The sequence below is a fragment of the Rhynchophorus ferrugineus genome, unplaced genomic scaffold, assembly GCF_030347505.1.
Source record: "Rhynchophorus ferrugineus isolate W39M unplaced genomic scaffold, kcgeb_rfMv2 rfM2, whole genome shotgun sequence".
Classification (NCBI taxonomy): Eukaryota; Metazoa; Arthropoda; class Insecta; order Coleoptera; family Curculionidae; genus Rhynchophorus; species Rhynchophorus ferrugineus.
In genome coordinates, this window is record NW_027472581.1 from 40787412 (window position 1) to 40859500 (window position 72089).

Genomic DNA, 72089 nt, shown 5'->3' on the forward strand with positions numbered 1-72089 from the left:
GTTCTTCCTTATATATAATTGAATATAATCCATTTGTAGTTCGTAATCTCTCTTTAAGTTTACCAATCAGACTAAAAATATGTAGCACTTAAATGATTATTTATTTTCGTAATTTTGTACGAATATATATGACCGTTTAAGATTTAAATACAGAATAAAAATATGTTAGTGAACGAGTATACAGGTTATTTTGTACGTAACTAAATTTCTTTTTCAACAATTGAAACTGAAAATGTTAATGCATTATGATTACCTGTTATTGTTATGCAGATTCAAAAAAGTACGTTTATTTCGTTTTACAGATATAGCCAAACAAATGATATGATAATTGGATTGAAATCGAATAAGTTGGTGTATTTTCGCGCATGTGTAGCCTTCGAATGTCCATTTGCATGCATACCGGTCAGTATGACTGGTGATAAGTTAGTACTTTATGCACTAAATTTAATATAATATATACATAATTGGGCATTAAATTAGACGTTGTTTATTAACGTGATTATTATATTGAATTATGCATTAGCTACATAATTTTACCGGACGAATAGGTATTATGAGCTAAAAATAGATATGTTGATTAAAGTCAGATATTTTGAGTATATATTTCATGCAAAGCATGAAAATAGTGACATTAATAGTTCTAACATAATATTTATTGCCCATACATCTATAATGTATTAGTCATAGCAAAAAGTATCATAATATTTGACATCTTGAGGATGGCGGTTTCTTAATAAGCTTTGAACAACATTAAAATTCTTGTCAACATTGCCATAAAACACGTAGAATTTTACATTTTTTGTTGATTACATATTGGCTGTAGCGAGACCCGAGTCAAGCGATTTACGTCAATTCCAATCAAAATGTCCCTTTGGCGACATAAGTATTTCTAAATATTTGATAAAGACTTAAACAATATCGGAATACTAAATGCAGAGAAAGAGAATTGTTGAACGTTGTGCACAGTAAAGATGTTTTCCAGCTTATTTATATATAGGGCTCTGGTCAGTTTCAATTGATCTACAGTTAATACCGACTAAATATTGTGTTACTTTTACTTCATAGCCTAGGATTATCTTCTACACATAAAACAAAATATATGTAAAATATTGATAATCCTAAATGTAGATATATAGGGTTATTCAGACGTATAATTGGAAGATTCCTTAGCAAATGTACAATGTTACCAATAACCAAAATGGGGTGATATCTCCGAGGCTGCAAGAAAAATGTGCACTTCAAAAATATGAGGCATTTTTCTCACACAGCGTAAACTAAATAACGTAATATTCATTAACGAAGCTCTTTTTTATTAAAAAGTTATGCAAATAACAAATCGGCTGGTATTGGACCGCGACTAGCCCATTACAGAAATTAAAAATTAAGAACGATAAATAATACTACAACAGAGATACTGTAACGAATTAGTTTTGGAATTTTTAACCATAAAGATGAGGATCATTATGTCTAGAATAGACTAGACTTAAGAATATTAAGAACTTAAGTCTCTATCTCCAATTATGCTTATTTACTGAAGCTATCTTATAGCGCACTTGAAAGACAACGCGTGAAGTTATTTCAGTTAAATACAGAAATGAGGTAAATCTGACTTCTGAAATATTAATTTTCTAATATTATTTTATATTTTTATTATGACATTATATTACCAAGAGATTGTTAGTACTCCATTTTAAGTGATCAAGAAAGGAACTTTTTATTTCGAAGTAAAACAAAAGACGTTCAGTAGTAATGACAACAGCGTATAGAAAGCTATTAGTCGATTAGAATTTATATTTTATCCAAAGTTTTTTTGTACATTCCTCATCTAAATTTGTGACGTCGCAATGTTGCCGTATCAACTGTGAGACTTAGTTCAGGGTGGCTTTGATATATAACAAAATTTTAATCTAAATAAAATAAGTAATCTATCATATCTAATGCCTGTATGATCAAAGGACTTAAAACTACAATTAAGTACACAGTTATAATCGTTTGTAGGTTAGGGTTGTGTTTGATTATATTTACATTCCATTCCATCACCTGTTGTTTTTTCCATACCGTCTATGAGTTTGAGTTCTAGATGCGTTTGTAGTTGAATCCCTTGGAGGTCTAATCCACCTAATTATCAATTGTGTATCCAAGTAATGCATTTTACTTTCTTTAGAGAGCATATTTACCTTTTACGTTTTGTTCATGTGTCTTTCGGTACAGTGTTTCCTTGTTGAGATTTTTATATCACTGTATTTCTATTTCGTTTGTTCTGTTAATACCTGTATATATATTTCGTGATGAAACTAAATTTAATCACTACATTCTCCTTAATGTATTTACAATATCTGCAAAACAGCTACTATTCTTTCGCTCCTGACACATTTTAACCAAATGCTCACGTATATTCTGACCAACTACACACATATCTGTCCATATAAACCTTTTACACTCAACAATAACATTTCCTACATTTCGAATCTTTAATTATATATTCAGCTATATTTGTTTCCACTCTCATAACCCTGTTTTGGAAATTGGCAGCATTTAATCATATCATATTCAGAGAGTTTCATTCAAGTGAATAAGTAAACTGTTAATTTCCAATCTATCAAACATTTGTTAACAATTCCATAATTTTTCAATCTCTTCTTCAATGTGTCTAATCAAATTCATCCAAACCAACCAAGTCCATCAACTTTTGTTATCATAACACTATTTTTATTATCATCTTGCCATGAGTGATCTTTAGGCATATTTCTCCCATTTTGAAATATCCATGTCTCATCTAAATACATATTTCATCATTTGAAAAATTTTATTTTTTTAAAAGCAATGTCTGAAAGTTCTGTATGACCTCTTCGATACTTTTCAGTTTTCTTTGAAATAATTATATTAGATTGTGTTTGTATTATTGTGTAAACTACTCACTGCTTTTATATACTTCATATATTTAATCTCTGATAGAGCTAACAACAAGATGATCTTGATTTCTCACCCGCTTCGTATGAGGACGGGTTGAAGATTTGTTCTCTCTATAATTGGTTTTACTCTTTTCGACTGGAGTTTCTTACGTAGCTTAGATGTTATGGTAGCAGTGAGATAGGTCTAACGGCTCTAATTTTGGTTAAGTTCGAGGAAATGCTCGCCTTCTAAAGCAGGTAAATGCAAAAGTTAGCCTACGATACTCTTATGGCGGTAGTAACTGATTGATTGCTCGTAGTGGCACTGGAAAAAAGCTTTGATGTCATTGAGCTTGGCAATTGTTCGATCACAAAATGAAATTGAACTTGCACTCGCTTTATCAGGCATTTCAATTACGTTGTTGGGGGGCGGTCGAACATCTCATTCAGCAGTCAAGTTGTCGTTGACCATGAGAACTAATTAAAATGATAATTGCAACGTTTCAGGGAATTCTTCAATGACCAAAGTGCTGCAGCAAAACAAATTTGATCGTTTGGGATGGCACACAAAAATTTTTGGACCCATTAGACTGCGTAATGCAAAATTTACTAAATATCTATAACAATAATCCGTGAGTTGATTTTATTGATTGGTGAATTTCGACGCTCAACGCCAGTGAGAAACCGAATGCATATTTGAAGTCATTCATTCTATAGAAATACACTAAAACACTCAAATCCAATATGAACATGTTAGTCGAATTATAGAACGACCAATCTTGAGAAGTTTATGAATTTTTAAATTGGATAGAATTGTCCGGATTACCAAGTTGGACCAGTAATCATTATGTTACGGAACATAAGAAGCTACGTATTTGTAATGGTACCGGGCTGGTGGTAACCGAATTAGTAAACAATATCATCGAAGCCACAATTTTGAAAATGAAGTACAAAGGCGAAGATGTTTTAATTCCACGGATCCCTATAATTCTTAACGATAGGCCATTCAACTTTAAACGGTTAAAATGTACAGTGTAGCCTTATATTGGCTATATTGATCAACAATCCAAAAGGGCATTCGTTAATTATTTATGGCATAAATCATGAAAATCCATAATAACCCATCCAACATTATTTAATTAAGCGTCAGGAAATAAAACTAACAATGCTGTTTATAGAAAATATAACATATATTATGTTTTTGAATTTTTAAAAATTATTTATTCTAGTTCGAATTGAATATTCACAACTTAGACATGGCGATAGACGGTCAGCTAGTTTATAATATTTGGTAAGATATAATATATTCGTAATATATAATTCTGAATGTAGCGAATAAATACTTATTCATCAATAGTTTAATATATCACTGTCAATTTACTGTTTTGAAAACAAAAAACTTTTATTTCATATCCATATTTCGTATATAATTCAAAATGGAACCTGCGAATCAGTGATCAATAGCATAAGTTATTGCAAATTTGAAAGATTGAAACACCAATAATCGCTGATGGATGTAACATTTTAAGCTGATGTTTTTAACGATATTAAAATTCTCCATAAATTTTGTATAAGTTAATATTTCCAGGAGCGAAAATATGATCCCAACGATAAAAAATCGCTTTTCTCGTTTAATCGAAGGTTATAGAAAGTTTTGTGCATCTAACTAGGGAAGTTATATATGAAATTCACTGTGAATGAGAGATTATTTAGAAAGGTGTGTTATTTATTTATTCAATTACATAGTAAGATTCCTAAAATTTTAGCTCCAAGATTTATAGTATTACTTATAGATATTTCGCTGAAATTGCGTATGCAAACGTATTGATTTTTAGAAAATAGGCAGACTGCCTTAGCAAAGTTTAAATATGTATTTCAAACGTGTACGTTTGCTGTTATAATATTTATATGTTACAACAGTTGAGTTTCTAGTGTAAGTTATTATAAAAAAACTACCAAACTAGTAAAATATAATACCTAAAATTGATAACTAAATTATATATGATATTATTTATAATAAACCAATAGGGTAAATTATCTAGCTGACCCTGGAGATTGACTAGATTAAAATGTGCAAAAACAAAGTACTTCAGATTATCAATAAACTGTATATTATGATAAAATGTAACAACAGATATCTAAAATGAAGGCACTTTTCAAGTTGTATTTGAGTTTCAACTATTGATAACACAGATCAATGCGAATTATATGAGGCTTATAAATTAGTTCTAAAGAATTCTTTTAATTTGAAGCTTGAAATATTTTGTTCAAAATAAATAAATATTGAATAATATAATATATGCTGCTTTTTCCGGTCTTTCAGGCAATTTAGAGCTAGTTTATAATATTTGGTAAGATATTATATATTACTAATATATAATCCTAAAAGTAGTGAATAAATGCCAGTTCATCAATAGTTTAATATATCACTGTCAATTTACTGTTATGAAAACAAAAGCTTTTATTTCATATCCACTACGCACAAAATATCTAGCCGTTAATTTACGACAATATAATTCAAAATGGAACCTGCGGATCAATGATGAATAGCATACATTATCGCAATTTTGAAAGATTTAAACACCAGTAATCGCTGATGTATGTAGCATTTTAAGCTGTTGTTTTTAGCGATTTTAAAACTCTCCATAAATTTTGTATAAGTTAATATTTCCAGGAGCTAAACTATGATCCAAACGAAAAAAAATCGTTTTTCTCATTTCAATGAAGGTGATAGAATGTTATATGCATCTAACTATCGAAGTTATATGTGAAAATCACTGTGATATATATGGGAATGAGAGAAATTATTTAGAAAGGTGTGTTTTTTATTTATTCAGTTACATAGTAAGATCTAAAATTTTAGCTGCAAGATTTATTTTATTACTTTTGGATATTTCCCTGAAATTTAGCACTTCGTATGCAAACGTATTGATTTTTAAGAAATAGGTATACTGCCCTGGCAACATTTAAATATATATTTCGACCGTCTACGTTTGCTGTTATGATATTTGTATGTTACAAAATATTTTTAACAAAAAAAATTGAACCGTCTTCAAAAAATAAATAAGGAACTTACTAAAAATTAAACAATAATAAAACTAAGATTTTTAACGCAATAAACATATCGTAAAGTATAATATGTATCTTAATCGTTGTAAGAACTAAATAAAAATGATCAAAAATCTTATTTAACCTATCTACATTAACGTGGGCGTTGAGCCCAAACAGTTATATTTATTTAGATTTGTTTTGCTGGTAATTTTATAGTTTTGTATATGTCACAAAATTATATTATTATTTTTGTATTGTTTGGGTTCGGCACTGACTTCAAAGTGATCAGTTGGTAGTACTTAAAATAATATTGTAAATAGATAAATAGGTTAATGTATACATTAAGGAAAATAGTGTGTATATAGTAGAATATAAAATACATGTAGTAGATAGGTTAAATAAGGTTTTTGATTATTTTTATTTAGTTATTACAATTACTATTATTTACATATTTTATTTCAAGATCTATTTTTTGTGTTAAAAATCTAAGTTTGTTTATTTTTTAATTTTTAGTTTCGTAGAATTCCTTTTTTGAACTCGGTTCAATTTTTTTGTTAAAATATTCTATTTTAGGCTTTTTAATGTTAGATATTTATTCAGTAAATTACACAGTTACTTTATTTAATATTACAATGGGAAGCTAAGTAAGGTGCAGCGCATATGAAGAAAAATAGGAATAAAGAAACAATAACTGAAAATAAGGAGCGTTTCAGACCCCTAGGTCTGTTACCTAGCCTAGATGATTTGACAAATGTTCTAAATAAATAACAACAAAAAGTAATTGTCCCCGCCGGGAATAGAACCCGCGACCTCCGTTTAGGATCTAAACGCTTTAACCATTACACCATAGAAACAGTTTTCTACAATATTTGTACGAGGCCTTTTATGCTATTGTTAGTGCTTAGAAAGCAAACTGAATGGCTTTTTGACTGAACGACTTCCGATTTTCCGTCACATCAGCTCAGCAAGAACATTATACACAAATATCTGATTATTTTAGATAAAAAATATGTGAAAACTTTGTGCGTGCCTTTGAAATTTGAGCGCTTCCCTCCATTTCCCCCTTTTGCCACCAGCAGGTCCTGACTTAGTTCCAATGGGACCACCTCGGAAGAGCACTATTTCGAATAAAAAAAGAATTTTGAAAATCAGCCCACAAATAACAGAGAAATCGGCGAACATACGTTAAAAAAGTATACAGCCAAACATAGAATTTCCTCCTTTTTCGAAGTCGGTTAAAAACAGTTGAATTTCTAATGTTAGTTGATATAAAAAACTACCAAACTAGTGAAATGTAGTACCATAAACTAGAACTAAAATATATATGAAATTATTTATAATAAAAAAATAAGGTAAATAGTCTAACTGACCCTAGGATGAATTAGATTAAAAGTTACAAAAACAAAGTACTTTAGATTATTCATAAACTCTATTGTTGATATATATCTGAAATAGAGGTACTTTTCAAGTTTTATTCAAGCATCAACTAATGATAAAACAGATCAACACAAATTATTTTAAGCTTACGAATTAGTCGTAAAGGATTATATTTAATTTGTAGCCTTATTGTAAGATATCGGCACATTATTCAAAATATTGTCCATCGATAGCCGTTACTTTTTTCTGCCAGATCTCTCAAGCAATTTATGGATTCTGTCTCGAAAGAATAATGTATCTTTTGAAGCTATCTACGAATCGAACCATTTTTGGTATCTTATCTATCGGTACAAAATGAAGCACTGCTCAGGCAGGCCACGACTCATATGTTGGAACAAGTAGTAATCAGAAGGGGCAAGATCTGAAAAATATGATGGGTGGGATAGAACATACCATCTTAACGTTTGCGAGAATGTTTTATCAGGTTTCGCAAAGGGTGGGCGAGCGTTGTCATGTTAAAAAATAACATTGTGATGTATTTGGCCATATTTCGGCCATTTGTCGCGCAGTTCTTGACATAAACGCATCAATTGTAGTCTATTACGATCCACATTGATGGTTGGATTTATATAGCAGATCATAATATACTAAGCCGAGCGGATGCTACCAAATGCAGAGCATTACCTTGAAGCCGTGGATATTCGACTTTGTCCTTGATGTTGATGCATGATCAGTTGATTGCCATAATTTTCTTCATTTTCGATTACCCTAATGGATCCACCTTTATCATATTACATATGACCAAACGCTTTTCATTGTCTCGTGGCTTACATTCATTCGGCACAAAATATACAAACTTTTGGTTCATTCCTATTTTTGGATCCTATTACTCCCAATGATTCTGCGTATTATTCTTGCGTTTTACACGAATCATCATCGAGTAATACCTTCAGAACCTGCTCTTAAAATTAGTTTGGGGGTCCAGAACAGTCTTTCTTCAGTATCAAAATCACCATTTGTAAAATATCGAAACCAGATTCACATGTTGAAATCGATGAAGCATGGTTGCCATAAGCTTCACGCAGTATTTTGAAGCCAATTGAAGTTAAAAAATTAAAATTATCCGCAACTGTGATTTATTAGGTACAAACTTAGACATTTTCATAAAAAGATTTTCGACGAAATGGCATATTCTAAAAAGTGAAGCCTGTCAGCGGGGCTTCAACATGAAGTTGGTTATAAATATACCAGATGAGATTTAACACGCAGTAACATCTTCGTCTGTAAATAGTTTAAAATTAATTTAGAGGCCGATAATTATGATATGAGTATTTCTACAGATTTATCGATAGTTCATGAAAAAATAATATATGGCTTGAAAAAGTTTGCTTTTATGTCTAGAAGAACGGTTGATGAATATTTTGGAAAATTCATAGTTCGAATCGAAACAAATATATATACACAAACATTTTAAATCAACTTTTGCCATCGTATCGCAAGATTAAAACTAAGCTCTTTTACTATTTCTTTCATGTTTATGAGTTCTTTCTCTTACTGAATCCAAATCTAATTATTTTATATTGGCTCTGAGAACGTTATCAGAAGTCTAAAGTCTTCTTCTGTCTATACCCCATGTTGTTTTGAAATTCATCTAAGTGAACGTGGAGCACATGTAGATTTAAAATCCCTTGTCAACTCGGGGTTTTAAATTATTTTAAGAAATTATCAACCAAATCTAAAAATTTTGATACTACAATTTTAAAACTATTCAAACTTTTAGCAAAAAGTTTTTGAAAATTTAAAGCTTCAGATTTTTCAACTGGCTTTTTACAAACATTTCAGATACAAATTTGATGTGTAAAAGCAGTATAAATTCATTTTCAGGTTCAGCAATAGGTTCACATCGATCTATTTACCAAAACAAAATTCGATTCTTAGAAAGCATGATAGTTACACCTAGTGGTTGAGAATACGCTTCACTATCCCATAAACAAAAACTATTCGTATATATTGTATATCCATCCTATAGTTTCATAAAAAATCCTACATAAAAAACATAAAATCTATTAACTGCCACCTATACTCTTTATATTTCAAAGATTCTGGTAATGTAAAGGTTCGCCCTTACATAGTTTTCTTTCAGATGTACAGAATGATGTACTGAAAGAAATTATCATTTATTTCCGTTGTGTAATAAAATTGTTTTCAGTTTTATTTCGCTGAGTTGTTAATAAATAAACGCCATTCACTGGGAATGTAGAGCATCCCAATTACTTCAATTAAAGCTCTTACAATTGCTAAAATGACAAAGTCTATGGTATTTGGTAAAACATAGTAGCAAACGTCTTATGCCAATTTAGTTGATCTCTTATTTTCACATCAATACACAAATTTCATAGCTTCACCCAATCTACCCAAATTTCCATGGTATCCTCCATCGAGATTTCAATAGCCGTAGACTGTTGCATAAGAAATTGAGCTACTGCAATTCGTATTTGGTGGCCGTTCTGCATTGACCCGGAACTGTAGGTTTCTGTTCAATTTCCAGTAAATTATGATGACTAACAGCAATTTCAAGATTTTTGTGGCCTTACACCTTGAACTGTGATGCAGGTGCCGGAAACCCGCCGACTGAGGTATTTTTCAAAGCTTAAATGTTTTTTTCAGCTGCGATACTTTTACCCGGACTCCACTTAACTACACCAAGAAACGCTTAGAATAATTGAAGTAGCTCATGCCTAGTGGTTGTTGAACACCTTCAATTCATCTTTTACAACCTTCCTGCTTCAGCTGCGATACTTCTACCCGGACACCACTTAGCTACACCAAGAAACGTTTAGAATAATTGGAGTATATTATGGCTAATGGTCGTTGAGCGCTTCAATTAATCTTTTGTGATCTTCCAGCTTCAGCTGCGATACATCTACCCGAACTCCACTTAACTACACCAAGAAATGTTTAGAATAATTGGAGTAGTTTATGGCTAGTAGTCGTTGAGCATTTTCAATTCATCTTTTGCGACCTTCCAGCTTCAACTGCGATACATCTACCCGAACTCCACTTACCTACACCAAGAAACGTTTAAAATAATTCCAGTAGATTATGTCTGATGGTCGTTGAGCGCTTTCAATTCATCTTTTGTGACCTTCCAGCTTCAGCTGCGATACATCTACCCGAACTCCACTTAACTACACCAAGAAATGTTTAGAATAATTGGAGTAGTTTATGGCTAGTAGTCGTTGAGCATCTTCAATTCATCTTTTGCGACCTTCCAGCTTCAACTGCGATACATCTACCCGAACTCCACTTACCTACACCAAGAAACGTTTAAAATAATTCCAGTAGATTATGTCTGATGGTCGTTGAGCGCTTTCAATTCATCTTTTGCGACCTTCTAGCTTCATCTGCGATATTTCTACCCGGACTCCACTTAACTACACTAAGAAACGTTTACAATAATTGGAGTAGGTTATGGCTAGTGGTTGTTGAGCACCTTCAATTCATCTTTAACGACCTTCAAACTTCAGCTGCAATACTTCTACCCGGACTCCACTTAACTACACCAAGGAACGTTTAGAATAATTGGAGTTGATTATGGCTCATAGTCGTTGAGCGCTTTCAATTCATCTTTTGTGACCTTCCAGCTTCATCCGCGATACTTCTACCCGGACTCCACTTAACTACGCCAAGAAACGTTTACAATAATTGGAGTAGTTTATGGCTAGTGATCGTTGAGGACTTTCAATCTATCTTTTGCAACCTTACAGCTTCAGCTGCGACACTTTTATCCATACTCTACTTCTGTTGATTTGCTTGAAAATATTATTACCTAGGATGTAACTAAAATGATACAGTAGCATTCTTTGGATGTTGGATGTTGGTGTTGAGATTCTTCCCTCACCACTAAGATTATTTATTAATGCTTCATACAGTGACGTGAATTAACCATTTGTACACAGAAATATAATTAATATCAGCAAATATGAGATTCGGCAGACAACCAAGTATTAATGAGATTTGACAGACCTTAAATTTTGGTAAAACCATGATAGTGTCTGAGAAATTTACCATAAGTTTACTATAATGTATATAATGCATTTTATATTTATATGTAACAAATATTGACATATCATATTTTTTCCACGCATATTAATCATTATTATTTACAGAAGCTCGCTGCACCCCTTATTTTGCTTGTTCTAATAATGTACCTGGGGTTTACAACAGAAAGGATTGGAAACGGATTATAACAATACAATAATTTATCAATTTCAAACATGATAGGGGCGACCTTACGCTTGCGACCATTAACTTCTCACGAACTTTTGGTTCAATATCCATGAGAACAATATAAATCTATGCAGATGGTTTTTGCTAGCATTATAGTCGACATTGCAGCTTAAGATCAATGAAATAACGAGTTTCGCTAGTAAATATGAGAATTGGCGTAGGCTTTTAACAGATATAAAGGTTATATTATTCAAATAAAAATATATCTAAATCTAAAACAATGGTTTCAATTTTATACTGAATTGTAATCTGGTTATTAAGAAATATACCTATAAGTTATTACGAAATACAATAAATAATATATAGGTTTACCTACTTTGAAGTAATAGTAAGCTAATGTTCTATTCTTTTTTACATTTTGATCCTACTTGAATAATTTGATCTTATAATTAGCTTTTAAAATAAACATATTTTATGATTCTTTGAAAAGAATCGAATCATCTTATTAGTATATAATCAATATAAATTGAGAAAGGGTAGGTTATGAAAACTTGTTCAAAAAATGTCTTAAAACAGTGTTTTTTTTTCTCAAAAATTATCTTTATTATTAATATTTTTGATATCAAAAATAGAGTAGAATTTATATGTTATATATAAAGAATGTTATATATGAATGTTTATATGTTAGATATAGTAGAAGGAATAATGCTTCTTACTACTCGATATTTTATTCAATTAATTGATAAACACCTAAAAATGTTTCTGAATTTAAAAGAATAATCAAATTAACAATAATTTCAAATTGCGTGGTTTCTTTCTTTAATTTTTCCCTGTTATTTCGTCTATATTATCTACTAAAGTATTACTTTAGTCTACTCTTAGTAGCTTTTATGCATAAAATATACATAAAAACATTCTCTGAACTAAAACATTCATCGAATTCTTTATTAATTTCTACGAAATTGGCAAAGTACTGCTATACAAGCGCCTGCCCCATCGATGTGAAGAAGTGTCTGTAGAATATGGGGGGCGCGATAAAATTATTTTTTTGTTAGTTTTGCTATATGAGACGGTAAGCTGTCATGCCACAAAATCATCCTATCATATAATTGAGCATACTGTGGACGTTTTTCGATCAATGAGCAGTGTGAATTAATCATTTGTTGTCGGTAACGATCAGTATTAACAGTTTATTCATGTTTCAATAGTTCATAACATACGAGACCGACCTTGTTTTATCAATCACAGAGTATGAGTCTATGAGCTCTGAATTAGTATTTCATTTAGAATTTTGATAATTAGTATTTTGATTCGTCTCTATGCCATAAAAGCTTTAAAAACAATTCAAAAAACAAAAAGGAAATTAAAGTACGTACTAACTTGGTAGAACTTACTTTGAGAAATACATACTTGTGAGAATAGAAGATGTGGCTATTAACAGAAACTAACGGAATTGCTCATGATTTATTCGAGTAATTGATAATTCATTTGCCAGCACAACTTATACAGCTCTTATACAACTCCACTTATAGATCAATCATACCATCCTTGGGTTCTTCATTGATGGTGAGATTAGGGTGCTTTCTCTGTTAGTACTGGGATCTTTAGAATTTTTGTAAAAGCCATTTGCCTTCTGGTAAATTTTACACAAATTGGAAAGACCATTTCAGATTGTTGTCATCACTATTTATTCTGATACAGGATGGATGCTCATGCAACAGGTCAATTGAAATGTCCACCACACAGATGGCGCTAATATAGTTAAATCCATATGTTTTTCAGTTAGCCTTAATACTCGAAAGATGAGTATATAAATTTGACAGCTGTCGGATTATTACTTTGTGAATTATAGCATTTTGAGTTAAGCAACTTTTGTGATTGTGAAAAAAATGGATAAAAAGGAATTTCGCGTGTTGATAAAATAATACTTTTTGAAGGGAAAATATACAGTTGAAGCAAGAACTTGGCTTAATGCCGAGTGTCTGGACACTGCCCCAGGAAAATCAACCATCAAGGGTATGCTAGGTTTAGACGTTGTGAAATGAGCACCGAAGACGGTGAAAGTAGTGGACACCCAATAGAGGTTGTTAACCGACGAAAGCGTTAAAAAAATCCACAAAATGATATTGAATGACCGTAAATTGAAATTGAATGAAATAGCACACACTCTAAAGGTAACAACTGAATGTATAAATCACATCATTCACGAATATTTGGGTATGAGAAAGCTCTGTTCAAAATGGGTGCCGCGCGAGCTCACTTTAGACCAAAAACAATAACGAGTTAATGATTCGGAGCAGTGTTTGAAGATGATCAAGCGTAATAAACCCGAGTTTTTGCATCGATATGTGATGAAATATGTCTCCATCATTTCAATCCGAAGTCCAATCGACAACCATCCGAGTGGAATGCACACGATGGACCCGCTCCAAAGCGTGGGAAACGTAACAGTCGGCTAGCAAGATTAGGGCGTCTGTATTTTGGGATGCGCATGGAAACATTTGCATTGACTACCTTAAAAAATGAAGGACCATCAACAGCGACTATTACATAGCATTATTGGACCGCTTGAAGGACGAAATCGGCCGCATTTGAAGAAAAAGCCACCGTGTCACAAGTCAGTGAAAACGATGGCAAAAATCCATGAATTAGGCTTCGAATTTCTTCCCCTTCCATTCTCCAGATCTAGGCCCCAGTGACTATTTCCTGTACTCAGATCTCAAAAGAATGCTCGTTGGGAAGAAATTTTCATCGAATGAAGAGGTGATCGCCGAAACTGAGGACTATTTTGAAGTAAAGGACAAATCGTACTACCAAAATGGTATCCAAAAGTTGGAGGATCGCTATAATCAGTGAATCACCCTTGAGGGGAATTATGTTGAATAAAAAAAAATGCCAAAAAAATGTGTTTTACTATGATAGGCCGGGGATATTTCAATTGACCTGTTACTGATGTATGCACCCCATACTCGCTTGTATATTTTGACAAGTATAACCGAACTTTAGTAATACATTAATTTGTAGATTAAAATTGTACTAAGAATATCTAATAAGTAAGGATGCAGTTAGTTTAAAAAACTTAAAAAAACGCGGAGGACTAAAACACTAAACACGATCAATAGCTTAATAACTATAGTAGAAGAACAATCTTTGTTAGTAAAAAAAAGCTGTCCCACTAATCTAAAAATGCATAATGCACTTTATTTCCCGCCTTATTTCTCCCTGTACTGTGCCGCTCGATGCCCCCCCATTATGTATTCAGACGTCAGTCAGTTCGCGTCGATGGAATTTTTCGAAACACGCTGGAATTTTTCTTCCTAACATCGAACACTAACACCAATTTAAAACGTTCTCATTAGTCGCACGGATAATTCCCATTCTGGTTCTGTGCGCGTCGTGCTCGCAAAACTATCACGAGCGTCATCTCTCTTCAACACACGACTAGGTCGCGTTCCCTACGTTCAATTTACGTCCAGCGCATTCTAACGAATTGTCGTGAGAGCAAAATTTTGATTTCCGATTTTGCGCTTGATATTCCAGTCCTCGTCTCATCAACACTGCCAATATTGATGGGGATCGGTCGGTATAACTTGATAATGTCGGTACGTAAAATAAACGGACATGCATCACGAACGAATTTTAAAGCAAAGTGCACTTATAGACCATATACAATTAGTGTTAGTAAAGAACATTTGGTTTCAAGTGGTTAAAAATTATAAATGCGCATTAACATTAACAGGTTTGAAGGCTTGAAGAAATCATCAGAGTTGCTTCAAATTGAATACTACAGGCTTTTATATACGATGGTAGGTTAAGAATTAAGGCGATTAAAGTAAATAATAGGATGGGCTTAAACCTCTCCTGATCCAGGTAAAAGAGCAGCTAATAAGTAACCAACGAGGCGGTAAAAATCTAGAGAGATGAAATGGAAAGAAATGGGAAACCAGGCTGATCGCATCCTTGCACCACCTGCCAACTAACGAGGCCATTATTAGGGAGATCAAAACAGTTATCCATTCACTAAAAGCAAACAGCAATTTGCGATTCACAGATCAAAAGATGGCTGAGTTATTAGTAGAAACTGAAAGACTTAGTATGTCTTTTATTTTCTATTAAAAAATAAGTTTATCCATTTAGCCTGACGAATAGATGGCGCTAGTAGAATTAAATCCTTATGTTTTAGTTAGCCATAACTCTCAATAGATGCGCGTATATTAACTTTCGTTATTGTGAAAAAATGGATAAAAAGGAATTTTGCTTGTTGATAAAATATAGCTTTTTGAAGGGAAAAATACAGTTGAAGCAAAAACTATCCGGACACTGGACCAGGAAAATCAACCGTCAAAGATTGGTATGCTAAGTTTACACATGGTGAAATGAGAACCGAAGGGGGATACTGGGATCTCCAGAATTTTGTAAAAGCCATTTGCCTTCTGGTGAATTTTACACAAATTGGAAAGACCATTTAAGATTGTTGTCATCGCTATTTATTCTGATACAGGATGGATGTTCATGTCAACAGGTCAATTGAAATGTCCCCGCCCTGCCACATAGATGGCGCTAATATAATTAAATCCATATGTTTTTCAGTTAGCCCTAACTGAAATTCCTAATTCTAGCATTTTGAGTTAAGCAACTTTTGTGATTGTGAAAAAAATTTATAAAAAGGAATTTCGCGTGTTGATAAAATATTACTTTTTGAAGGGAAAAAATAGAGTTGAAGCAAGAACTTGGCTTGATGCCGAGTGTCCGGACACTGTCCCAGGAAAATCAACCATCAAGGGTATGCTAGGTTTAGACGTTGTGAAATGAGCACCGAAGACAGTGGACGTCCAAAAGAGGTTGTTACCGACGAAAACATTTAAAAAATCCACAAAATGATTTTGAATAGCCGTAAATTGAAACTGAATGAAATAGCAGATACTCTAAAGATATCAACCAAACATGTACATATGAAAAAGCTCTGTGCAAAGTAGGTGCGCGAGCGCGAGCTCACTTTTGACCAAAAACAACGACGAGTTGATGATTCGGAGCAGTATTTTAAGATGATCAAGCGTAATAAACCCGAGTTTTTGCATCGATATATGACAAGGGATGAAATATGGCTCCATCATTCCTCTCCGAAGTCCAATCGACAGTCATCCGAGTGGAATGAACACCATGAATCCGCTCCAAAGCATGGAAAAACGAAACAGTCGGTTGGCAAGGCTATGGCGTCTGTATTTTGGGATGCGCATGGAATAATTTTCATTGACTACCTTGAAAAAGAAATGACCATCAAAAGCGACTATTACATAGCGTTATTGGGCCGTTTGAAGGACGAAATCGGAATTTGCATTTGAAGAAAAAGAAAGTGCTGCTTCATCAAGACAATGCACCGTGTCAAAAATCCATGAATTGGGCTTCGAATTGCTTTCTCATCCACCGTATCCTCCAGATCTGGCTCCAAGCGACTATTTCCTGTTCTAAGATCGCAAAAGAATGATCGCGGAGAAGAAATTTTCGTCGAATGAAGAGGCGATAAATGATCGACGAGACTGAGGCCTATTTTGAAGCAAAGGACAAATCGTACTACAAAAATTGCATCGAAAAGTTAGAGGGTCTCTATAATCAGTGTAACGCCCTTGAAGGGAATCATGCTGATGAAAAAAAAACTAATTGCTAAATGCTAAAAAATTTGTTTTACTATGGTAGGCCGGGGAAGGGAAACATCAAGCATGTCTTTTTTATATTAAAAAATCAATTTATTTATTTAGGAAATATTTTTTTAGTTGTTTACAATTGTGAATAACGGGATATCAATATTACCATCAAATAATATACTATTTTTAACCGACTCCAAAAATTGAGGGGGTTTTTTATTCGGCTGTAAATTTTTTCGCCGATTTCTCCGTCAATTATGAACCGATTTTCAAAACTCTTTTTTTATTCGAAAATGTACACTTCCGAGATAGCCCCATTGTAACTAAATCATGATCATTTGTGGATATTTTTTTAGTCTAAAATAATGAGATATTTGCGTATAACGTTATTTCTGAACTAATGTGACGAAATATCGGAAGTAGTTCAGTGTAAAAGAACAGAGAGATCAGAATAACCAGCAATTTGCTGTTTACAGATCAGGAGAAGGCTGAGCTATTAGTAGAATCATTAGAATCTCAAAAAATATGCAATAAAGACGAAAATAATTAAATATTAAGTGTAGTAAAAAGAAATTAATTATTTTTCAGATGGATGAATAAAATGTTTCTCGCGCTGTCAAATAAAAGCTGACATTTCGTACTAAAAAAAAAGGTGTTTGACACTTTTCTGAATGGTTGATTCAGTTTTGTTTAAATTCACATAAAGCACCTGACACAATAAAAACGACGTTACTTATTACAGTTTTTCCAATAATTTTGATATCAAACATACAATGACCCGAATTTTCATCTATGAATCGTTGTTGAATCATAATAATATCGGTTCAGTTCTGAAGCGGGTATTTATTTTTGGCCTAGACTTGGGTACGATAATGTTATTTCGCGCATAATTAGGGCTTTGGAATAGGTGCTGTGAAGGCTGATTCTGGGCTATTTATGAAACTTCATTTCTTAAAAAACTTGAAAGCATTTCACTTGATGACATTTTATGGGAGAATGTAGCTTGTTGGCCGTGTTAATGAGATGGAAAATACTTCGACTTATTTGTATTGATTTTTGGATTTAGAGAGTCTATCTGAAAGGTCGGTCTAAGAGTTAGATTAAGATATCCCTACAGTAAATGTACGGAATTTCTTTATGGTCAGACGTGAAACAATTATCATGGAAGATGTTGGCCTGGCTTCTCCGGTGGTTGATTTGTATCCTCCAGAATTTTAACCACTTGAGCATCTTCATCAAGTTGCGTTTTCAATATGGCCTGTTGAAGAGTACATTATTCGAAGTAGAGAAAATTCAAGCGTCAGCATGTGAAGCGAATGATGGCTAGCCGTAGGGATGACCGTTATTCATCGATGGTGAACAAACATTGATGTTTAGGTGGAAAACATCGATGTTTTGACATCGTTGTGTTGACTTATATATCATAGACACATCGATGTTATAAGAAGAAAATATCGGAACGTTAATTATTATTGATTTATCTGAAGTTTATGAAATTTTACGACCAATAGAAATAACTACTCGTGAAGCCTGTGGCGAAAAATACATAACCTGTAGGTAAAGTTATACCACTTGCTATAAAGAAACACGCTTAGCACCAAAACAAATAATTGATTAGAATTTCAAAGATAACGTAATGAAAGAGATGAAGAAATGATTGCTACAAAATACAAAATTTTTATATCTTTGCTATTGCCACTCTCTTGGATTCTCGTTTCAAAAATATACGTTTCCATTATGTATTAAGCTGTTGCGTAACCATGAATAGTATCAAGGAATTGATATCAGATATTGAAATGAACAAAATGAAAATGATCAATTGACAGAGAATTCTACACAAGTGGAAGACCAAGATGTAGATCTATGGAAAGAATAACATTTTGTTTGATCAAAGTGACACGAATATGCACGATTCTATAATATAATTATAGAATTACAATTTTATATTAAATGCTAGTATCCACCTACCCTAATGTAAAGAAAGTAGCTCTTAAGTATTTGTGATGCACAGCGATATCCACAGCTTCAGAAGGACTTTTTTCCAAAGCTGCCCAACCCTTGTATCAGCAACGGAATAGATTAGGTATTACTAAACACAGTGTGTCCAAAAATATTGGAAATGTATTTCTTTTTTACATTAACTTTTGTAAAAACAATATCAACTAACACATTTTATAAATATAATAGACAGTTTTATTCGTTACCGAAAAGATTTATGTTTATCGTACATCGATCCTTTTGATTCGATGTTAGCGCGCAAACGGTGGCAAATCGAGGATTGACAGCCTGTGGCGTTTTAAGAGGGTTAATGACTGCCATCAGAGAGACACAATAGAATTACCAAAATATTACAAAATGGTAATAAGTGATCGTACATATCGAATTATTCTGAGTAAGTTAAATAAAGACTTCAATTTAAAGTAATAATTAAATGGATTCTTTTAAAATAAGAATTTCTTTTTACTGTGCCTATTATGCTGGTAGAAAATTACTATTTCGTTATTTAAAACGATATTACCGATTATGGAAATACGCTGATCGACACTATATATTTTAGAACATAATAAAGCCTCTTAATCAGTTTCTTATTTGATAATTATTCCTATGTTCCTATGTACTCCTTATTTAGTTTATAAAAGAGTGTTTGTTTAGGAAACATAGTCAAAGGAATAGCTAATAAATTAATATGAATAATTGATATAATTCCAGTCAACTTACCACTCCATACAAATGTTTTTAGTATTTGTGTTGAGCTATTTTAGGAAAAAAAAACATCATATTATCAATGAAAATATTTATGAATTAAATATTTCTAAACCTATTGTATAAATCAAAAATATTAAGATGCCTTAGTATTATTACAGCCTTTATTACATTTCATTGCCTAACGCATCATTCTCTATTTCATTCTGTTAATTATTTTTGGGAGAGATTCTATTTTTAAAGCTAATTACTTTTCGAATATATTTTAAATATAATTTTCCGTATACGCTCATCTATAATGCATATATATTGTTTACATATAAAGCTATTAAAATTAAATCGAGATCACAAACATTATGAAAAAGATAATGAACGGATACCACAACGTCCTTAAAAGGAAAAATCTAATTATACTAGAAAATCACCTCATATGGGTATTCTAAATTTAGCCTTTTCCTATAGACATAGGCACAGACAAAAGGAATACGGAGTTTATATTTAAAAATTATGTAACTAAATATCTATTAAATCAATAATGATTTAACAAATATTGAGTTAAATAAATTTTTTATTGTTAGCCTTTATTTTGTAATTTTAAGGCATTAAGCATTTGCGGTTTATGACAATAAGTTTCATTTTCAAGATTTAAGCGCTTTACCATGCTTTTGGACATCTCCAGCAAAATAAAGGTGTCAGATCGTGTAGACTAGATAAAAATAATTGATAATCAGGAGGGATATGGTTCAAAATATTGCAATATATATATAAGTATAACAAGTTCACATGATTTACAATATGGCATATTTCAAACTTTTATAAAACCATTTTTTCAGACATTTTAGTACCGACAATCGCTTAAAATTAAAAAAAAACATAAAATATTAGTCAGTTGATTGTTAATATACTTTCTGTAGCTTAAAATTTTTCCTTAAAAGGCTTGATAGACTGTTGAAGCATGTTTTACAATCAACGGTCTCCAAGTAACATTTCTTCAGGTCTCAGTTTTCAAAAATAAGTTAAAGTTAATGTATATCCGCAGTCATCTGCCTCTATAGAATTTTCCTCCTGGACTACCTAAAGTTACTTATATCGCTAGATACTTAGTTCGGTACTTACATTACTATGGTGCCACAGTCTAATATTTCTTCCTAGTATACTGAAAAAAAAATAGTTGCGTAAAAATTTGTGATGAACGAAACAATCGTGTCTCCAATTATATAATGTAATTGTTACAGTCAATAGCGATCACAGGATATGGCTTACTTTGGTTTTAATAGATGTTCCCTTCAATTGCCGAAAGTATGTAACCTCAACAAATCAGAATAACTGTACCCATTTGTCTACTTCTTTTTTGTTTTGTTTGTACTTGTAACAGGGCTTATATGAAAAAAAATATTTGAAGAACTGCATTGAAAAATGAATACTTTGGGTTAAAAGTATGTAAATGAATGGGATAGAAAGTTGTAGGGAGAACGTTAAAATTATTGACACAATCACCTTCTATTGTTTAGTTTCTTACATTTTGCTGTAACTGTTACTGATTACCGACTAATGAATCCAATAACCTATCAAAAAAAAGTTACTTTTTTGTTGTGGTGGTTCTTCGAAGAAGGTAGTAAAAAAGTTATGGAAAGTGCTATTTTAAAAAATACTAGCATGTATATTTAAAAAATACTATGAAATTAATAATAGTTTATGGAACTCGTTGTGTGTTATAATAATATGTTATCGTATTTTCTAAGGCACAAAAAATCAATAGGTTGGAAATGTTTGCCAAACACTGCCACTGTCATTGCTCGATTAACAACTGCTAATAACATATTAGGACTATATAATTGCAAAATATTGGTACAATGTATTTTATAAGTAGTAAGTCCATCGATTCAATTGTCCATCGACCGCCGCTACTTTTTCCATGTTTCAGGCAATACTGATTCCATCAACAAAGAACTATGTCTTTTGAGGCTATCCACGAATCGATCCATTTTATCAGAAGTGAATTGATGCTCCGACAGGTCACGACTCATATATAGAAATAAATGGTAATCAGAAGGAGAAAGGTCTAAAGAATACAGCGGGTATGGTAGCACTTCCCATTTTGATGTTTTGTAGTATGTCTTCACAAATTTTGGATTCATTGGATTTGTAGACAGGTCAAAGTTATTGAAGAAAATCCTAAATTATCCAGCTGAACGTCCACATTTGTTTGTCGACCCAATGTTTGTCGTTCCACAATTTACAGCTTAAGGTTGACCCGGTAATAGTCATGCTATGCAATCTGAACAATAGAAACTATGTAATGGAGCAAGAAAAAGTTAAAAAATTGTACACCACCAGTTATGTTTATAATTTTCAATAATAATAACAGGAAAGTTGAAATGAGAGAATGTGCGGATTGCAAGAATTTTAGCTTACTTTTCATTTCAATTTAAATAATTCCAGTTTCCAATCCACCTTGAATTTTCCGTTAAGATCAATAAATCATAAGGTTTCACGGTTCACTGAACACCGAAAAACTAGCTGTGCTATTTGTTTTCGATCCTAAAGGAGAATCACAATCACAGAAAACATCACGATAAATTATGATTGAGGTTTCATTTCATTCTATTAGATGGTTTTATTCTAAAGAGAAGATTTGGTCTAATTCTCTTTATTATTGCGTAATACTATAAAAGGCAACTAAATAAAATAGCGCTATTTTGTCATTAGGTTCCTTAGCTTAAAGAGTAAGTACATTTCAACCAATGAATCATAGTCAATGAGTCAGGTCATGGCTGAGAATCAACTGCAATGATTCTAGTATCGGATAGTATTTATCTTTTATTTGCACGATTGCTTTTTATAGTCTTAAAATACGTTTACTTGTTGTAAAGTCGTTGTATAATCTATTTAAAATCCCAAGTATTTTAACTGGCTTTTTGGGATTCGTTGATTGGCTGTACATCGATTATGGCATATTAGTTCTGTCTTCAGTTGTATTACAACAAGGTATAAAGATGTAGAATTTGCCTTAATCATTACATCCAGAATACTTCGAAATTATAGCGTGCACTGAAGCCATACAATATGTTTTCCAAACAAGCCTTGAGATAGCTGAAGTTATATTTACTAGAAAACAATGATTACCAAGGTCTTAAATCAATAATTTGAAAGGAAAATAAAACATGAAAATCTGGAACTGGCATTTAAAATATAAAATATATTAAATTAAACACCTTTGATCTTTACCATATTTGTTTAAAGAAGAAAATAATGGTATTCAGACTTTCTAAATATCGCACTTTGGTTCAAAATTCCAAATACAGTAACTGAACCAGGAAGATGAAAAAAAGGTCGACTAAAACATACTGACCATATAAATAAATGTAATTTCCATATAAACGTTTATGGTGTGATCATCAAATGTATGACAGATTAAAGTAACATGGTCGACCAGCGTTCACCTCCGGTAATTTTAAATTTTAATAAATTAAAATAAACTGTCTATTTTAGTGGCCAGGTATTGTATTGATTGATGCTTCATTCGCATTTGGTTACGTCTTAGAAAAATATAGTAAACATTTTATTCTATCATAATCTATTAGGTCTTCTAATATGTTGTTTATTGATAATTAATTAATACTTTCATTGAGATGATTTCATTATGATGAGTTTTTTCATTTTCTAACTTTGATATTAAAACTAAAATAATTCTTGGCCTGTTGTTTCAATATATATTAACAAATCATCTTATTAAAAGTCTTATTAATGATATTTAAGCATTCGTTTCTTATTTCTAGTACCATGGGATATTCGCAAATATAGCAGTTGTTCAGGGTTGTCGAAAGAATATCAATGATTTTTAAGAAATATATGGATATTTTTTGGGAATAAATTTTATTGCGATATTATTATTACGGTGTAATGTTTCAAAAAAAACCGACATATTTTACAAATCAATGACTTTTTTTTATATTTAATTCTCATTTTTACCAACTAGGATTTATCTGGACTGGACTTACTTGTTGAACATTGGCTTTATGAGCTCCGATCGAGGTTAGAAACTAAGCCAATTGACGAGTGACGAATTTAAAGACAGTCCCAGAAAGTATCCGGGTTATATCTTTCTTCTTGGTGGATTTTGCTCTCTTGGTTTTTGGACAATTACAATTATAAACAATCACAAACACACATTTACGACCATGCTACAGCAGGATTCGAACACGCGACAATTGGAACACTAGGAGGACTATCCTGTCGCCTTGACCACTACGCCAACCAAATGGTTATTAGTGCTATTTCTTTTTAACCGACTTCGAAAGGGGAGGAGGTTCTATGTTCAGCTGTATAATTTTTTTAATGTATGTTCGCCGATTTCCCATTTAAGCCTATACAAAAATAATAATATATATTTTTGGCAAATACAAAAAATTAAATTACCAACAAAATAAATCTAACTTAATAGAACTGTTTAAATTCGACACCGACTTCAAATTAGTCAGTTCGTAGTAGTTAAAATAATATTGTAAATAGATAAATAGGTTTAGGTAGGTATTAAGCTAAATTGTGTGTATATCGTAGAACATAAAATACGTATAGTATATAGGTCAAATAAGATATTTGTTTATTTTTATTTAGTTATTACAACGATTATTATGTACATATTTTATTTTAAAATGTTTTTTTGTGTGTTCTAATTTTGATTATTTTTTAAATTTTTAATGAGTTCCTTTATTTCTTGACCTTTGTATTGGATCTTAAGAAAATTCTTACTTTCAGAAGGATGAAAATTAATATAAAAATATGGATATTTTTTGTCGAATATCAATATTTTCTCGCCGTCAAATTAGTAGATGTAAAAATGATGGATGTTTTTTCAGAGAACTAATATGCTTTCCCTACTAATTACCTTATTTTGGTCTCCACTATAATAATCCGAAAATATTCATATTTTACAATTTTTTATCAGTTTTACATTATTATAAGTGAATGAAACAAACGAATGATATTTTGCTATTATTTGCTTTTCTCGACTTACTCTTTCCGCTCATGCGTATTTATTTCATACGAAAATAATCACAATGAATACTGGGAATATTTCGTTATGCAAGGTTTAATAGATAAATAATGAGACTAATTTTATTTAACCATAAAATGAACTCCAAAAGTATTTTTCCGTATATAAGATGTAATTATTTTTTTACCATTATGTCGTTTAGACTCCACCTGCAACTCTGCTTTTCGAAGAGTTCGAGCTTAATGAGTTTTATCAGGCTTCGCCAAACCTTTGATGATTTTATTGTTTCTGGTATTCACCTCTTTGGTTCAAAATTGTTTTTTGAGTGTTTTATTATTATTACAAGAATAGTTGAAAGAAACATACGATTGGTATTAGTTTAATGTTGAATAATTGATTTTATCCAAAAAAGCTAATTTTCGTTAATTTTCGTTTAATTTTTACATAATTTTATTTTAATGTATTCTGCATTACCAGATTTAAAATAATATTTCATGTATTTAACGTATTTTATATGCATAAAGTGTTCACTGAGTCCATATTTTAAATTTGTATCTGATGACAATGTTTAGACGTAATGAAGGGAACTTGTAGGTTTATTCGACAAATTTGTAGTTATGCAAGACTGCATAACTGCATCCGACAGGGAAACTGATCCCCGCTACGACAGTAACCAAGCTGGGTAAGACCGGATACCTTTTGGGATAATCTTCACTCACCAGCCTGTAGGTTTGATACCAAAGACCATGGTTCGGAGCCCACGTTAAATCGTAGATCAAGTTCTAGTAGGGATACTAAGTGAAATGGATTCGGCGCTAAATAAGACTAATACAGAGGATATTTCAACAAAAGAAAAATTGCTTCAACTAGAGGATTTAGTTATACCGGTTCCATAGCCTATGAATGGAACGAAGACAGTTTATATCAAAAATAAATCACTGCATTTTCTAAAATTACTTTTATTTTGTGTGTACAAAAGTGAAATGCCATTTAAGTCCAACTGAATATACACTGATTTAAATTTTTCCTACAATGCATGTAGATTTATTATTCATTAATATCTTACAAATGTGTTTACAAATTCGTTCTTCTTCTTTAAAAGTCTGAGTAAAAGGTTGTTGACATTAGTTTATGTAAATTATAATTGCCGGAAATTTCCTTTTGAATTTGTTAGGATTTGTTTTTGTTAGCAATCCATTTTGATGTGTCACTTTTAAGCTGTTTCCTTGCAATCACTTTACAAGCTATTATTATTTCATAAAAATAATGAACAAAAAGTAGATTATATCTTCGTATTATACAATCTCCGAACCGGAGGAAACAGCACATGGCTTGATTTTATTGATGTAGATGTGTCTGTTTGGAGCACAACATTAAAGTTTGCATAACGTTCGGACGATTGGAGAAAAAATCACATTTTTATATACATTTTTAATAAACTGAGAAAAACTAAAGCTCCAAATATACAAAGGTTACTACTGTTTAGATTCTTTGTAAATGTTTTAGAGTCAGCCTTTTTATTCGGTCAATTCATTCGGTGCTGTTGGGCCACTACAGGCTAGGATGGTTGTTTCTTATCGAACATTACACTGTAATTTACAATCACTAGAAAAAGGAATATACTTGCTTCGTCAGTGGTAATGGTAGTAGTCACTGTCATATAGCATCAAAGGGAGGACTCTCTTGTCGCGTTGACCGATGGGGGTACTAAGCTGGCTTGTTTTCTAATTAAGATATATCCATATTATTTAGTATAAAAACACATCGCAATTAGACATAATTATAGTCCTAATGCTATTAGGGTATGATGAATTGTGAAGTATCAAATACAATTTTTATAACAAATGCAAATATCATTAAAACCGTAGGAAGTGAGATGTTTGCAAAAACTTTTATTACCTTTCTATAATTCAACTATAATATTTTAGCTAACACCATTTTCTTTTGGTGCTGGCTCAACCAACACCAACGAATTCACATCTCAAAGTCATTTTTATGGCCAAAGGTCTGTTTATTGCATTAAAGCGTGTCAATAATGAAAAAAAAACGATTCACTCTAACAACTCATAGTGCAGAAAAACTCGGGATAACTTCAGCTACGCATATACTTCAACAGGATAAAATCTTTTTTTTTTCGTTTACTAGAAATGACCAGCTAAAACTAAATGGTCTTCGGCTGATGTCGCTTCAGGTTCGGGATATGGTTGTTTTGCGGGCGACAGAAATCCTGGGTTACGACTGAGACTGTTGTTGTTTGTTTACTACCGGGATTTGTGGACGGGTAGGGATTTTATTAAGATGTTGTCGTGTTCTAAGCTTCCTATTGAGAACCTCCCACTGAGCATGTTTATGAAATTTTTCACAAACGGGATGCCTGATTCGAGGTGTGTATTGACGTTCCTCATAAACCATGGGGCTCTGAGAAACGCACCGACTTTTTTGGATTGGAACACTTGTTGAGTAGTTCAAGTTGTCTTTCCGAGACATAACTGTGCCACACCTGTGCAAATTTCCTTTGCAAATGACATGTTGAATTTGGGCAGACCATTGGAATCTGCGGTCGAACTGGAGACCGAGGTATGAAACTTTCTGGAGTCATGGGATACGGACTTTATCGATTTAGAGGCGATAGGCGCGAAACTCCTTCTTGTGGTAGAACAGATTAGCCTGAGTTTTTATCGGGTTAATCTGAAGCCGCCAGAATTTGTCCCACGCTATCGTTTGGTTCAGTTGTACTTGGAGTCAATTGCGTATTGCATCAGGACAGTAACCGGTTGTGAAGAAAGCGGTATTATGTGCATAAAATGCTGTGTGGGAAAGTTTCGTTTAATCCGTTTAATATCGCTTTTTCGCCAAATTTGGAGAGTAAACTAATCAGGTTGATAGGCCTGTAGTCAGAAGGACTAGACTTGGCATTTTTCAGGAATGACAACGACAAGCGCATGTTTCCAGTTCTTTGGGAAATGCTTTAACCTCAGGATGGATTTGATAATGTTAGTAAGTTCAGATAGTTGCTTGCTAGTGAGGTTTTTAGATGGTTTATTGTTATACCATCTGGGCCTGGAGCTTTTTTGGGTTTATAGACGTTTTATGGAGAGCTGAAGGTCTCTGGAGCGACTGTGCTCTTCAGAAGATAAACCGACTGGAAGTCTTTCCTCTTTAGAGAGGGGATAGTGTCGTTTATGGTGGATAATGTCTGTTGAGGTGGGCCCAGAGATGGATTGCATTTCATTTGATTCTCGGACGCGTTTGCGCGGAGCTGGGCTTTTTCTGGATTTGTACTTATTCCAGGCTCTAACCCTGTCCGTAACTTCTCTGATTGCGCGCTGCGCCGTGCGTTTATACTCTGGGTCTAGAGTGGCGCGAGCTCTTCTTGCTAATCGGTTCTTGTGCTTGATTAGTTCTTTTAATTCTCTAGAGAGGTTAAATTGAAAAGGTTAAGGGCTACTTGTTTTAGTAGCTATGTCTGCGGCTCTCTGAATATCTAGAGTGAGTTTCGATACTGCATTTTCTAGATCGTCTGAAGAATTAATTGGGATAGGTCCCGTCCGTTGAAGCTCGAGTTGAAACAAACTCCAGTCGGTAGTTTTCATGGGTTTAGGGACAACGGAACTCAGCGGAAAGTCGCTGATGACGAGGTGGATTGGCCTGTGGTCGGAATCGAGATCTTGGTGTACTTGCAGGTCAGAGGCTTGATTCAAATTTTCATGGATGAAAAATTCAATTATTGTTGGTCGATTGGAGGAGTAGTGAGTTGGTTCACTTGGAGCAATTAGCGCAAGTTCCATCTCATCTATTATTCCGGTGATGCCCGCACCAGCAGTGTTTGGTCTGCTTGTGCTCCAAAGTGGATGAACGATGAATTTGGAGGTATTTCCTTGAAATAATGACTTAAATTCATCTTCAATGAATCTATCGTTTTTCCGATAGATTAATGTGAATTGAATTCGCCTGCTCTTTGACTCGATTGCTATGGAAGTATGTTCAAGACTTGAGAGAGACTGCGACTGCAGTTGGATGTGCCACCGCCGTGGCCTGTTATTCTGTCGTTTTGATAAATTGAGTAATTAGGAATCTTAAAGCGGATGGATGGTTTGGTATTGGTTTGGTTGGTATTATGAGTCGTCAGTACGGTGATAAGTTCCTCCTCCTTACGACGCGCGGAAAATGCATTCCATGACATTATTATTAGTGATGGTGGTAGGGAATTAACCATGGCGAGCCGATAGTAATTCTTCCAGTAACTGTGTACTGATAGCGTTGAAAATGGTCTCCTTGTTCATCTGAATATGTTCTGGGGAGTATTTTGGCAATGGAGATCGGGTTTGTGTGGTTGTGGAAGGACCAGTCAGACGACTGTTATCCCGAGTTCCCCACACATGAGTGGGAGGAAGGATTGGTTTTTAGGTTTGGTCGTTTTTGGAACAGGTCGGCATTTGCATCCCAGTGATTTGCGGTGTGTGGTTCTCTACAGTTGGCGCATTTTGGCGGGGAATTTCTGTCTTTGGGAGAGGTACGTGAATCGTGTTTGCCTGCGCACTTGACGCAGGCCGGGGCGGCTTTACAGTTGGCCGATGAATGGCGGTAGATTTGGCAGTTGAAACATTGGACGCGCCTGTCATTGCTGCGTTGGGCTTGTACTTTTACCACCTGATGCATTAGGCGGTCGACCGCAAAGAGACCGGTCCCGTTCTCGTGGAACAACCACTTGCACGATGGTAATTGACTTTCCCCTCTTTGTTTTCCACCGTTCTACATAGTTTGGATTGAAACCGAGCTTCATGAAGGGCAAAATCTTTATAGTAAGAAGCTTTTATAGCAATGTGTCTGGTGGGATGAACTCAGAGTAAAGCGCTTTTATTATTTTTTATGACTATAAAATATTTCGTTCGCTGGTGTATTTATGCAAAATAACTTTCACTGCCATTTCCAAAAACAATCTATTTTATTTCTTATCAAAACAAGAGTTGAAGAAACAAGAGACTGTCGCATTAAGAGTTTAATTATTTGATTAATCTAAAAATAGAATCACATTAGACTTTTTTGAACGATGTTTTAATATGTCCTGCCTAATTCACTTAATCGTTCGTTATCATCTCATTTTCTAGTATTTTGTCTACTAAGGCTTGGTATTACTACGTATTACGTAACAGTACAAAGCCATATGTTCAAATTGGTTTCAGGATTTACTGGCAGTGGCTCATAAACGACACTATCCCCTCTATAAAGAGAAAATATTTCAAGTCACTTCATCTTCTGAAGAGCCTAGTCCCTCCCAGAACCTTCAGCTTTCCATAAAACGTCTGTCCTCCAAAAAAGCTCCAGATCCAGATGGTATAACAATAAACCATCAAAAAACCTCATCATCATGCAACTATCTGAACTTGCCAACATTATCAACTCCATCCTGAGGTTAAAGCATTTCCCAAAGTCCTGGAAACATGCGCTTGTCGCTGTTATTCCTAAAAAGAATGTCAAGTCTAACCCTTCTGACTACAGGCCAATCAGTTTGATTAGTCAACTCTCCAAACTTGCCGAAAAGGCGATATTAAACGCCTTAAACAATTTTACAAACGCACATCACATAATTCCAAACGAACAATTCGGTTTCCGTGCTAAACATTCATGTCTTCATCAAGCTGCATGCGTCGCAGCAACTATCCACCAGAAAATGATAAAAGGTCGAAAAACAGGAGCCATATTCTTAGATGTCTCCAAAGCTTTCGACCAAGTATGGCACCACGGCATAATATTTAAAGCTAAACAATTAGGTCTACTGAATGACCTAATATCCCTGATATATTCATATTTGGATGGTAGGTCCTTTCAGGTGAGGATCGGTGACGCAGTCTCCTCTCGTAAACAAATCGCCGCAGGAGTACCGCAAGGCAGCACCTCATTAGCACCAGCCCCATTCAACCTTTATATGGCTGATTTCCTGCTCTACAAACTTTCCCACACAGCACTTTATGCAGATGATACCGCTTTTTTCACAACCGGCTCCTGTCCCGACGCAATACGCAATAGACTCCAAGTACAGCTAAACCAAGCGATAGCGTGGTACAAATTCTGACGGTTTCAGAATAACCCCAGCAAAACTCAGGCTACTGTTCCACCTCAAGAAGGAGTTTTGCGCCTCTCGCCTCCAAATCCAGAAAGTCTCATACCTCGGTTTCCGGTTCGACCGCAGATTTCAATGGTCTGCCCAAATCCAGCATGCCATTTGCAAAGGAAATGGCGTGTGCAGCCTATTCTTTCCTCTACTCCCAATCCCACAGAAAGCGACTCTGTATAAAGTGCTAGTTCGTCCAATCTGCCTCAATGGAGCACAGGTATGGTAGAGGTATGTCCCGGAGAGACAACTTGAACTACTCCAAGTGTTCCAACCCAAAAAATTCCGTGCGTTACTCCGAGCCCCATGGTTAATGAGGAACGTCAACACACACCTCGAATCCGGCATCCCGTTTGTGAAAAATTTCATAAACATGCTCAGTGTGAGGTTCTCCATAGGAACCCTAGCATACGATAACACGTTAATAAAATCCCTAACCGTCCATAAACCCCGGTAGTAAATAAACTCCCAGTCGTAACCCAGGTTCTCTGTCGCCCGCAAAACAATCATATCCCGAACCTGAAGCGGCATCAGCCGAAGACCATTTGGTTCTAGCTGGTCAATCTAGAAAAAGAAAAAAAAACTGGCGGTGGCTGGTACCACTTCATACGAAAAATACTGAATGGGATAATTTGATGAAACAATTTCTTATGTAAAATATTTACAAAACCTCATTTATTGACAATGATCTAATGGAAACAGTCTCCTTAAACATCCCCATGGATTTTTACAAAGCGTGGCATCATAGTCTAATTTTAAAATTAGGTCACAATCGCTGATTCTTTTTAATGTTTTTAATTCTGAACTAAGATATCCATATGTCTGACATCTCTATGGTTCAAATTGTAAAATCTAGATTCTATAGAGATCAAGCAACATTTTTTCTACGTTTGTCGGTCAAATATATACGTCTCAAACTCCAAGAACAGCTGAACATAATAGTCAAAGTGTTAGTCATTTATCATTTATTAGTCTAAAAATATCCAGCAACGTCTGTGAATAGTTTGGTCGAGAATTATATCGAGAGCAGAGTTCTCTGTCCTATATAGATCAAGCTATAAAATAAAAACATTAATTAACAGTCTCAGTTACTTAACCAAGATAAAAACTACAAATCTATAAAATATCAACTAAAAAGTCTTCATACGTTTATAGAGTTTCATACATTTTAACCGCTAAATAAAATAACATCTTAAAAGATACTAAAAGACATATTTACCCTAGAGAAGAAATCCAGTCTCAACCACCCTGTATGTATTAATCCATAACAGATTTTCCTACTATTGATTAAGAATTATGCAAAATTTATTAAATACTGTTATAATATTATTTAAATAAGAGATTTCAATTTACTTAGAATTGAATTTAGTAAAATAATAATTAAATGGTAAAAAGGGTGGATAATGTTCAGTATGTAAACTACTTTATGCGACCACTATATTGCTACATGGAACACATAACACTCATGAAATAGTGAATAAAATAAGTTAAAAAAAATTTATATTCAATCGAAAAAATAGAGAAAGGATATATCTATTTTCTAATAATATTTATTTGTCTCTATCGTTTTATTGATCTCTCCCATATAATATTTTTCAATATTTTTGTCTCTTAAATAAGAGTTTTGGGTTTAAACTTGCAAGAGTTATTTTTGACAGCTATTTACATGGCTTGTTTGAGGGATAATCATTGAGGCATTGTTTTTTCGTCACTACATATGCTCCTACTATCTTGAATTCGAATTTGAAAGAAGCTAAAACAACAATACTAATTAGAATTATAAGTTATTTACTGTAAACAGAATATGTGTGCTCATATTCATAGTACTCATGTAGTGCTCAAATGCTTTGTGTTGTTTCAACGTTCCAAAATGTATTTAATTATCTCTATCTAATTGTCTTCAATGTGAACAACAATATTTGCGATTAAATCATAAGGTTATTTATTTTTATGTCACCTAAGAACTTGCATTACTTTTTCAAAAATAATGATTTTGACTTTTTACAATAATTTTCAAGAATTATTTTTTAATAAGTGATGTTACAATGTAAAACGCAAAAAAATTACTAGAAAACAAAAAAAAATGACTAGATTGAGACCAAGTCATTATATTTCCAATCATGTAGAAAATTTCAATGTACCAAAACAAATGAATGCCAGCTTTTGACAGAATTTCGAGATGTATAAAACGCGTTTTTTAATTTACTGAACTGCCAATACCTTACCAATGTCAATTATTACAATTGAAAACAAAAGACTGAACTTTTCCCACCACTATAACTACTAAAATAAAATAAAAAAAAACTGATAATTATAATGGTAAAGTTCTGGATAATTATTTTTGCATCTACTTAAATAAAATATCAAATATAAGTTTTCGAGATATATGTTAACATATCTAATAACAGATGGCCCTCTTCAGTGTTATCAGCCACTCTATGCTAGAAGTAACACTTAAAATTTGATAACGAAAGTGTCAAGTTGACACGAAATGAAGAGCTTGTAACACTGACCAGACGAGCTATAACCGGATATGGCTTTAAAATATTATTTTCTGTTGGGAATATTTTATTTTAATATGGTGTTAAAATAAACCATAGAACATCGTTAATTTTGTTCAAATTTTAAACTAAAACAAACCAATATTTTATGTTTATTCTAATGCATATATTTTACCGTTACTTTTAAATTCGACGGTACATTTAAAACATCACTGACCCCAACGATGCTCTGATGTAACACCTATATAACAGATAAGGACTTATATATTAGGTATTCTAAAAATAGTTCGACTTGACGGACAGTACGAAATTGAATAAACTCAGTGTGACAATATCGAATGCCTCGTAACAGAGTTGCCAGAAGCGACTATTATTATAAACGTTGAAATTACCTATGTGACATGAGTTAATTGAATGATGAGCTTTTGTAAATAGACATTGACATGCAATAAGTGTTTGATATAGAATAGTTGTTTGATACATTTAATTTAGAAATGAAACGGGCATTACTGTACAAATAAATATTTTTATTTAAGTTTTGATTTTATTTTAGTGTGTTTTGGATATTAAGGAATAGAGCTAAAATTAGCCATGAAAATGTATTCAGTGAATTGGTGTATTCTTTATTTATGATATATGTCCCTTTCGTGATTTTTTAAGAACTATGATGATTATTAGATAAATAAATTCATGAAAATTAAAATGGGGTGGAAGTGTGGTTTTTTCGTTGGCGTGGCTCGTTTTTTTGAGTATATTTTTTATATTATTAATCCTAGCCATTATACTGTGTAAACACACTTTTCTTTCACGAAATTTGGGAATTCATTAATCCAAATTAATACACAAAGTGTGGTATCATGGTCTCATATTCGCGGCACTAAAGTTTGGTATCCTTAGGGAAATTGTAAGACTGATATACTTATATCTGGAAAACCGTTCATGCCAAATCAAAGTCGGTGATTCTTTCTCGACTAGGAGGTCTATCCAATCCGATATTACACTCGATTCCGTACTATTTAATACCTAAATGTTTGATATCCTCAATATACAGCTAATGCTGCATTTTAATGCTCTCAATAGCACAAGCATACACGCCATCCACCAAAAACCCATGCTATAATTTTCCATCGTAAACGTTCCCTTATTAAATCTAATTTTTTTATTGAAAAAGTCAATAACCCATTCCGCACTTACAAAAAATTACATAACTCGGGTTTAATTTTGACCACCATCTAAACTGATCAGATAAAATCCAACAAGTCACTACTCCCTCTTCTGTGTAAATCAAGTAGACTACCATCCTCTACTAAAATCCTTGTATATTAGGCTAGAGTACATTCCTTTTTCTACTAACATAAAAAATATGCAAGTGTTCCAAAATAAGATCTTGAGGATGATTGTGAATGCACCATGGTAGGTGGTAGACATCTAAATATATTAAAAAATGGGGATGTCACTAGTCCCTGTATTAACAAACTTAATCACCGAGAAGTTCATAGTCGTTGGCGCACATTGTGTATCGATTAACAGTGTACTAATTTATAACTAAGAAACGTCTTCATACCATTCCCCGGTCATCGTGTATAGAAATAAAAAAAATTAGTGTTGTTATGAAACACATGATCCCTTTTATCCTTTTAAAAGTCGCATTCGAATAACATTTTTAACTTGTCATTTTAGACTTTGGTAATATGCTGGAATGTTTGTAACAGAACAAGTATTAAAATGGTGCACTTTTAATTCGGTTTTATGAGTGAATAGAGAGTCCTCCACGAATTTATTTTATTTTCGAAAAACTTATAAATCGAAACCTACGAATGTAATAAGTTTTAAATATTATAGGTACCTACAAAATTATTAAAATAAAACTACAACAACACAACTTTATACCATTTATCTGTCAATATGGTAATTCCTTGTGGATATAACGATGTTGATTTTGAAGTGATCCAATTGTTGATCCATTTTTACACTTCTCTAGCATTTCGAAACCATATACTAGCTAAGCTATGGTGCTTCTGTCTGAATAAATCGTAATTAGAAGGTGTTTTGTCTGATGAGTACGGTCGCTGCAAGTTCGCATGTTTTGCATTATCATTGTCATGCAAACGGTATTTATTATGTCTTTTTTGCAGCAGTAAACCAATTAGTTGGTTCAAATGACGTCGATAGGCATCTGCAATAAACAGTCCAATTGGTTTTAATAGCTCGTCGCACACTAAACCTTGGAACCTTGGATGGAGGACACACTGGATTAGTCTATTACTGTATACATTTTCGATTGTCTTAGTCGACTTTTCCTCGCCAGTCATAATAAAACAATTTTCGTTGCTGCCTGCCAAGCAATGAAGCCGCGATTTTGAAACAATTAAAAATTTTTTTTTGGTAAATTGGGGTTGTAGCCATATTCCAAGCTTTTGGATCTTTCTCGTCACATGTAAACATCTGTAAACAGTTGATTCAACTGCTAAGCTACATGATAATTCCTTGAAAGTTTGAGCTGGGGTTTCATCCAATAAGCCTTACAATACATTAGCATCGAATTTTTATGATCCTACTTTCTCTTTACCACTAAAATCATCATTTTTAAATAGTTTAAACTAACTCCAATTGCAATTTGACTGACTAACATCACCATACCAAATTTTACATTTGTTTAATGAAATCCTTGATTAACATCTAAGTACATTGAATAATTCCGTAAAACCTGGTGGAAAACTATTATTTTCTGTAAAGAAATGTCAAAACTATTGAATTGAACAGTTGTTTATTATCAATGCACAGCCAATTTAAATCAAATATTGAAGCCTTGTCCAACGACAATAACAGTACTTACCATTTTTTGTCACAATACACTATTGTTTTGGAATTTTAAATGAATGTTTGAGATATATAAAGAAGAGAGCTCTATAAGTATGTTCTTTAATTATTGTCAATTTAATACACAATCAACAAAAACGGACGCGTTATCCAAGATATTTTTAATTAAATCGTTTCAAATTACTATGAGCCTTTGACATATCTTGTTTACTTTCCTGGAAACCGTTTACTATCCACACCCCACAGTTCTCGGAACGCTTATTATGTCTCCCGAGCTTTTCGCCGAGGGGTGAGCGCACATTTTATCTGTTGACATCAAAAGATGTTTAGGAAACGTCTCTCACTCATTGTGTAAATATAAATGTGAAAAAATGGCGCTATAATTCTTAACGTTTTGAAATCGAAGAGCTCAAAGTCGTAAACGTAACACGTGTGGCGGACGAGTTTAAGAGCAGGCGTCTATATACAGAACAGACCATTTTTTTGGGTTAAACTTGCGTTAAAGAAACGTTTTAAAGCCCATAAATTTCGAGGCGGTACAGCTTAAGATGAAAAACTGGACTGACGGTTTTCTGCTCATTTTTAGATAATCATTTTGTAAAAGGAATCAAAGTGGTCGATCGGAAAAACACGTGAGAAAATATTCGCGACGATAAAATATACCTTATATGACGGCAAACTAATCAAAATAAAACTGAAAACTTCTATATGTCATCGGTGAATGTTGAAATAACTGGAATGTTTTTATCCAATTACGAAAATGTAATAATTTGATTGAACATGTACTTAAAAGGATATAATGCTAGAAATGAATCATTCAACAGAGTAAAATTGTTCTGTTAAACTACTGCTACTAGTTTACGTATGTTTTAATCGAAATATGTACTAAGTATACAAACATGAATAAATAATAAAATCTTATTTAAATTTCAATAAAATATATTCATAATTAGTTTAAATATTTTCTCATCCACACAACTTCCTTTTTCTTTTCAATCTTGTAGCATTTCTATTTAATTTGCCATATATATTGGTAAAAAAGAAAGTGAAAAATGGAAATGCCTTAACCTAACTGTTAAATTTGACGGTTTTGACATTTTTCTTCACAAAATAACTGTTTTCGAATTAGTGTTATTCAGTTTATAGAGACACTAATCATAGAACGGTTAATATCACATTTTAAACATTCATCAATGTTGTTTTATTCAAATAATAGCCTCGAGGATCAAAAAGATTTTGCACAGCTGTAATAGGAAGTTCTAGCACACCTTAGTACCCATCAGGCATAACACCTTCTGACTAAAAGGTCCCAGTAAAGTAGATTGCTTCCAAACCAACACAGCTCAATCGACACAGCATCGCTATGTTGCCAGAATGATTCTGATTATGCCAGATGAAATTGTGAAAAATATTTTGATTTATATATCTACCAATTTTTCCCAATGAATATTATCTTAAAGTGAAAAAATAATACAAAAAAAGAACGTGCTGAACATTAAGATGTCATGAGGACAAATAGGATTAATTCTTCATCCTTTTTCTGAAAAATTGTATTCATTCAAATACTTAAATACTTAATGGCTTAACTTACACCACAATGTTTCTCACAACCTCATACAGTAAGGAATATTTTTGCTGCATGAAAAATATTTAACTTTATTTTTGAGAAAATGTATTTTGGGCATTTTAATATTCTATAAATTGCTCCAGGAAATAATCGTATACTCGTAGTAAATTATTACCTAAGATTTAAATATGGTAAACTTGTCATCAAGGAAGATATAAAACCTTGGGGTTTGCTAGAGTAATTTGAAAGTGAAGATAACTAATGGTTGAAGATCTCTTCTAAACACAAAATAATACTCTTGATCAATCAGCTATTTCCAAATCTTTTGATAGTCATTGAAGTGTATCAAAAATAAAAGGTGATTTTACATATCCTAAATGTTGTTTTTGTACCAGAAAAAATGTGCTATATTAATTCAAAGCAAGAAATATCATATGTAACAATGTGTTTTAAATATTAGCATCATACCTGGAATTGGATGGGTGAGAATGAAGTTATCAGTCAGGAATACTCAAGTTAGCTTATGGTATATCGAGAGTAAGATTCTCTTTAATGAACCAAAATAAAAAGAGCAAGTATTTCAAATAAAATTTTGATGATGACTCTGAATGACTAAATATATTGAAACACAAGAGTACTGCTGTATAAAGGTATTTATACCTTTGTTGGGTACTTGATCATCACAAGTTTACTTGGAATGCAACAGAAGAAGAATTCTATCCCTCTTGTCTGCAGATTCGAAAGTGGTCAGTCCAGAAATCTCTATAAAGAAACTGTTATAAGCGTTTGATTAAGAATTAATCTATATAAGGGTTATCAAGAAATCTAAAGAAATTTCTTATTGACACCGCAAACTTTGTTAGCAAGTAAATTGAAAACTCCACTGCCTGACACATAGATAGCGCTACTAGAATTAAATCCATATGCTTTTAGTTAGCCCTAACCCTCAAAAGATGTGTGTATACATTTGTCAGTTGTCGTATCATTAGTTTGTGATTTATAGCATTTTGAGTGAATCAACTTTTGTTAGTGTGAAAGAAATGGATAAAAAGGAATTTCGCGTGTTAATAAAAGATTGCCTTTTGTAGGGAAAAATGCAGTTAAAGCAAAAACTTGGCTTGAGGCCGAGTTTCCGGATACTTCTCCAGGAAAATCAACCATCAAAGATTGGTATGCTAAGTTTAGACGTGGTGAAATGAGCACCGAAGACGGCGAACGCAGTGGACGCCCAAAAAGGTTGTTACCATTAAAAAATGAAAACATTAAAAAAATCCACAAAATTATTTTTAATGAGCGTAAATTGAAATTGAATGAAATAGCAGACACTTTAAAGATATCAACTGTATGTGTACATCATATCAATCACGAATATTTGGGTACGAGAAAACTGTGTGCAAAGTGAATACCGCGCGAGCTCACTTTTGACCAATGACAACGACGACTTGATGATTCGGAGCAGTGTTTAAAGAAACAATGGCTCCGTCATTTCACTCCGAAGTTCAATCAACAGTCATCCGAGTGGACTGCACACGATGAACCCGCTCCAAAGCGTGGGAAAACGTAGCAGTCGGTTGGCAACGTTATGGCGTCTGTATTTTGGGATGGGCATGGCATAATATTCATTGACTACCTTGAAAAAGGAAGCACCATCAACAGCGACTATTACATAGAGTTATTGGACCGTTTGAATGACATAATCGACGGCTGCATTTGAAGAAAAGGAAAGTGCTGCTTCACCAAGACAATTTGGGCAGACAGAATTGGGCTTCGAATTGCTTCCTCATCCAACCTATTCTGATTTGGCCCTCAGCGACAATTTTCTGTTTTCAGATCTCAAAAGAATGCTCACTGGGAAGAAATTTTCGTTGAATTAAGAGGTGATCGCCGAAACTGAGGCCTATTTTGAAGCAAAGACAAATCATACTACAAAAATGGTATGGAAAAGTTAAAGGGTCGCTATAATCAGTGTATCACCCTTGAAGGGAATTTTGTTGAATAAAAAAACTAATTTTGCCAAAGAAATATATTTTACTATGGTAGGCCGGCGACTTTTCAATTGACCTCTTACAATATACAATATCAACCATGATACATTTTTTGTTATATCTTAAAGTCTCTTATTTACCATCTATGGTTTATCTGCGCCGAATTTACTGCTAGCAGTGCCTTTGATCTACAGTCCACAGTATTAACTAGCGAGTAACCAACTCAGAAGCTATCCGGTCTTAAGCCTTGTTACTGGTGTTTGTGAGATCTTGTTTCTTATCAAATTGTACACTCTTGCCTATAGATAGACATTCACGGACATACATTGAAAGTACTTATATTATAAGCAATGATAAACCAGTGACTATCAGTCAACATGGTCAGTAGAATGTTTGTCCCATCGCTATGCCAACCAAACCGGCGTTTACCTCTTCTAATAGGATTATTTGGTGACACGTATAAATCTAGTACATTACCGAACGAAAGGAGACGTGAGAAAATATTTATACATAATATATAGTTAAAGTGTGTCTGATATGTGACTTGACTAATCGGACATTTCGTAGAAGAAACGATGTGCGAAACAGGAACGCAGGAATTTATTTCATTTATTCCGAATAAATAAAAGCCCAGATGAAAATCGGACATAATGTCAACTAAATGTACATGGAGTCTATATATTATTTCCTTTATGTTTTATTGTATATAACTTTAAAAATATGCAGTTATTTTGGAGTGGTACATACCGTTGATTGCGCTCAAATAATATTCATAATAATATATGTTTTAACAATAAATATATCTATGAAAACAGTGTCAGAATACGTCAATAAAAAAAAATTAACCCTTAAACTTTTTCTAGAAAAATTGGTTTTCTAATTTTCTCTTTAACAGTCCTTTAAAATAACTATCCATCCTGGACATACTTTTTAGTTCTTACCTATTAGGCTTTATCTGGATTGGACCTACTATTTGGCGTGGGGTCTGTATAAGGGTCCTCGACATTAAAATTATCTATGGACGAGTGACCGACTTTGACATCATCCGAAATATGTCCGGGTTTACCCAGCCTGATTACTGACGTTACCGGAATAATTTTCTTTGTCAGACTTTACCCTCTTGCCTCATGGACAATCACAATCACATTCACAAACATTAATTTAAAACTATGCCCCTGCAGCCTTCAAATCCGTGACTAAAACAATAGCAGGGGGCCGTCTTGTTAATTTGACCACTGCGCCAACCAAACCTAATTCTAAATTGTAATTATAATACATTTTATTTTTAATTAATCCTAGCATTCATATTGTAAAGCTGAAAGTTGTATATACTGGTAATAGGACTTTTTAATTTTCCCTATGCAATTATTTTTAGTGCCATTTACTTCTTCTTAGTATTATTAGAGAACTTTATTTTACAAAGCACGAAATGTAAATCATAATTTATCTTATTGTTATTTTGATATGAAAGCCATATTATTGTTGAAATCTGCTGCTTATATCTTCATTAAATTTGCTTCTGTTATTTGAGAAATTAATATAATATAAATATACTAATAAGTTTTCAATTTATTAACATATTTTTATTTTAACCGGCAAAAATAAATTTTATTAGATTTAAACTAATTTTAGTAACCATATCTTGATACTTTTCTTTTGAAACTTTATGTCACTCAATTAAAAATATGAATTTCCTTTGTAAATATATATGTCAGAGTATTTTTAACACATGTATAAATATATACCTTTTAAACTAGTTGTTTGAGAGAATAATAGAGAATATAATCTTTAAAATTAGATGTTTTATCTTTTTTTGATATTTTATAATTAATGAGGGTTTCATTAATATTTAATTTAATTTTGTTAATTAATGAAGTAAGTGCTAAAGTACCAAATAGTTTAAGTTACTTTGTCGTCTCATTTACTATGATTCTTATTTATAGAAAAGCTCTTAAACTTATTGGGGGGGAATGTAGTGAAATGTTTACAATACTAAATAGAAAACTACCAAATAAGAAATATTTAAACAATAAAGTTATACAAAATAGCAAAACGTTTTTTAAAAGAAAAAACAAACAACAATCAGTATTTATCTGATCTTTATATGTAATGTGGTAAAAAGTTAGGCAAGGATAAAATAAATAAGCTCTAATGTATGAAATATTTGTACTACATGGTGGATGTGTAATAGCTCCCTTCTATTACTTTCAATTTGTTATCTTTAAGAGACATATGTGACGCAGTATTATGGATTAATAAAGAAATTTTTCTCTTTTTAAGAATAATGCTCATATTCACAAGTAGATTGTTTATGATACGAATTTATCGAAAATGGAAACAAAAGACGTATTTGTACTATAACTAAATAAACATAACTTTGTTATTAATATAATTTAGCTCAAATTCAATATACTAATTAACCGTCGTCCATCATGATCTCGGATTTCTGTAAGGCCTGCAAAATATTCCTCTGTGGCAGCTATTACCTCTTGGTTTGTGAAAACTATTTTCCATAAAATAATTACTTGAGACGTATAGAGAGACATTTTTTATTTTTTCCTATACATTTGCAAGTAGTCGAATATTTTCATATAATTTAACATCAAAAGTTTTTTACATTGTGCTCATTAAAAAATATACTTTTATTTCATTCCCAGTAGGAAAAATCTGTTTTTGCAATTCCAGTTTTTCCATGCAAACTTCTAGTTTCAATAACTTATTCCATTGTCACTGAAAATATCATCAATTGTTTCTGTAGACCTGTTTTATGCATAATTCATGAAAAATATTCCAACTATGTTAAGTTACAGCTAGATTTAATAATTTTTAACTTATTTCCAATTTTCACCAATTTCCAAATATTGAAGACCTAATTATGCATGAAAAAAGCGCTTCATAGATAGCTTTCATCATGTTCGCTTCCATCATTTTCACTAATACTTCCTTCATTATTTACGGCAATATTATTTTGATGACCGAAAGGGCGAATAGTAATTGAATGTCGAGAAAAATTCGCTCCAGGTATATAACATTCTTAGTCTTCAGTAATAAACAAATAAGATTTCTCTATGGAGCGATAGACATATCTATACGCTCTTTTCCATCTTCAACTGAATACCAATCTTCACAAAACAAAACAAAAATTTCAGTGACCTCTCCTTTCTTATTATAAAAAATGATCTATTTTTGTAAACTATATATTCATACAAAACTTGAATGATTCAAGTTAATATTTCCGCAACAATTTAGACTAGGCCAATAAAAAATTCTTGAATGAACACACGCGTGAGAAAATATTTATATTCATATCTAATCTATAGGTTAAACATGTCCTATATGTGATTAGATTAATTAAAATATCGTCTAAGTTCGTAGAAATAGAAATGAAATCTTTTAATATTTATTAATGGGAATTAAAAGTAGAACAGCACTACTGAACTAAATTGCATATTGGGGTTTGTGATTGGCTGACTCGTTTCTACAGATCGTGTAGATATGAACCCACGGAAGTCGACGTTCCAAAAATGAACTAAAAACTTAATATATCGAGTTAAAAGATCTGTAGTATGCTAAAGAATTGCGTATGTGACATTAGCACATAAAATATAAACTTGTGAATATTTCAGATTTGATGAATATATGTATATTTAAATCCTAGATAACTGCTTTATATAACTAATGATAAAGTTATTGTACTACTTTCTTTCATATTAAAATTAAAATTTAGGACTTTGTCATAATATTTAGCACAATGTAACACTGTACTATAAAACTAGTTAGTTCAAGTATTAATTTTAATATTTTTTTGGTATGGTACATCTATTGCCTATTGCGGTTATGATCAAGTGGAGAATTATTGTAAAGACTGTGCGGACAAGGATCCAAATCCAATCTTATTTTGACACAACCGGACTCTTTAATTGTAAGCATTTGACCCATCACATGTTACAGCTAAACTGGATTATTTCGAATAACCAAAGTAAAATAAAAACAGATACGTATATATGTTACATCACGCGGCTAATATGGTCTTGTCGACGGACTGTGCATTCGAAGAAATGTGATTTGTGGTTTTGTGTTAAGACTGAATGATGTAATGTGTGGGGAGTTTAGAGTTTGGTTTATCTGGAGTACATTTAAACTTTCAGTGTCTTTGATGCAGCGGTTCAGCAAGTCGCCAATTCTTTCCTTAAAATAAAACTGCACTTGAAAATAAATAAGGTTCACATTTCGTAATTTACCTACGCGTGCAGTATATAAATAGCAAATGAAAATTAGAAAACAAAATTAGCATAAATTAATGTGTAATATTTTTAAAATAAATAATAATTTGTTGACAAATTATCAGAATATTATTGCAATTTAACACAATGATATTACTTCTAACATACTGAGCAGTTATCTATAATTACGGTAATGATATAACACCTAGTACCTTCTAGGCGTCAAATTATATTCTAAGTGTAAGACCTTGAACAATACTGAAAACATATTCACCAGACATGGTGCTTTTATCTCATTATTGTTGGTTCAATTCTTGCGAAAATATCATTGGCTATTGAATGACTATTTAGGATTGTCGTTTGTCTAATGTGGAATTGGGACAATATCAGACAAAGTAGTAGCTAGAGAGGAATAACAGTTTCAGTAAGTTTTGAAAATAATTTTTAACACTGTAACAATTATCGATCATACAAAGAGCAGAATATTTGTTCTATTTAAGCTACATTTTACAGGGCATTTTACAGTTCCTAATATCCAGTGTATGTTTGCTTGAATTTTAATTAGATATTTTAATATATTATCATAATTTCAAATTATCGCAAATATTTTATTTTACGCATTTTACTTTTATTACTTACACAAGGTCTTCATATATTAAATTAGGATTGCACAGCAATTGTGAATCGAGTTTCAGGTTTATTGAAAAATTCCGTCAGGGATAATATGAACTAAACGACAAAAGAACCGACGCTAGGATCTGTCCCTACTCTTTCGATGGAAAAAAACGAGCGTTGAATGTACAAATCAGTATTTGCAGTTGTTTTCAGCAAAGGTTTCAGCCATTTTATAAATTCATAAGTCAGCGTTTTCCTTAACTCGAAAACTGTATTGCATTTTCGCTAAAAAAAGTATATAAACAAACTGCATAGATTAGGCCGCATCTAATCCAAAAGGGAACCATCAAAGATTACTAAGCATGCTATTACAATAATTTGAAGTGTGAATGTTTGCTAGAGGGCAAATTGTAGTTACATACTCTCTACTATATAAATGTACATATACCAAACTACTCCTTATACTTTTCTATATCTTCAAAATATTATCTAAAATACATAAATATATCTGTATTACTAAATTAATTAGATTCTTATTAATTTGTATAATTTATAATTGAATTTTAAACATTTTTACATAGCAGATGCAAAATTGTACTATTTTATAATAAAGAAAAATTATAGTTAAAAAGTTAGAGTAGATAAAAACTATAAAAAAATTCATTCAATAATTTAAAATGATAAATAAGGCGTTTCTCTTTTGAATCATTCATTCAATTATCTGTAATCAAATTAATTATCAAGAAAAGGACCGGTTGTCGTTCGTTTGGCTATCGTTCCGCAGTTACTCGAAGCGTTTCTTGAAGTGAGGTTTGTTCAAAAGTAGCAGCTGACGCTGTAAGGTCGCAAAAGGTGGATTGGAGGTGCTCAACGGCCCCTAGCGAAGTCGCTGTGAATTAACATAGTCTACTGGAATTTGGACAGAGGCTTGCAGTTCAGGGTGAAAGACCACTAAGAGCTGATTGCAGCAGCTCACTTCCTTAGCCGTAGACTATTGGAATGTGGAGTAGCCAAAATTTGGAAAACCATTTCGTAGTGGGGCACTATGGATATTTGGGTAGAAAGAGTGGAATTTCGAAAACAATGTCTATATCAGATCTATGCTATCCTGACGGATCACTGTTGCCGTTGCTTTAGGAAGGAGGTATAATATAATACAGCCCTTGTTATCCGGCTATCTGGTTTAAAATTACTTGAGTGGTGAACGAATGAGATGGGTTGGTGGTCTGTTTTCTAACAGACCCTCAGTGTCACTTTATATCGCCGTTCAAGCAGTCGCCTCTTCTTTCCGTTTAATAAAACAGTTCTTATAGTAATTTAATAGCTTTTTTTATTTAATACCCTTTCACATATTTTAATTTAGGATATTCGAATCAGGGATCATCGCAGCAGTAGGGGAACTATAACCTGAGACCCTCGCTCCGATTATCACCACGAAATTACTCAAGGGTTATCAACTAGAGATTTAATGTCCCCTTTTAAAATACTATGACACTACAGTACTTAATAAATATGAATTTTCATCTCCATTTGAATATTGTTATTATTATCATGTTGAATAATGTAGCATCGAAAACGTTCAACGGAACAACCGTTCCAAGTAAACAACACAGTTCCAGCAACTTGAAACAAATTCATCGTCGCCATCCTAAATAAATCTCGTCGAAACTGATTCTCAGTCTTTTAAAGTCGGTTCGATCGTCTGCTTCCTCGTTTGCCGACCATTTGACATGCCACACACCGCTTCTCGGTGGACGTGTCTCAGATGATCGGTTCCCACTGCAATTGTGCTTAGGCTTCTATCAAATTTGCGTGAATTGAATGCGAACGGTGTGTAAATATATTGCGATCTCGAAATCTTTATCTAGAATGAATCGTCTCTCAGGTCAAGTTATAATAACGCTCACGTATTACGCAGAAAAAAGGTGCTTTGGTTCGGTCGAGTAGAAATTTAGAGACCTGTCATTAATAAGTCATGACGTCAATATTGAACAACCGTTATGTCTTTCTGTTATTTAATCGATTTTAATAGATTCTGAGACCGATTTGGTTTCTTTCTTTGTTCCAAAGTTTTCATTATTTTGCTCATTAATTTGAATAACTAATTAGTTTGTTTTGTTTCTAAATTAATTATACCGACTACATTTTTAATATTACATCTTACCGTTTAAATTATATCTTTAAAATTTTAATAGCAGAATTTTTATTAAATAGTGAAAAACGACGTATTATGTTTAAACTGATGCTATCAGTAGTCGGGGGTTTGAATCTAACTTAAGACATCACATTTTAATGTATATTTGTTGTATTGCGGGACTGATACGGCCTGGCTATGAAAAGAGTATGTATTAGAAGGTATAAGGTCATATGTTTAGCCTATATTAAACTTCACCAATTTCACTCACATTTTTACTATTATAGCCTGCTTCTCTCATAAAAAAGAACAGACTACATGAATATGTTTTTACTCTATACATTTGATATTATTTTCAGGACACTAGCAATTATATAAATTTAAATATATTTTTCATTTTTAGCAGTACCCTACTCGGTAGTCCTTTTCGCGTATCGTACTTACCGAAAATACGTGTTATTAAGTTATAACATTTTACCTATAATTGTTAAGTCATCTGTTAAGTAATAAATAATTATACAAAATAATGTTATACTGTAAATATAAAATTTATAAACAACAATACGTGGGCATTAGACACTGAAATGATAGACAAGAATACAGGAAATTTGGAATTTTAGAAAATAATCCATAAGAGTATGGAATCGGTGAAGATTACTGTATGCTCATATGTTTATTTTAATATTAAATATTTTTAGGAATGAGACGTCTAGAAATAGGATTTTGGTATATATTAGAATATATTTAAACCATCAGTCTCTCTTTAAATCACCCTTCAACAATATGTCAATTCTTTAATGAAATACATTATATGAAATTATTCGTGAAATAAAATAGTGTTTGAGTTAAAGTAGAAGTTTATATTGTTGTTGACCTTTATTACTTCATGCGTTATTTAAATTTAGTTGTGATTGTTTATAGAGAAAAGTCTAAAATATGATAAACATAATGGTAATAAACAACTCAGTCATGAAACCACTAAAGTGATAAAGATCGAATTTTGTCTTGGAAGTTTTCTGAGTTACGTAGTTAATAGTTAGTGGATTTAAATCGAAAAATAGTGATTCTGAGTGAACATGATATATTTATGATTAATAAATCAGACTCACCTAAACAACTGGTATACTTTATTGATTGTGCATCGCATAGCAAATAGATTGTTTGATTTCTGGTATGATGAAGATGGTTATTATTCTACGTCTTACAAGGTCTTTCATTCATGTTCATAAGCATTACGAAATGTCCATAACTAGAATGAAATCAAAGTATGAAAAGGAAGTTTCGACAGCTAGATAAGTGGTCGTATCAATGTACTTGTAAAATTTAATATAATTTTGGTCGGCAATTTTTCCCCTTTTTGTTACAAAAAAATATCAGGATAAAACTATAACAATATGTTAAAGCATATTATGTCAAAATAAATAGTTTTTTTTGTCTCTGTATCTTACTTCGATAATTATTTTTTGTTGATTTTATTTCATTTATTGCAGTAAAATTTGTACGATATTTATACGCGATTGCAGTAAAATGTGTTACTACATCTGTTTACTATTTGTCTGCTCCAGAGAGTTTTATAAACAGAACGAAATAATACAATGCAAAGCTTCAAATCTTATGTTATCAATTTATTTCATACTTTCTGTTAACTACATCATCTACAGTGTACATGTAACACTATCCTAAAAATGTATGACATTTCATTTAAACATTTGCTTTTTGTTAATCATTTGACGTATCTGCAAAATCTAAGAGTTATAGGGGTAAAGTATTCAAATATGACCATTTCTAATTCTTACCTTTAATATAGTCTTCAAATAAATTCTGTTTTCAGATTATTTAACATAAAACTGGCTAATGAACACTCACGCACAAAAACTTCCTTTTAATTATTTCAATAGGACGAAATCGTATTTGTATGCTTAATAAAACTTAGTTACCATAATATTTTTTTTAATTTCTTTTTAATTCTTTTAACGAATGAATCTTTAGGTTGTTATCTAAAGTCTACTACTAAACATTCGATAGTTGATTTCATTCGTTTCAAGTTTTCAAACGTTTTCAAGTTAAAACTAAATACCCATATAATATACTCTGCTTATTTCTTTCGATCGATGTAGTTATTTAATATAAGTCCGTATTAAATAAACGAAATATCTTCTTTCATATCTAACATCATCTTTGTCATTAATATCGGTGAGGGGAGAGAGCACAAAACGTTTCAGACACTTGCTGCTTCTAAAACGGTTGACGATTTGTTTTAGATAAACATTCGTCCAGACAATGTAAACATCCTTTTGTAACCTGACACTCGATTTTATAGTCGAAAAAAGCCTTCCAAAATGTAGACGCTTTTCATACCCATCTGAAATGATTTACTCACGAATTCATACTGTTAAAATAGCACAAGTGCAACATATAAAGAGTAACAGAGTTTATTGCTGTCGAATGCATTGGCTGCCGCTCCATTCAGTCAAAAAATAGAATAATAAAAACGCCACCCACCCAAAATATGAGAGACCCTTGGTAAATGCGGTTAACGTACAGTTATCGCATTATTTCATAGTGGCATGTTTAATGTCTAGGTTCAGCAATGACGTACTAAATAAAACATGGCCACTATAAATCTGGTCAATTAGGAGATGTAGTGAAAAGAACTGTTTTACTGTTTGATGTAATATTTTATGAAATACGGCGTTTATCGTATTTTATGACCATAGATCAGGTTTCATGCCTCATGACCATATGAGACAAAAGGTATTCATTAGGCGCATTTTATTGTGCTATTTAACTACGACATGAGATTCGAATAATAGACAAACGACTTGGAAATAAAAAATAACTAACCAAGACCTTGTAATTACTTGAAATTTTGTTTTACTTTGCTTTGTAATATTAGCAATTCCAAGTTGTCTATGAAATAAAACAATATTTATATTAGCTTTGTAGTTTTAAAAATTATGAAGGTGTTGAAGACAGCAATTGATTATTTGTTACATACCAAAATGTAATTTTGAATGCATAGATATACTATTGAGATAGAGAAGTAGTGAGATAGTGAAGAAGAATGTAGTGAATGCTCTATTTACGCTACGTCAACCACCAGAGAGAGGTCATTTCATTTACACGATTTGTCCATCAAGAGTAACTGCAACTAACGGGTAACTATTATAAATATATTTTAGTCATTATATGTTTAATAATAACTTATTTATTATAGGTGAATTGGTAGTTAAATATATTGACATATATGTGAGACATGAAGATGAGATGTATTACAAATGGTGACAAAAGTCGAAGAGAATAAATGCAAAGGTTAATCCTCTGCAGATATACCGATCGGTAGGATTTTACAGAAGGCTAGACTAGAAGAAAATAACACTCTTAAAATGATAAATGTTCGAATTGTAAAAACACATAATATTGATTGTCAAAGACACACTAATGATGTAATGACTACTTCTCTCAAGGTGGATGAGCGGAAAAAATGGAGGGAAGAAAACATATCTTTTTTTTTAAGTATCGGTAAGTTCAACATAAATAAGTTCATGTTTTATATAGTGATGTACTGAATAATTTAAAAACATCTTTAAGATTAAGGTTATGGAGGCCTCCAATGTGAGGATTTTTCAGTAGGATATATGAACGACATAATGAAGAATAAAATGAAATAAATGATCTCTGTGATTTGTATCGATGGAACCCATGAGACCAATAAGATGAAATATGAATTAGTAGCAGTTTTTCATATAGATGAGAATAATACACATCTTCATATGTCTAATGGTCCTTCGGCTTTACCTATGAAATAATATAAACAAATTAGCTTAGTTTTTCAATGATTTTTAAATATGGCGATGGATTTTGTAATTATTATTTTTCTTTTTAACTGATGTAGTATATGTATAAATACATATACATTAACCTTTTATAGTACTTTTAGGGTATTACATGGTTCGATGAAAGAAGGTAAGACTAAATTAAACAGTGACGGTTACATGATGTGGTTGTTGACGTTATAAAATAGTAACCGAATATAAATAGATAAAATGGATGGTAGCCCGGTGTTACCCGAAGACGCTTGGATAGTCGATGGAGGCACGTCTGAACTGAAGAATGGTCAGTGACTGAATCAGCTGAAGTACTCTTCAAAAATATCCGAGATCAACGTCTCGGGGTTGCCAGATCTTACCTGCACGTATTCCACATCTGAGGTAATATTTTCTAGGTATTTTGAAGGCCCCTATTCTAAGATATCGACATCACTCTAATCCTTTGATCTTATTACCGGGCAAGAAATACCTAAAGTCCTACTCTTTCGATAATGAATATGATATATTTCGAAGGTCTGATACATTTTCCAAAATAGGGTTAGTGATTATATCCATTTTCCAATTATCTCTGATGTCGGGTGATGAATTATGGATTGTACATAAAACCAAGAAGTTTTAGGATGTGGATTTGTAATAAGAAAGGTAGGAGAAGTAGTAGTTAACGTAGTTATATTTTTACGAAATGGAACGTTGTACTTAGCGTTGGGAACTATCGACTGAAAACAGTCGAAACAGTCGATAGTCGCAGAACAGTCGAAACAGTCGATAGCCAAAGAAATAACGACTGAAAACAGTAATTACTATTTTCAGTCAAATGCGTGGGACAACTATTTTTTCCATTCGTGATGTCAGACGAAGATGTACGAATTCTTGTATGTATAAAATGTGAGATAGGAAAGCACGGAGATAAACGCTTGGAGCTTTAGGTGTCTTTATATTGTTCAATGGTAGTATAAGTCAGAGATGTATATATATATATATATATTCATTCACCTGATAACTTTAAAAAAAGGAAAAAAAAAACTACTAATTTCTATTATCGTGTATTAAATATAATTTTAAACGAAGTAGGATTACTTTTATACTAAATGTTCTGTGGATGTGTAAAAAGGAATGGAATAATAACACCACAAATGTTTTGTCTTGTTTAAATACATTAATTACTATTTTTAAATAACATAGCATAATAAATATAAATAGTACAATACAACTTAAATAAAACCTAAAAACTAAAGATTTTCAATAACCATAACTACTAAATAAAATGTAAACACATACCCAATCATTGAAAAATCTAATCCATGATGAACCTAAAATTGATCGTACAATAACTACCAGACTTATTTTTGATTTATATTTGAACGGAAATATTTTTAAATTACTGTGAATATTATCATGTTCAACTTTTCTCTCGTGAGGCGATTTCTTCGATCGTTAATTATTTGCCCAGATTTTGAAAAAACTCGTTCCTAGGGCACACATGTTGCGGGTATAGAGGAATATTTTACTTGTAACTGATATAATTCAGGTAGTTTCATTTTATGGGTTTGCTAAAAATCCAATAGGTTTTATAAACGCCCAATAAATGGAATTTCCAAATACTGCTAAATCTGTAAAGTTGCTACAGTACTTGGCGTAATTACTTCTTTCATTCTAGCCATTTTTTTTTATCAAAATATCTCCAGATGTCAATACATTCTTGGTCAGTAGTTTTGTCTCGAATTTCGAGTTGTGGAACTGTATTTGTATTTTTTAAAGTTAGAATAGAAGATTCCTCTTTTGTGATAACTTTTTGTATCGCCTCAGCACTATTTGCAATACCAAATCCTGCTCTTTTAAATCTAGGTTCTAAAAATATGGATTTCCCGCATATCGTATTCATTTCTAAAATTGCCAGTCTTTTATTGATGACATCTAATAGACAATTTTGCAATTTTTTCCCCATTCACTTGTTAAAATCCTGGATTTGATGGAATGCTGCAGCCTTCTTATTAACCGTATAATTAAAGACATCGTTGAGATATTTTTCACCATATAACTCGGTAGTCATTATTTCAATGGACTTTAAAAGTTGAAAACTTTCTGTTAAGATAGTCCATTCGTTAACAAATAAACACTATGGTGCTCTTCTCAATAGCCAACAAAATAAATTGTTGAACATTAAAGTAGAGTTTTCCTATCAGAAAATGTATTTATTTCAAATATTTAATATATTTTATTCACTTCTTGGACAAAAATCGTGAAAGTTTATCAAAACAGTATTACCTATTATACCAGTCCAAAGTATTACCTATTATGCCAGTCAAAAGTATCTTACTATTTATCATTTACAATTTAATTTTTTTACCATCGAAAACTAGCCTTCCAAAATGCTGCTATATTAATTTACAATATATAGTTATTCACAAGCAAACTACAAAAAAAAATCACATATATTACATATAAATATATATAAGCATAAATTCGGCGCATTACTTTCAAGGTCGCGACTAGGACGGAAGGCCAGAATGTTAAAAATCAGTCGAATGAACTAGTAGAACCAAAAATAGTAACTAAAAGTAAACGACTGAAACAGTCGATAGTAAATAGTGATAAAATCAGTCGGACCGAAAATTGCGACTGAAAACAGTTACTAGTAAAAACAGTCGAAGCAAAAATAGCGACTGAAATAGTCGATAGTAAAAAGTAGTCAATTACTGAACAGTCGATAGTCAGTTTTAGTCGATTGTTCCCAACACTAGTTATATTTTAATTTTCACATCTAATGTTAAAATTATATATTCACTGAAAAGGCACAAAAGAAGATTTAGGCATAGTCTCTTATTACAGATTACTATAAATTAAAGTAAACAAAAATCAGTATTCTGGTTTAATAAATAAAAAAATTGTTAATAGAAAAATATCAGTTTACACAGAAGTATTTCCAGCGAATTAAAATTATCTATTAAATAACTGAATCTCTTGTATCCAACCATCCTGAACATTTCCGTATCAGATATTTACTGGATTTATTTATTGGTGTATGATTTTAATACACCAAGTCAACTCGCATTAAAATAAAATTATTTCATATAACATACAACGTATATATTTAAGTGGTTATAACAGAAATAGCAATAAAAATTATATTAGTACCATGTTAAATCTCACAGTTAAACATGTCTGTATATCTACGTTTATTTATTACAATGCTTAAAATCGATTAAATTATATCAGCATTTGTAAAGGGTTCAACGAAAATATTTCTGGGTGGTCATAAATGTTTTTTGTACACAACGAAGTTGATATTTCCGTAAGGCATAGGGTTACGTAGCCAATACTACGACTAACTTTTTATGTTTCTAAATGAAGAATGGATGTCTGGAGTTTTTATCCAGGGTTGGAGTAAATGTCATTTTATTACGATTCAGGACTATTATATCAATCAATATCTACAAAGAAAGTTTACACAAATTTTTTCTGTGTTTTTTTAAGGCGTTCAGCTCAACTAACAAAATTTTTATTATTTTTATTTTTTTATGGTACGTAAAGTACAAATGTTTGAATTGCCGATATGAAAGGGTTTTAGTGAACTTGATATTCGGTAATAGTGTTTATTTCGCAACTAAGAAGTATTATTTCGTGTCTTTCGTCGTGGAAATTTATTTAACATGTCGATTAGCGAAAGAGTGTATAAGAAATCACAGTATTTTCATTCCACAAATATTTAAAATTAATAGTAAATAATTAAAATTTACGTTTGCATATTGGTTGTCTCATTTTAATCGAATAGATTCATTTATAATGCAGCCTCTGAGAGAACCATGTAAAACTATTTGTCTAAAATATTGAACTTTGGATATCTCAAGTTTAAATAATATTGTCCTTGTTCCAGATCCATATCAAAAAATGTGTTAAATAAATGTTCTAAAGAGTCATATTAAGTCTAATATTAATTCTGAAGAGTGATATTAAGTTGTACTTTTTCAACAAGCACCATATTATAAGGACAAAAGCTCCTACAACATGGCATGATGATTTAATATGATTTAACGCAAAACATCAGCCTACTGCCGTTTTTTCTTATAATCCCAAGTTTTTAAACGCTTACAGATTCAACTTAATGGGGTGAAAAGTTAGTGCTTACAAGAGTTGATTTTCAAGTATTCAGATTTGGAATTGAAAGCAATTAGTTACAAACATGAGTTGAATGTTTTGAATACAAAATTTACTGCAATAACCTTTGATAGCTAATTAGCGGGTATTTGTCTCGATTTGTTTCTGTTTGTTTCCATATTAAAAGGATATAAACCTCAGTTAAGTTTAAAAACGTTTTAAGTAATATCAGCTCTTCTAATTTGGTAAAATCTCGAAATATAAAAGTCAAACCTAGGTAAAAAATTAAGGCTATATTAACAAATTATACATCAATACACAAATATAAAACATTACACCCATTATATGGAAAAGGTTTTTTGATTTAGTATATCAGGTCCATTTAAGAGCTGTAAACCTAAAAGAATTATTTTGTTAACATTTTCTCAAATAACGCTAATTTGTCTATTATATAAACAACATGTCGAAGAACTAATAGATTTAATCGATTGAAATGAAATGGATACAAAATAGCTTCGTACTTAGTTCACCCCCACAAATGCTTAATATTTTGGATAAAATGTGAAGGTGTTATTTAAATATGTCATAGTAAGAATATATAAATTTTCTGATAAGATGTGTATATAATACTCTATTATTATATATAAGTAAAATAAAACTTTCAATTTAAAATGGTTTCTTTGAGATATTCAGTTTTTCTAAACACCAGATATCAATTCTTCTAACCAATACTTGCTTATATCACCAGCACATTACTTATCTGCATAGTATTTTCTGTCTTACGAAATTAAAGAAGTTGAAAGATTGAATATCCTGAAAAGATGTTAAATATTTTCACCACTCAAAACATCTGCTACTAGATCAATAGAATAACTTACGGAGAGTAATAAAATATATTTCGAATTAGATTCACTTTGTGAATATAAATATAAGAATTAAAAAAATATTCCTTTGAAAAAACCTGTATTCATAATACTGATAGTTACAAGTAATAGAAACAATAGATATGTTTAATATGCAATGATATGTTAATCTAATAAAAATAATAGTAGGAAGAAATCTAGCTATACTTTTATATTAAAATAACACAATAGGATCTTATGGCAATATGAAACCAAATATGACATCACATTTGACAGCAAGAAAAAATAACACATTTTATCACCGGGTGGTAATTGAAAACTTTTTGACTCTTGACATTGATTTCTCGCCAAGAAACCGAATTACGTAGCGGGCGACATACGGGACAATAACCTTTTAAAATAGTCTCTTTTTTTCATTGACGCTGTATGTGGAATCTTCATATGTACAGTCCCATCCAGGATTGTACTTAGGTTGATTTTTTCGGACACTATGATGATTCTGCCTTTCTGCAAGCGTTATTTAAATTTTCATTTAAATAAATGTATGCATTATATTTGTTTATTAAAACAACAAAGTTTCTAAATTATTTTTAACTGATTTAATATTTATGTAATTAATATTATTTTACAATATTTTGAAATTGACAGTATTGTTGATTATGTGTGATATAATCTTAAAGAATTTTCCAAGAGATTCTCGAACGTTTTAGTGAATACTGTCTATATGATGTGAATTTATATTTTCTTTTATAAATGTCAGAGTGAAAATTCGTAGAAAGCAGAAGGAGAGGCACATCTTTCAATACATTAAAATTGCTAACAAAGAAACATTGCATCAAGCATTACGTATTACAAATTACTAAACAAAAACCTTTATATCGTGCTATTTTGAGAGATTCCGATTTGAAAATTAGTTTAATAAATACATAAATTTAATATATTTTTAATCCTTATAAACCACTAATATTGGTATTAAACTAAGTTAAGCAAAAAATGGAATATTTCTATTACATCGTAACTATATATTTATAATTTCTAACTATAATATCTTCGGTACATATAATACATCAGATATCACTTCTTCTTATATATTTTATATTTTCTGAATAACTCCAAAAATATATGAAAACCACATTCACCATTCTAAAAAATGTATATTTAAATCAGAGTGGTACCTAGTAATTTCTATTAATTTTTAATTTGCCTTATCATTCGTATCATGTTTAGGTTAGTTACCATTAACACACATTACTCCATATTTTTTTAATATACCTTGTTAAAAATTAACAACATAAGCAGATAAAAAGCTTACAATAGCAATTGGAATCTCTAATGTATATTATATTATTAAATATATTATTTCTGCAGAAAATAAATATTTTCAAGGAATTAACTTTTACTATTATAATACTTGAATTCTCACCAAAAGACAAGCCGCTATCATATAACATCAGTATTTCTTTGTTCAGTATTATAAAAAATGAAGTTGGACGAGAAAGCATCAAAATAAATTATGTTTATTAATGAAGAATTATAACGAGCATATAGCGTTTGGTTGTCTATGTGTGTCATATGCAATCAAACAATGTAAAAACCTAAAAATTATCGAAGTTCTCACAGAACAAAATAACATTTGCATCACAGGTTTATGTATTTATGAAATCGATAAAAATTATTATTTTAGTATTTGTTTTAGTAGAATATAGAGAAGAATTCAAAAACGGTATATTTTCGTCAACTTTATATATTATCCAAATATTTTGCAAAACCTTCCGTACCACTCAGCACACTTCTTGTTCATCGAAGTAATAAACTTACAATATATTTTAACAATATATTGATATTTCATTCCGAAATCTCTGTTGTGTTCATCACAGAGCACTGGCGTAATTCGCTATGATGGATATTCATGACATCATGCAATCATGGCTGATTGATGTATTTTCTGATTATATTTTATCATATAGACTGTAAATATTGAACCTAAAATGTTTTGATAGGTAACTCTTAATACAATATCATTAGAAAAATAAAAGATATTTGTTATTTAGCAACATTTTCAAGTTTACTAACATACTATATATCATATATTTGATTATCTTTTATATATTAAATTGGACAAAAAATTACCAAGAATTATTCTGTAACAAGTTGACAAAGCTCAAACTATTCGAGCGGGTTTGGCTTCTGTATTTCTCAGGACGATATCATGGTCTTCCTACGGCTACCACAGTCACAGATTCGAATCATGCCACGGCAAAATGAACTTTATGTTTGTTATTGTAATTATAAATGTCTCTAAATCACAATGCAAAATATGACACAAAATAACCATTCTGCAAAGGTCTCTAAGATGTTCACGGCTTATTTAGTTGGCTTAATTCCAATATTATGGATCGGTGTGAAGCAGTAGACCCAGTTAATATAAATTTTAGTTGCAAAAAAGGAGACTAAAAATAAAAAAAACAATTATACGATTATCTGTACGATAATTTGTTGATGATGGTCTTATTTTAAATGTAATATTAAAAATACCAACAATGCATAATTTACTAGTTTACATTAATTAACACCAAAAAAAGAAAAAAGAATAACGTTTCAAAAATCATTTTAGCCTCATGACAACAAAAATTCGAACGAAAAATCGACGAAAATAAATACATCCAAAAGATTTATTTCCTTAATCCGGTCCTTTGCTATTGAACTGCTGAAAAAACATTTCATCTTTCACATCCATCAGACATTTTAACGAAATCTGAGAAAAAAAAGAGAAAAAAGCGTAATTCTATTATTAACCGATGTAGCCCTTTATATCTAACACTCAACACACCTAATTATATCTGCTTGCTGCAGACATACGCACCAAATTTTGACAGGTCACGACGACAAAACAAATGCCCAACGACCAAATGTCGACCCGACAAGCTCACCGCCTTGACATTGGATATCGGTTGTGGGTCGGTTCATTAATCAACGCTCCTAACGTGCCATGCATTAACTACTAATCGAATATGTGGGAATAGAATCGATGGCAGTTTTTGCGGTCGAAGACAGTAGCCCTGTTGGCTTATTGTTATTATCCGCAACCATTGTTTCCTTTAATCGCTACTACGAATGTCAGTTGTTCGTTTTGATTCGATATGTTGATAAAATTTTGTGGCGCGTACATTGAAATGTCACTGTTTAATTTGACATATGATTTCGAACAGATATGCTTTAAAAGTCACTACATCTAGACGCATGAAGATGTTACTAAGATTGATGTTGTATGAACGTTGTATATACTTGCTGGTATCATTTATTATACTTCGAGGTGCAGCAAATAAAACGATAGAGGACAAGCTCTTATATAAATTACAATCTTGTTGCTGACAGTTAATAGTTACTGACAAATTTATATATGTGTAGAATCTTTGTTTTTCAGAAGTCAGTATCAGTAAGTTTTAAATATATTTTACTTTATAATCAATTTTTTTAATTAATAATATAATTGTTTTTCAATATATTTATCGTGTAAATTTTTGTGCAGTTACGGTTTCGAATTCAGTTCAGGAGTTATATGTACTTAAATTATGTTAGTGACTGTTAGCATAATATAATATTATATAATACTCTACAATTAATACAACACCAACCATCAAATACTTGTTAACGAAGTGTAGCACATTTAAGATTTAGGATCCATAGCCAATATTCTGCCTTGGGAAAAACCTAAACAAATGACCCAATATAAAAGATACCGCCAATTTGATGGTTTTTTTTAGATATAAAAGGTTTACCCACTATTTTTATTGATATATGTGAATTTTATTGACATTGTTAGCTGTATACTATATTTTATAATTCCAAATACAGGACCTAAAATATTTTGTATTTCGTGTTTTAAATACAAACGAGATACTATTGTGTAATTTTTATTTTAGTTAAAACAACGCATGTATATCTGATTAAAAAGCTTAATCTTCAGGAAACTACTTTTTTACCCTAATGCTCTAATGGTAGCGGCACGACAAAAATCCATAGAGTTTATCAATCTTAGAAAATTATTGGTTTGAGTCCATTGAAATGTCACTGGTTAATTTGACATAAAATTTCAAACAGATATGCTTTAAGAAACACTACATCTAGACGCATAAAGATTTTGAAGATTGGTGTGTTATGAACGTTGTATATACTTCCTGGTATCATATATTATAGTGACAAATTTATATATGATAGAGTATTTACTTATCAGAGGCCAGCGAATTAAAGGCTATAAGTAAGTATTAAATATTATTGACATTTGTAATCAATTTTTTCAATTAATAAAGTTGCGGTTTCGAATTCATCTCAGGACATATATGTCCTTAAATTATGTAAGTGATTGTTAGTATAAAAACATTCCTAACACAATATAAGCCTAACATATTATATAATACTCCACAAGGTATAACATAACCCTAACCATCAAATACTTGTTAATGAAGTGCAGCACAAGAATAAGGATACAAGGAAAATATTCCATATTAGTAAAAACCTAGACAAGGAGCTCAATATGAAAAATATTATCAATTTAGATTCAAACGAGATATTATTGTATATTTTTTATTTTAATTAATGCAACGCATGTATTTCTGATTGAAAAGCTTAATCGCCAGGAAACTACTTTTTTGCTTTATAGCTCTAATGGTAGCGCCACGACAAAAATCTATATAGTTTATCAATCTTAGAAAAATGATGAAACGGATGAAGATGTTACTAGGATTTATTGTTGTATGAACGTTGTATATACTTGCTGGTATCATTTATTATACTTCGAAGCGAAGTCAGCTCATTAAACTAACTAAATAAGTATTAAATATATTTGAAATTTATAATTAATTTTTTTTAACTACTAATATCAGCTTTCTTGAATATATTTATCGTGTATATTTTCACAGCGGTCAATAGGATTTATAATATATTATATTATATAGTAAAATATATAATATGCTTCGGCAGTACAGTATTCACAGAGGGGATGGTGCTCTGAATCATCACTGATTCTACAGCTAGGTGATGATAGATGTCCTTAAATTGTATTAGTAATTGTTAGTCTATTGAAAAAATTCTAACACAATACAACTTTATCATAATATTAAATAATACTCTAAAAGATATAACACAACGCTAATCATCAAATACTTATTAATGAAGTGTAGCACATTTGATATTTACTATATAAAGACAACATTCTACATTGATAAAAACCTGGACAAGTGGCTCAATATGAAGACTATCACCAATGTGATGATTTTTTTATATATAAAAGATTTACTAATTAAAATATAAAATTCCTAAAAATAATTTCCGTTATTATATAATATGTATTTTATATTTAATATTCTCTATTTATATATTATTATATTTATTATACATATTCATCTTCATTCATTTAATTCAACATATTCATCAAAATAATCATGTTTTTTATGATGAATGATTCGTAATGATTTATTTCATTGTATTAAATACCTAATTTTTTTTTAAAGACCGATGTTAGTTTACTTATGTATAGGGGGACAAACAGACCCACTTAATGTAGTTTTAATCTGGCATTGATAGATTGCCACAGTAAGATATCCCATCTTATAGAAAATTTTAAAAAATTGTTAAACAAATGGATCAATAAAAATAATTAAATTAAAGATAAATATAATGAAATGATCATAATGACTATTATTTTAAATTCTGCTAGACAAATTAAATTGAAAAGCATTAAAAATAATTTTAAATGATGCTTCTTCTATATGTGTATTTTTCACTTTAAAATGGGATTTATTCAGAAAAGTTGCCATGCTACATCGATTTGAACAAGCGATAATCAGAAAGTGAACTCTCTTGCCGAAGTCTCATCAGTATGCTAGGAGCAGCTGAACTTCTGCAACAGTGTACCTTTCACAACTCTTGCAACGTGTGGCCGAACGTTGTCATGCAGAGAACGATTTTACATCTGTTACTTGTTACTGCTAGTACTTTTTCAGCTAATTCGCAAGATAGCCATTTCCCATCATTTGGACCTTTGCCATAGCATATGAAGGTCTTGAAACAATTGATGTATTAATTGTTCAGCTGTCTGAAAGTTTGTACTAAACTTTTAGCCAATAAACCTTGCAGTTCATTGTCTTCGAACTGTTTTGGTGTTCAAGGTCCTTTGTTATTGACATTAAAGTCAGCAACTATAGGTCATTGAAATTAAAACCGATAATTGGATTATTATATTTAAATTATATTTTAGTTTACTGTTAATAGAAGTCATATTTCGAATTATCATTACTGGAATTACATATTATGCCATCTCCTTAGAAGTCTTAAATTTAATATATAAATCTCAAAAACACGTGGTTCAATAAAACAATACACATAATAATAAACTTTCGTGCACACATGAAAATAGTGTGCACATTTACTTTAATCGTTAATTAAAATATGTTTAAAAGGATTTAAATTCACCACTCCTTAGAATGCTCTTTGGATTCAGGATTATGGCACCGAAGTCTCTTCATATTGGCGACACGATGTATAAAATCATTTTAATATTATCATTAATATATATGACTTTTATAGACATATACTCCTTTTAATATATCATATACACGACATAAAATATTTTGTATTCCTATTATAAATACAAGCGAAATATTATTGTGTAATTTTTATTTTAATTAAAGCAACATATGTATTTCTTGTTAAAAAGCTTAATCCTCCGGAAACTACTTTTTTTGCTGTAATGCTCTATTGGCACGATAAACCTATACAGTTTGTCAATTTTTAGTTTGAGTCCATTTATCAGTTATATATTTAATCAGTCTCTGAACATTATAAGTGATTAAATTATAATTTTGGTATTATTTTCATTTATTTCCCTTATTTTTTCCTTTTTCAAGCATTCTTTTTATTCTTTCAATATAGTGCTCAAATAAAATAAAGCAAAATCGATGTTGAAGTCATATGATTCAGATTTAGGTTATTCAATCACTTTTTATCTATAATCATTTCTTCAATGAAAACATAAATATTTAGGAGTTTCTATTAATTATCAGGATTATTAAAACCATCAATGATTTTCAACAGCAGTTAAAAGTTGTAATATCCTGATGCGGTTTTATCCATAATAACATAATTTTACTAATGAAAACAACGATTTTTTATCAATATTTTATATTTTTTTACTACTATTTCTTAAATAAATGATAAAAGTCAAAGTAGGCCGGTAACTTATTAATTTAAAACACGTCTAACGCCGCAGAAAAAATGTAAACTATAAATCGGTTTTACGTTTTTTCGTGGCGTTCTCGAAAATATAAGAAATCTTAGAAATTTTTCCAGAAAAACAGTTATTAAACTTGACATTGATATAGGTCAAATTCCGATCAGAAAACCGCTAAAATCGATCCCATTCTACGAAGCTCGAATAATACAACATAAAGGGTCTCGACGCCGACAAAAAACACCATCAAATCTTCTGTGTTTTTCACTTCTATTCAATGTGGATGTACGGCCGACTCATACCAGTTATTTTATGAAACGGTATAGTTCTTTTAGACTCCGTCATTGAAGTTTATTTAATATAATCGATTACAAAATAGAAAATGTTTTTGTTTCTTTGTACAAGCTGAATGAAACCACAAAATGAACTCGAATCGAGACAGTGAAAAAATTATACTGAATGTCGTCGTCAGCATATTCACCTGCTATAAGGATAACTTTCAAATGTACTATAACGAAAAAAAAAAAATTACCAAAGACACAAGCTATTCTGTGCGTATAATGGGTTGTAAATAACTTTACTTTTGCTATTAAATAAAAATAGTTTATAATTGCTTTAACTACTGCTAAATAATAGTATAGATATACAAATTCAATTTGGACATTTTAAAGACGCTGTAAGAAGAATAGTTGCCGTATTAATATATTATAATTAATATAATTAACCTATATAGTTGATATAATTAAATCATATTATATTATAGGTATTAGTATAAGTAAACAAGCTTGGTTTATTAATCAGTAAAAGAAGAATTCAACTATCAGGAAAACAATTTTGTTGGGAAATTAATAAAACCTGCTAAAGAATGTTGTATTTTTACAACCCCTGATCAGTACGAATTTGTATCATATTGTACGAACAGATACTTTATATTTCAACAGCATTCAAAGATGTTAGCTCTTTGCTTTTATCGTTTAGGAAACTTGCTAAGCTTTGCCTTTTCGAAACAACAATAAAATAAATCATCATTACTAATACTGTTTTTCATGCTAATCTCAGACATTATTTCATGTTTTTTTTTAAATTTGCCCCTAAGGGGATGAATGAAGATTTTATATTCTTTCATCTGTTGTGATGTTTTCTGGCGATCAAAGCATTTTGTAAATAGGATAGCATGATATCAATGTGGTTCCGTTTATTTCAGGTGACAGTTTCAAAAACCTAACAAATCTTTTTTCTCAGCATACTGTTAGTCATGATTTGAAAACAGAAACATGTTTTAATATAAGAATTTAATTGATAAGTCCCCGGCCTGACACATAGATGGCGCTACTATCCATATGTTTTTTAGTTAGCCCCAACACTCAAAAGATGCGTATATTAATTTGACAGCTGTCGGATGATTAGTTTGTGAATTATAGCATTTTGAGTGAGGCAACTTTTGTTATTGTGAAAAAAAATGGATCAAAAGGAATTTCGCGTGTTGATAAAATATTGCTTTTTGAAGGGACAAATTACAGTTGAGAAAAACTTGGCTTGATGCCGAGTTTCGGATACTGTCCCGGGAAAATCAACCATCAAGGATTGGTATGCTAAGTTTAGGCATGGTGAAATGAGCACCGAAGACAATGAACGCAGTGGACGCCCAAAAGAGGTTGTTATTGATGAAAACATTCACAAAAACAAACAAAAAAAATCACGAAATGATTTTGAGTGACCCTAAATTGAAATTGAATAAAATAGCAGACATTCTAAAGATATCAACTGAACGTGTACATCATATCATTCACGAATATTTGGGTATGGGAAAGCTCTGTGCAAAAGTGTATGCCGCGAGAGCTCACTTTTGACCAAAACCAACGACGAGTTGATGATTCGGAGCAGTCTTTGAACATGATCAAGCGTAATAAACCCGAGTTTTTGGATCGGTATGTGGCAATGGATGAAACATAGCTCCATCATTTCACTCCGAAAACCAATCGAAAACGTGGTAAAACGCAACAGTCGGCTGGCATGGTTATGGCATCTGTATTTTGGGATGCGCATGGAATAATTTTTCATCCAAAGGACTATCAACAGCGGCTATTACATAGCGTTGTTGGACCGAAGGACGAAATCGCCGAAAAACGGCCGCATTTGAAGAAAAAGAAAGTGCTGCTTCACCAAGAAAACGCACCGTGTCAAAAATCCATGAATTGGTTCCGCATCCACTGTATTTTCTAGATCTGGCTCCCAACGACTATTTCCTGTTCTCAGATCCCAAGAATGCTCTCTGGGAAGAAATTTTCGTCGAATGAAGAGGTGATCGGCGAAACTGAGGCCTATTTTGAAGCAAAGGACAAATCGTACTACAAAAGTGGTATCGAAAAGTTGGAGGGTCGCTATAGTCAGTGTCTTACCCTTGAAGTGATTTATGTTGAATAGAAAAAACTAATTTTGCCAAAAAAATGTGTTTTACTCTGGTAGGCTGGGGACTTTTCAGTTTACCTGTTACATAAGTTTAATAAAAACTAAAATTAACAATTAACCAAGTACGTAAAATTTGAGGTTCAATACAAAATATAGTGTTTCCAACATTAAAGACCCACATATTTAGAACGCACCTGCAAAATAAAATTGCTAAATTCATTTATGTTAAAATGTATTTCGAAGCTATAAGTATTCAAAGTACTAACTACAAAATATCTCTGAGTTAATTATTTGAAATTCTAATTGCGGCATATTATTATTATAATTACAATTAATTCAAATACACAATTAAATAAAAAGTAACAATTAAAATATCAACATTAAAGACCCACATATTTAGAACGCACCTGCAAAATAAAATTGCTAAATTCATTTATGTTAAAATGTATTTCGAAGCTATAAGTATTCAAAGTACTAACTACAAAATATCTCTGTGTTAATTATTTGAAATTCTAATTGCGGTATATTACTATTATAATTACAATTAATTCAAATACACAATTAAATAAAAAGTAACAATTAAAATCAGCACCTAGCAAATCTATTAGATCACGTGCAGACTTAAATGCGAATCCAGAGAGGCAGAGATAAAACGGTGAGAAGAGTTTAAATAGACTAAGATAAAAATGTAAGTTAGAATTTTAAAGGAATTCAAATTAATAAGTAAAATTTAAGTAGACTAAAAAGCAGCAAAATAAATATATAAAATAAAATTAAGAAAAGAACAATTATAAACTAACATCAGCACAAATTCCTGCTTACAAACGCTTAATGGAACATCAGGTTTATCGCAACTTTGGAGGTTCTACAAGGTTGCTATTTATGTTTATGTCGTAAAAATAAACAAAAAATTAGTGATGGAAAAGTAGTTTATTATTTGTCAAAATATTCTCCGTAAAACTCAATAAAGTTTCCCATAAATTAAGACCACCTACAAGGGTGTTGAAAACCTTTCATCATATGTTTCATATGTTTTAATTGAAAATGAAATTAAACTCGAGAGAGTGACAACTGTGAGAATCAAAATATTAATAAAGAAAATGCATCATAACATTAAAAGTTGATTGAAAAACAAGCATGGAAAGTATTTGTTACGTTCATGCAATATTCATGTATACGTTCATCATAATATATAAATCATAATATATTTTAATAATTCATTGCGGATATATTGTTCTTCACGTTACAAATATGAATTCAACAGTGGTCAACAAAGGGTGTAATTAAGGATTGGCTTGCAGAACATAAATTAAAAATTTTAATTATACCATGTTGAAATAGTAAAGTACATGAAGTATAGTGAAGTTTTTAAACTGAACTGTGTGTGTGAACTGTTTAAATATATGGAAAAAATTGTCTACAATAACATCTTTCGATTTGGATGAACTCCATCAAACACACAGAAGAAGAAAATTGACAAATGGTGGAATAATTAAGTATTACGTGGATTGAAAATTAACGTTAAGTGAACACAAGAATAGAAGAGGAGAAACAACTAAAGGTGAGTATATAATTAATATAGAATGACCTTAGAAAATTATATTGTAGAGAATGAAATATTTAAGTGCATAGATATGTGTGTAATTGTTCAGAATATGTATGAGCATTTGGTTAAAATATACGAGGAGAGAATGAATATTAATAATTTTGTGAATTTTGTAAATGCATTAGGTTGATTAATTCTAATTTGATTAAGAAAAATATACATAGGTAATAACAGAAGAAATCAAGGTGAAATACAGTGATATCAGAATGATTTGACAAAAAAATGCAGCAATGAAGGAAACAAAAACTAAGCATAAAAAGTTAAATATATTTTCTAATGAAAATAAAACACGTTACTTGGATGTACAATTTTTATTAGGCGCATTAAGCCTCCAGGTGACAGAAATAGTTACTTTAGAAAGTCCAATGCAAATATAATAAAATAACTCTAACCTACAAACTATTGTGGTTCTTTAATTAACCGTAGATTAAGTCTTTCGATAATATGCTTTATATGTACTATAATGTTAAAATAAATGATAATTTATAAAAGTTTTGTTTCCAAATTTAATTTATAATAGAATGTTGTTATAGATCGAAGCTAAAATAAACTAAAATTGGTAAAATATCAACGTTAAATGCGGCAACATTGCACCGTTTTAACGGAGACGTGAGTTCACTGCTACTTTGGATAGACTGTAGTTGCCTTTCTCTAATAATTTCTAAGCGAACAGTTTTCAAGTAAATTAAATATTTTATAGCTCGCAAATATAATATAATATTACGATTATAACGCAAGTTTAAATTTACTTTTCACTCCTTGTATAAATTCAATATAACATAAAAACTATTTTTATAAAATTATTAATCAATTTAATGGCTCAATTACCGGCCAATATATCATAAAGATCCGCCTCCGTTAACTGTTACTAATCGTTCACCGAAGGCCCTTCGAAAAAATCGATCTCGTATCGTTAATAGAGAATCTAGATCGAAAAATTCCAAAGTGTGACCGCGTCCTTGACCGTGTTTTCTGGGTTAAGTCGTCCATGTAACCCAATAATATTTTTGCTAGGTAAACAAACATTAATTAATAAACAGTTAGTTACGAGCGAAGTTCGGAATAGGTTACGGCACATGAGAAAGCGCCAAAGATTTCGGTTTTCAGAATAGCCGTCGGCTACATCGCAGCAGCATAACAACTCTCATACGATAACGACAACAAAAAAAGGAACAGGATGAAAAGACAACAGAACGGGAGCAGTACATAGTAAGCCAATACAATTATACAAAAATTTCAAATATCTCTATTACAAAAAAGGGTATAAAAACTATATCGTAATATAATTAGATTGAGTCGGGAAAAAAAATTTCGGAGCAATTTAGGAAAATGATCCCATTCAATTTGTACCATAACATTAATTTTAATTTCGAAACCGAGATAAGATAAAATGGAAAGATGTGGTAACGGTTCTTTCATTTTTTTTATATATATGTATACGTATAACAATGTCGTTATGTTTCTTTTCTTGAGCAGATCATATAAGATGTGGAAGTGTGGTATTTGACCGAATGTTGGATTTATGTAAATTTTTCCGGTTTAATAAGTATAAAAGCATTTTGTTCTTTAGATAATGTCTTTTGGATTTTCTGTATCAGTTAATTTTACGGGTATAGCCTACCGTTTGCTATAACTTCCTTTCGGTTATTACCTTTGATATGAATGTTCACTTAACCTGAAAACACTTTAGTTCTCATCATTGTGTAGGAAAATGGGAATGCTTTTATAATAAATACAATTACACCACTAATAATAACAAACCATGTTACTATACTAATTAATGAAACAATAATTAGCATATTATATGGTGTCTAGCTAATAAATGAAATCAGTTCTTTAATAATTAATTTAAATAAACCCATCATCACTTTCTGCACTTTTTGAACATGAAATGCGCATTCCATATAATGAAGTGCGATTATCAACTCGAGTATTGATAACTTTTTTAAATAACGATAGGATGAAGATGAAATGGGTAAATATTACAGAAATATTGGTTTAAACGTATATTATCTCTTATGAGCAAGGAATAATGGATGAAAGCTATTTAAGTTCTGCTTATTTAGTTAATATGCACTATGAATGTTTTTATTTATATTTTTATATGTGAGTACTTTGAATAAATTTTGCTTAATATTTTTATAAATTTAAGGCTTTATGTTAAACACTGGCAATAGGGTATAAAGGTTCTCAGTCATCAAGGCGTTATCCATTACGCTATCCTTTTAGCTGGCTTAACAGCTGTAGCAGTTAAGACGATAGGATGGTTCTCCTATTGCTGCGACAGTTGCGATTTCGAATCCCACGGATACATGGTTGTTGTTGTCTTAAACATGAATTAAAATTAATATCAATATTCCAAACATACTACTATAATTTTAATGAAGTTTGTTTTTAACAGAATTTTGATAATTTTCACCTACACTTTGTTGAATTCAACATCTTTGAACTGAGAAAATTATATTGTTTATATATGCAAAATAATACATAATGAAGAATAGAGTTTAATAACATAATTTTGAAATAATTTTAGTTTTAGAAATGTGCGATAGGATATAATAACCTTAGAATGCTGTGTTACAAAAAATATTTCCTGGTTTCTAGCTTATTATATATATATTTTAATTAAATCTTGTTCTATTTATACTTTTAGTGAACTTATTAAAAATTGGTGAGTGTCAGAATAGATCTACTGATCAGGGTTTTAGATTATGTTTGTAATATTTGATGGGCAAGATTGTTAAATCTAACAAGGATTAACCATCCCAGTCACGCTACTGGGACAATGGAATGTCTTCTGACATGGTCGGCAATACAAAAATACAGAAGTCATAGTTTGCAATGATTATATATTTTTCGCCATGAAAGTTGCAGTGTTAATACCATGGAGTTTGAATTATTCTGCATCAAATTCACGTAACACGCACCGAAAGCCTTTATTGTTACGGGGCCTCTTCATTAGTAACATTATATGGAGATGATTTGATAGGAAGTTCTTCGATGGGAAAGTTTATAGATTATACAGCTGCTGGAGAGAACCTAATAAGATAGTTTCCACATCTGTAGAAGAACAAACTAGAATAAAGAGCATTCAGAAAAAATTATTATGCACAACAATCATACTACGATAGACATAATCTATTAACGTCACGTTACTTGTATTATAATATGATTGCATGTATTTTAGTCATTTTCTAAAACTGCATTTCTTGAGAAAATTGATACAATATATATTAAAATATTCCTCACCACTTTCCAATTTTTTTTTATCATCTCACTGGCAGTAACGAAGTACCGATCCAATCATCGTTCCATTTCGCACTTTTTCAATCTTTCGAGGCCGAGTAGGGTTTCAGGGCTTCTCATTCGCATAACTCTTGCAGCATGTGAATACACATTTTGTCATGCAAAGGATATTTCTGCGTTTGTTACTTGCTATTTCTGGTCTGTTTTGTACCGTCTTTAAATTTGTCAGATGACGTTGATAGACATATGCAGTAATAGTATCAGTTGGCGTTAAGTCAGTAATAGTTCCAGGCAGCTAGTAATACACTATATAATGCACAGCAAGATTTTATTCCGCTTCGGCATCGATGTGGATAGCATTCCTGGGTCAATGATGTATGACTTTTTATCAACTGTTATACGCCACACAAAATTTGTTTGGTTTGCAAGCAATGAAATCGCGATATCACAACACTGAATTAGTATTGGCTCATATTTTCCGTAATTTCAGATCTTTCTTGACGCTTGCAAATTTCCGGAAACAGGTTAATAATCAACTGCTAAGCTGCCTGAAAGTCCCTTGACAGTTTCAGTCACTTCGTCGCAATCGTCACTTCTAAACTGTTGAAACCAAAACCAACAATTGCAATATAAAGAAGCTTCGTCACAATACGTTTTTAGAAGATGGACTTCAGCAGTAGATTCCATGAACCACTGCCGCAGTAGCCATTTGGCAGATCTCAAATTCATATAGAAATTGCAAATGTAAACGTTATGTTCCTAATAAAGTCAATTTCATTATGTTTTATGTATTATACGCTATATTAAATTTCTGTTAAAATGAAAACATACTCTGTATTCTAGATAGCACTGGATTTTGCGTTGTTTGCATACTATATCCAATTTATTTTGATACCTTTTTCAGAAAAAAGCTCAACGTTTTTTGACAATAAAATTAGAAAATATTTACGGCAAATATCTAAAACAAAGCGACATATTTTTAATAATAATATAATTTAACGAACTATAATTATTTATATATCTACTTTACAATACCTAGACATTAAAGGTAAACATATATGTTGATGAATCTTACTTAAATTATTAAATTATTAAAATATAATATATAGTCATAAAATATAATCACAATATAAAAAACCAAATACTGATTATCATCAATATTTATTAATAAGCAACTCTTTTAATGATTTATTTAGTTTGATGGTGCAAAATTGTATAGTACAAAGTTATAACTTCATTGGTGTACAAACACTCTTGATTACTTATTGTCTATATAGACAACATTCGTGTTTTTGAGATTAACTCATATTTATGTTGAAAGAAATGGATTACAATAAATAATATATGTATTAAGTGATATTTGAGTATTGTTGCATTTAATAATACGTGTGAATTTTAGTTCGGGCAAAGTAAAGATCCTGATACTGATAACCCAACATCGTTATAACGGTACCCGTATGAGGGTTCGAGACGATGACTGGCAAATACTCCTGACGAGCATTCAAGTCAATGTTAAAAAAAATGCGGATATGATCTTACACATTTTTTATACATCGTATCTCGTTAATATATTAAAGGGTAATTGAAACAAGTTACATATAGATCTAAAAATATTTCCACATTAATTAAATTGTTTTTAATTAATTATTTTTTAATTATTTCATACGTGAAATATTGAGACTTGAAGTTAATGGAGGAAGTTAGTATGAATATATTTAAAAGATCCTTATCCAATCACTATTAAGTGGATTAAGCATCTGGATTGTATAGATTCTTATCAGCTTGCTTTATTGGAAAACGTTTGTAACATATTAAAACACTAATCGATAAACATTTCCATATCGTAAAATATCCCGCATCTTTTTCTACAAACAAATCCGATTTTGAATATACAACATTCAGCTCATACCTCTACAAATCTTCTACATCGATGGAACAAGAGTGACGTGAGAGTGATAATCACTT